The following is a 72089-nucleotide window of genomic DNA, read 5'->3' on the forward strand; positions in this document are numbered from 1 at the left end:
ATCCAGTGGGAGATTCCAGTCATGCAGGCATTGAACTTCATCTGGTATGTTGCTGTCTTGTCCATCAGAGAGAGAATGAGTTGCATTTCATCAGCGTAGGTGAGGCTGTTGATGTTGTGAGCGTGGATAATGCTGGGTCAGGAAGGATCTTTGTGAATCTCAATAGCGGAGTTCACTCGTGTCCAAGGTGTATGGTACCGGGCTGACTGACTGAGTCTTTACTGTCAAGAAGGAGCAGATCAATCAGAGTGCATGTCCTTGAATTCTGATGTCAAATAGGCATTGGATAAGGCAGGAGTGGGTGCTGTAGAGAGGTCCAGTAGGATGAATCCACTGTGTCTACTCCATGCAGAGTCATGTGGATGTCATCTGTGGCGGCAATATTTAACAGTGAAGATGGTTTTTACACCACTCTGCAAATGCCAGGAGCCGCGTTTGCAGAGTGGTGTAAAAAGGGGGCGTGGCCTCGGACCACTCTCAGCAATCCAGGTGTGTGGCACTTACTGGAGGTACCCAGTGGGCTAGTTAGCCCCAAGGGACCCTCAGGAATGAAGGGGACTTAATACCCCAACTTAGAACGTGCCAGGAGGCGCGTTTGCAGAGTGGTGGGGAAAGGGGGGGGCCTTTGTCCACCTCTCAGCAATCCCACTGTGTGGGGCTTACTGGAGGTAAGAGGTAGGTTAGTTAGCCCCTAAAGGACCCCCAGCAGCGAAGGGGACTTCAATCCCCATCCAAGAGCCTGCCAGGGAGCATGTTTGCAGAGTGATGGGCAAAGGGGGTGTGGCCTGCTATGAGAACTTAGCAATCCTGCTGTGTGGGACTTACTGGAGATAATAGATGGGGTAGTTGGTCCCTAAGGATGGCCTTGGGGGCCTACTACCCTTCTTGTTACCTCCAGTAAGTTCCACACAGTGGGATTGCTAATACGTCTTTGGAGGCCATGCCCCCCTTTCCCCACCACTCTGCAAACGCGCCTCCTGGCAGACTACAGGATGGGGATGAAGTCCAATTTACTCCTGAGGGACTTTGGGGGCCAAGAAGCTCTCCTACTACCTCCTGTAAGTAATACACAGTGGAATACTTGAGCGCTGGTCGGAGGCCTAGCAACCTTTCTCCACCACTCTGCAAACACGACTACTAGTTAAAGAAGTGCTTGCAATGTAATAGGTTTCGCATTTGCAAAAATTAGAGCTATTGGCGTTGTAAATGCAAAAGTTTTTTATCAATGTTTTCTGGAGTGGAGTGGATATACGTTGTGTGTAGTGGAATTATGTGGTATGTTGTGCAGTGAAATTATGTGAATAGAAAGTATGTGGTATTTAGTGTATAGGAATTATGTAGAGTGGGATTATGTGTTATGGAGAGTAATTATGTGGTATGGTAGTCTGTGTTGTGGAGTGGTAACATCAGGTTTAGTCTTCGTCGTTTCCATAGAAGCAAAACTATAAACTCAATGAGAAACAAAAGAAGAAGGAACCACTGAGGAGCACTTCTGGACATAGTCAAAGGTATGAGCAGGGCCACTGTAATTATGTGACTGTTTGGCTGCACCAACTTTCGCACAATTATACATTTTCTGCATTAGCCACATAATTCATCATCTGCTCCCTAATCTGCAGATTTGAACAAAAAAAGCCTTGTTTCTAGCTCAAATGGCTCAAACGTTACCAAAAATGCAGCGACAAGTGTTACAGTGTGGTGGAAGGCCCTTTGCAAACCTTGCTAAATGTGGGTGTTAAATTGGTACTAATGGTGTGCAAGCCACTCTTGCTTTCCTCTGCGCCTCTCTTGCCACTTTCTGCATTTCTGTTGCTTCTTTCTGCACATTTCTTTCTTTGTCTGTACTTTTCTTGCCTCTTTCTGCAAATCTCTTGTCCTTTCTGCACCTCTCTTCCCTCTTTCTGCACCTCATTTGCTTCTTTCTGTACCCCTCTTACATCTTTCTGCACCCTTTTTACCTCTTTCTTCATCTCTGTTCCTTCTTTCTTCACTTCTTTTATTTCTTTCTGTAGCTGTCTTTATTCTTTCTGCACCTTTCTTGCCTCTCTGTCCACCCCTATTCCCTCTTTCTGCGCTTCTATTGCTTCTTTCTGCACTTATTGTGCTTCTTTCTGCACCTCACTTGTCTCTTTCTGCACCTCTATTGCCTCTTTCTGCAGTTTTCTTGCCTCCTTCAGCACTTCACTTGCCTCTTTCTGTAACTCTTGTCTCTTTTTGCACCTCTCTTGCCTCGTTCTGCACCTCACTTCCCTCCTTCTGCACCACTCTTGCCTCTTTCTATACCTCTGTTCCTTCTTTCTTCACCTGTCTTGTCTCTTTCTGCACCCATTGTGCCTCTTTCAGCACCTCTGTTGCTTCTTTATGCAGTTCTCTTCTTCTTTCTGCACCCCTCCTGCATCTTTCTGTACCTCTGTTCCTTCTTTCTTCACCTGTCTTGTCTCTTTCTGCACCCATTGTGCCTCTTTCACCACCTCTGTTGGTTATTTCTGCACCTCTTTTGTTTCATTATACACTTATCTTGCATCTTTCTGTACCCTTCTTGCCACTTTCTGCACCTCTGTTGGTTCTTTCTGCACTGCTCTGGCTTCTTCCTGCACCTCTGTACCCCTTTTTCTGTACTCCTCTTCCATCTTTCTGCACCTTTCTTGCCTGTTTCTGCATCTCACTTACCTCTTTCTGTACTTTTCTTGCTTCTTTCTACACCTCTGCTACTTCTTTCAACAATTATCTTGCCTCTTTCTGCACTTCTATTGCCTGTTTCTGCAACTCACATGCCTCTTTCTGCAGTTCTCTTGCCTCCATCTACACCTCACTTGCCTCTTTTTGCACCTCTGTTGTTTCTTTCTGCACTGCTCTGGCTTCTTTCTGCACCTCTCTTGCACATTTCTGCACCCGCTTGCCTCTTTCTGCACCCCTTTTGCCTGTTTTTTTTTTTTTTTAACTTTTATTCAACGTTTTTGCACATTACAGCCTTTCCACGACACAGCATGAGTAAATCAAGTGACGAATACATCTAGCAAGTAAACACAGAGCACAACACCATCTTGCCACGTATTTCCGTCGGGGATCTCCGCACTCATCCAGTTCTATACTTAATACATATCCCACCCTGTCCCATGGGCTCCCTTCATTGGGATATCTTAATATTATTGTACAGCACAAAGAAAGCATATATCATGTAGACTTCACACTCTATCCTTGCATCTCTGAGAGACAGCTCCGGTCCCCCTCTCGTTATGTACCAGTGCCAAAGGCTACCTCCAGTGGTGGCAGGGACCCCCACCGAGAAGAGTCTGCACCGCATGGGAACGGACTCCAAGCACCATCCGTATTGAACAGTTTGTATGCGGACAAGAGCCCCAGAGGAAGCAAGCCTCCCCTCTAGACTCCCGCCTCCTGCTCCAAAGTGGGGGAGTCCGCCGCCTCCGCGGCAGTCGATAAAAGATAGTTCTGAAGGGGTCCCCAAATATCCTTTGGTCTGGACATTGACGGAAGAGTCTCGGCGTATATGGCCAACTGTCCCTGGCAATAGGTCAGGTCATCAATCCACTCTTTGTATTTAGGAGCCCTTCCCCAACCCCACCTACAAGCCACCCTGCGCAAAACCATACCAGTGAATTTGTGATGCGCCTGAGGGAGGTGTGCAGTGTAACCTAGTAGTGCCAATACGGGGTCCCTCTCCACTGATGCACCCACCATCTTCCCAAGAGCCTGGAAAACCTGTGTCCAGAAATCCTGTATTCTCAGGCATTCCCATGCTAAGTGTAAAAAACCTGCTCCTGAACGGTGACACCTCTCACACCTATCATTATCCGCCAGTGCAAATCGAAACTTTTTAGCAGGCGTGTAGTAAAGGCGCTGTAAGAACTTGTAGTGGATGACTCGCAATCTGCTACTAGCAGAAACCCTTGCAGTTTGAAGGCAGCAATATTCCCATTGCTCTTCAGTCACTTCCCTTTCCGGCTCCTCACTCCATTGGGTCCTCCCCGTGCAGTGAGGTCCCGAATAATGTTTGCGTATATTATGATAAAGTCGGGATACTAGGTGTCTGCCATCAGCCGATCCCAGCATCTGGTGCAATGGTGCAAAGATCTTGGGCTCCTGCGGAAACCCTGGAAGGATAGAACGAAGGCCCTGCCGCAGCTGGATATATAGAAATGTATCTAAGGCCAAAGGAGAGGCCTCGCCAAATATTTGTGCAAGCGAGCAAAACCTGCCTCTCCGAAAGGGATCTCCCAAAGTGACAATCTGCACCCGTGCGCACATTTGATGAAAGACCTGTTCCTGCAACAGCGGCATACAGGGATGTTAGGAGAGCAGAAGCTTCGGGGAGTACAGGAATGGGGAACCACAGAGTCCGACTACATCATGCCACGCGTCTACTGTGCATGTTACAGTAAAGGGAGGGATGTCTCGGGTGCGCCTTGGGGCCAATATCATTCCATCCAATGGGATAGGGTCTGCCAACCAATGTTCTGCGGCCACCTGTGGCATGTACGGGGAGGACGAATCCAGTAATACGCATAGTGTGCTTGCGCACTAAGATAATGTATTTCGAAATCTGGAATTTCGAATCCTCTGCGAGCATAAGGTTGGGTTAGTATGGACCATTTGAGCCTGGGCTGTTTACCACCCCAGAGCAGCCTAATAAGTTCCGATCGGAGGGTCTTAAAAAAGTATCGCCCAGGGTGATAAGGTATATTTAAGAACAAATACAGAAATTGCGGAAGCACCACCATCTTTATCAAGGATGCCCGTCCAGCAAGCGAAAGAGGCAGGGAAATCCATCGGGTGACAGCATCAGAGAGGCGCTGCACCGCTGTGCCATAATTATGGCGAATCAACTCGTCGCGATCCCTAGAGAGCTGTATCCCGAGGCACCAAAGATCAGAGTCGCACCAAGCCAGCGGGTAGTCTAGATCAAAGCTGGTGGCTGCCGCCATCAGAGGGAATACCTGCGATTTCCCCCAATTAATATGTACCCCGAATAGTCTACCAAAGGTGATAAATTCACGGAGCAATGGATTAATATTCTGCTGAGGGTCCCTCACATACAATGTAATGTCATCTGCGTACAGGGATACCTGTATCTGACGCTGGATACATCGGAACACTTTTTCACCATGCTGCTGCCTCAACCTGGAGGCTAATGGCTCCAATGCTATGGCAAACAGCAGGGGGGAAAGCGGGCAACCCTGGCGCGTACCCCAGGTTATGGGGAAGGCTTCAGATAGGTGCCCATTAATTAACACCTTTGCAGTGGGTTTGTAATACAACAGCCGAATCCAAGATATAAAGAGAGGGGGGAACCCCATCCGTCCCAGTATCCCAAACAGATAGTCCCATTCCACGGAGTCAAATGCTTTCATAGCATCTAGGAACACCGCAGCCAGTGGTAGCTCCGGAGCAACATTTTGCAACAGGGAGAAGAAGGTACGCAGGTTGTGAGAAGTATCACGTCCCGGCACAAATCCCGACTGGTCGGGGAGTATGAGCCTTTCCAGTAGCAGTGACACCCTGTTGGCAATGACTTTTGCCAGGATTTTCATGTCGCAGTTGATAAGAGATAACGGCCTATACGAGTCGCACGAGTAGCTAGGTTTGCCCGGCTTCAAAAGTGAAATTATAAGTGCTTCACGCATCAATCGAGGAAGCTCCCCAACCTCCAGCGACTCTTCGTACACTTCCTTGAGTACAGGAGCCATTATGTCTATGTATGTTTTATAGAATTCAATAGGGATGCCATCTAGGCCCGGCGCTTTACCTGATTGCGTTTTCATAATTGCCTCTCGTATTTCGTCGAGTTCGAACGGTAAGCAAAGAAACCCGCGATGTGTATCAGAGAGCCAGCCCAACGCAACATCTCCCAGAAAATCTTCAAGATCCAGCGAGCCACTGCGTTGTGTAGTGTAGAGGTTGGTATAGTGTGTGGTAAACGTCTCTAGTATGTGTGCAGTGTCCCTGTGTCTCTGCGCCGCTGGGCCCAGAATCTCCAAAATGTAATTAGAGAACTGGGGTCGCCCGATCACCTCCGCCAGGGCCCTCCCCGGTCTCTCACCCTCACCATACCTGCGAGCCTGCCAGTACCGCTCCCGGAATTTTGCCTCGCGCTGTGCAGTTTCCTCATAATCTGACAGAAGTGCCCGAAAGTCGGCCTGCACCTTTCCCGTTTCGCCCAATTCCATGCGGTGTTCCAATGCCTTAAGGTTTGTCTCCAGGGTCTTTAACGTCCCTTGTATATCCCGGGGCACTCTGAAACTTTTGGAAATACAGAACCCCCTTATTGTTACCTTAAAGGCCTCCCAGATCGTTTCCACGCTATCCACCGAGCCCCTGTTCCGTTGAAAAAAGTCTTGTATCTCTTCCCTCAACTCGTGCTGAAACACTGAATATAGCAGCGCTGTGGGCTGCAATCGCCAACTAGGCCTGGGTTTGTCATATCCTGGTGGGTGAAGTGTTATCCTCACTGGACAGTGATCGGAGAGCGTTCTAGCAGGCTGTGTCGCTGCACTTAGCGTCGGCGCCAGCCCCCTTGTAAGGAGAATGTAGTCTATTCTCGCCCAGGTAGCCGCATGTGTCATGAAATGTGTGCCTTCCTTGGTCTGAGGATGAAAGTGGCGCGAGGCGTCCACCAGGCCTCCCTCCTTCAATATGTCCTGTAGCACCCCCTGGGTGCGAATATAATGGTTGGGATTAGGGTTAGATCTGTCCAGTGCAGGGTTAATCACAGCATTGAAGTCTCCACCCCATATGATATGAGTTGATCCTATGTCTACTATCTTACCCCAGAGTGTGGTGAAGAAGTCAGGTGTGTCCGAGTTAGGGTCATAACAGCAGACCAATGTAACCGAGTCTGCTCCCAATCTGCCCCAAGCAATAACAAAGCGCCCCTGCGAGTCCACTACAGATCCTGCCAAAGCAAATGGCGCCTGTTTCTTTATTAAAATCTCCACGCCACGTGCATAGGAGGAGTATGAGGAGAACAACCTGTGCTCCACCCCTTTAGCAGCAAACGCTTTGGAGAGTGTAGGATTGATATGCGTTTCCTGTAACATAGCGATATTGATCTGGTGACGATCCAAATATGCCAACACCTGCCGCTTCTTCCTAAGGTCTCCCAGGCCCCGGACATTCCATGATATGACCCCTAGTTGGGACGTGGAGATCCTAGCGGTCGTGTCCCCTATGTGTGGCAGGCTAAGAAAAAATTATTGCTCCCTCCCTAGCAGTTGGGCAGAGGGCCGGAAAAGTCCTCTCTTGAATATCGGCCTGTGTTGTGATCGTGCTCTCGACGTCTGATACGTACCTGTCCCTCAAGATGCGTCGCTGTGTCGTGTACTCCCCAACCTGTGATGAACCCCTGTGATGCCCCCCTCCCACTGAAGCAGCCCCAACTTGCCAGAATCACATTTCCCTCCCCCCTCCGAACCACACCTTCGTAAATGCATTTCTTAACATGCAAACTAGAACCAAAGGGGGTTGCCTGCTGTGGGGAAACCCTAGGTGGCAATCCGGAGACACCCCGCCCCCAGAGTCCATGGGTGATGGAGTAGACGAACCCTGTAGGGGACTGGGGGGGATGCCCAGCGCAAACCCGAATACCAGGTCCACAGGTACGCCCTATTCAAGTCAAGGTGCAGTGCCAGGCCACCCATATCTAACACTGCAAATTTACTAGCGGTCCTCTACTCTTGTCCATCACGTCTCCTCCCTGCCCCCCACTCAGGGCATAGCCGGTGGTGGTATACATCAGTCTGGCGAGGTAGAGCACCGCGAGGCAGATAGCGAGCCAGAGCCGCCACCAGCGTGTTTGAGATGCTTGAGAAAGTCTTCCACCTGCTGCGGATTAGTAAAAAGCGTTGTTTGCCCTGGTGGGTGATCCTGAGGCGTGCCGGGTATAGCAAAGCGTAGTCTATCTGCACCTGTCTTAGCTTATTTTTTACTGCCATGAATTTACGCCTGTCCTCTTGCACCGCGGCTGTGAAATCTGGATATATGGAACAGGTAACTCCCTCATAGTTGAGTTGCTGTTTGCTTCTAGCCACGCGGAGCACAGCGTCAAGGTCCCTGTAGTTGAGAAGCCTAGTGATTATGGGGCGAGGTGTACCACCCGGTGGCGGGCGAGGCCCCAGAGATCGATGAGCGCGCTCCACAATGAATTGAGGGGATAGGTGTTCCGCACCGATGGCCGAGGTCAGCAATTTCTCCACGTACTCTTCCATTCTACCCGTGTTGGTGGTCTCCGGTACGCCAAGAACGTGGATATTATTTCGCCGACTCCTCGCTTCCAAATCCTCGTTCTTGGCTGCTATAATTTTCAGTAGTTTGTCCATTTGTGCTACCTGTGTGGAGACCCGGGTGGAGGTGTCCTCGGCATCCAAAATGCGACGCTCCGCCTCCCGCAGGCAATCTTTGTGTTTGTCCAATTTATGCACAATGGCATCCATGCGTATGGACATGCCATCCATTTTGTCAGCCATGGTCGCAAAGCCCTGCCTGACCTCCTGGAAGATTGATGTCAGCTCCCCTGTCCTCTCAGCTGGGCCATCAGTAGGACTCAGTTCTTCCGATGCAGCACGCTCTTCTTGTGGGGTGCGGTTAATCTTTTTCGCCTTGAGGCGAGATTGTTTGGCGTCCGATTTCCCCATCTCGGGCACTAGCTGGGAGACTGTGCAATTCACCGTGGGCTCAATCCCCCAGGATGCGGCGAAGTTGAACGCAGTTGAATGCAGCCACCCACCTCCATACAACCAGCGTAATGGCCCCTCCGACAGTCCACACTTTTGGGCACCTCTTGCTGGGGGGCAACCAACAATGTCTATCTCTGGATTTTTGCGGCCAGGGCGATCAGGGGTACGCCCCTCGGGGCACCATCCAATTGAGCCACACTCTTCCCCGACGAGCGGAGGTCACAGGTGCGCACATTACAGGCAGGCGTGTCGCGTTCAGCATATGCAGTCTCTTGCGTCGATGTGGGTCGCTGCAACCCGCGTAGCCCCCCCAGGGCGAACCAGACCTCCAGATGCAGGGGGGGCTGCGGAGGCCCAGGGAGCGCCGCACCGAATCCAATTGTCCGCTCCCCTCCGTCTGCAACACCCAGGCGGGGACCTTCGCTCTGTCGCCTCGTCGCCTTCTCCTCGATAAGCGGGCCAGGTAGCTCCAAGGCAGGCCCCAAGGGGAATATGCAGTGCCGGGTGCCTCCTTCCTCCCATGCCGATCACTCTCCCCCAGGCAGTCCCAGCCGGAGCCCAGACCTCACCTGAGGCAATCGCCGGCTCGAGCCAGATCAAATCCGCTCTCTTTCACCGCCTCCCGACTCTGAGACCCAGCCGCCACGCGTGCGGCCGCGGGCTCACTTATGTCTGCCCGCCAGCAGCCTTTTCTCTGCTGCGGGAACCCTCCAGCCGTCCAATACTTCTTCCAGCGGCCCCTCGCAGTGCCGGGCCGTAGGCACAGGCGTAGGCAGCCCTCAGCAGCGCCTGTGGGCAGGATAAATTGCAGATTTAGGCGCCGGGCGGCAGGAGCCTCACGTCCGTGCGGCCATCTTGCGTGGCGCCACCTAGCGTCCCCCCTTTTACCTGTTTCTGTACCTCTCTTGCCTCTGTCTCCACCTCTGCTCCCTCTGTCTGTACATCTTTTGCCTGTTTCTGAAACTCTTTCAGCACCTCTGTTGCTTCTTTATGCAGTTCTCGTCCTCTTTTTGCACCCCTCCTGCATATTTCTGTACCCCCCTTGCCTCTTTGTGCACCTCTCCTACCTCTTTCTGTTCACCTCTTGCCTCTTTTAGCACCTCTGTCTGTTCTTTCTGCACCATTGTTGCTTCTTTCTGCACTTATGTTGCCTCTTTCTGCACCCCTGTTGCTTCATTCTGCACTTTCCATGCTTCTTTCTGCACCTGTATTGCCTCTTTCTGCACCCCTGTTGTCTCCTTGTGCACTTGTCTTCCTTCTTTCTGTACCTTTCTTGCCTATTTCTAGATCTCACATGCCTCTTTCTGCACTTTTCTTGCTTTTTTCTACACCTCTATTGCTTCTTTCAGCAATTCTCTTACATCTTCTGCACTTCTCTTGCCTCTTTCTGCACCTCTCTTGCCTCTTTATGCACCTCTCTTGGCTCTTTCTGTACCTCACTTGCCTCTCTCAGCATCTCTGTTGCTTTTTTCTGCAGATCTCTTGCCTCTTTCAGCACCCCTCTTTTCTCTTTCTGTACCTCTCTTGCCTCTTTATGCACCTCTGTTCCCTCTTTCTGTACCTTTCCTGCCTGTTTCTGCACCTCTCTTGCTTCTTTGTGCACCCCTATTGTCGCTTTATGTACCCCTTTTGCCTCTTTCTTCACTTTTCTTGCCTTTTTCTGCAGTTCTCTTGCTTCTTTCTGCACCTCTGTTGCTTCTTTCTGCACTTCTCTTGGCTCTTTCTGTACCCCTGTTGCTTCATTCTGCACTTCTCTTCCTTCTTTCTGCACTCCTTGTGCCTCATTCTGAACCTCTGTTGCTTCTTTCTGCGCGTCTCTTGGTTCTTTATGCACTGCTCTTGCCTCTTTCTGCATCCCTCTTGCCTCTTTGTGTACCTCTGATGCTTCTTTTTGCACCTCTCTTGCCTCTTTCTGCACCCCTGTTCCTCTTTCTGCACCTTTCCTGCCAGTTTCTGCACCTCTCTTGCCTCTTTCTGTACCTCTCTTGCCTATTTCTGTACTTTTCTTGCTTCTTTCTTCATCCCCTTTGCCACTTTCTGCACCTCTGTTGCCTCTTTCAGAACCTCTGTTGCTTTTTTCTGCAGATCTCTTGCCCCTTTCTGCACCTCACTTGCCTCTTTCAGCACCTCTGTTGTTATTTTCTGCAGATCTATTGCCTCTTTCTGCACCCCGCTTTTCTCTTTCTGTACCTCTTGTGCCTCTATCTGCACCCCTGTTCCCTCTTTCTGCACCTTTCTTTTCTGTTTCTGTACCTCTCCTGCCTCTTTCTGTACCTCTGTTGCCTCTTTCTGTACTTCTCTTGCTCTTTCTGCACCCTTCGCGCCTCTTTCAGCACCTCAGTTACTTCTTTCTGCACTTCTCTTCCTTCTTTCTGCACCCCTCCTGCTTCTTTCTGTATCTCTCTTGCCTCTTTGTGCACCCCTTCTACCTTTGTATGCACCCCTCTAGCTTCTTTTTCCACCTCAGTTGGTTCTTTCTACACTGCTCTTGCTTCTTTCTGCACCTTACTTGTCTCTTTCTGCCCTTCTCTTCCTTCTTTCTATACTCCTCCAGCCTCTTTCAGTACCTCTCTTGGCTCTTTGTGCACCTCTCTTACATCTTCTTTCTGCACCCCTTTTGCCTCTTTTTGCACCTCATTTGGTTCTTTCTGCACTGCTTTTGCTTCATTCTGCACCTTACTTGCCTCTTTCTGCACTTTTCTTGGTTCTTTCTAGACCTCTGTTGCTTCTTTCAGCAATTCTCTTGCCTCTTTCTGTAGTTCTCTTGCCTGTTTCTGCACCCCTCTTTCCTCTTTCTGCCCCATCTTCCCTCTTTGTGCAACTTTCTGTACCACTCTTGCCTCTTTTTGTACCTCTGTTGCTTCTTTCTGCACTTCTCTTTCATCTTTCTGTACCCTTTGTGCCTATTTCAGCACTTCTGTTGCTTCTTTCTGCACTTCTGTTCCTTCTTTCTGTACTCCTCGTGCCTCCTTCTGCACCTATGTTGCTTCTTTTTACACTCTCTTGCCTCTTTTTGCATCCCTCTTGCCTCATTGAGCACCAACTTTGCTTCTTTCTGCCCTTCTCTCTCCTCTTTCTGCACCCCTTGCTTCTTTCTGTACCTCTGATGCTTCTTTCTGCACTTCTATTGCCTCTTTCTGTACCCCCCTTGCTTCTTCCTGCAGCTGACTTGCCTCTTTCAGCACTTCTGTTACTTCTTTCTGTGCTTCTCTTCCTTCTTTCTTCACCTCTCTTGCTTGTTTCTGCAACTCACTTGCCTTTTTCAGTACCTCCGTTGCTTTTTTCTGCAGAAGTCTTGCCTCAGTCTGCACCTCACTTGCCTTTTTCAGCACGTCTGTTGCTTTTTTCTGCAGATCTCTTGCCTCTTTCTGCACCCCTCCTTTCTCTTTCTGCACCCCCTTGCCTCTTTCTGCACCCCTATCCGTCTTTCTGCACCTTTCCTGCTTGTTTCTGCACCACTCTTGCCTCTTTCTGTATATCTGTTGCCTCTTTCTGCACCTTTCTTGCCTCTTTCTGTACCCCTTATCCCTCTTTCTGCAACTCTGTTCCTTCTCTCTGCACCTATATTTCCTCTTTCTGTACCTCTCTTACTTGTCTCTGCACCTTACTTGCTTCTTTCAGCACCTCTGTTGCTTTATTCTGCAGATCTCTTGCCCCTTTCTGCACCCCTTTTGCCTCTGTCAGCACCTCTGTTGCTTTTTGCTGCAGATCTCTTGCCTCTTTCTGCACCCCCTTGCCTCTTTTTATACCTCTTTTGGTTCTTTCTGCGCTTTTCTTTGTTCTTTCTACACCTCTGTTGCCTCTTTCTGCAGTTCGCTTGCCTCTTTCTGTACCCCTCCTTTCTCTTTCTGCACCTCTCTTGTCTCTATCTGCACCCCTGTTCCCTCTTTCTGCACCTTTCCTTCCTGCTTCTGTATCTCCCTTGCCTCTTTATGTACCTCTGTTGCCTCTTTCTGCACTTCTCTTGCTCTTTCTGCACCCTTTACGCCTCTTTCAGCATCTCTGTTACTTCTTTCAGGACTTCTCTTCCTTCTTTCTGCATCTTTCCTGCCTGTTTCTGCACCTCTCTTGGCTCTTTCTGTACCTCTCTTGCCTCTTTCTGCACTTTCTTGCCTCTTTCTGACTCCATTTGCCTCTTTCTGCACCTCTGTTGCTTCTTTCTGCACTTCTATTGCCTCTTTATGCACCTGTCTTGCTTTTTTCTGCACCTCAATTGCCTCTTTCAGCACCTATGTTGCTTTTTTCTCCAGATCTTTTGCCCCTTTCTGCTCCTCATTTTCCTCTTTCAGCACCTCTGTTGCTTTGTCTGCAGATCTCTTGCACCTTTCTGTACCTCTCTTGTCTCTTTCTGCACCTCTCTAGCCTCTATATGTACCCCTGTACCCTCTTTCTGTACCTTTCCTGCCTGTTTCTGCACCTCTCTTGCCTCTTTCTGTACCTATGTTGCCTCTTTGTGCACCCCTTCTACATTTTTCTGCACACCTCTTGCCTGTTTTAGCACCTCTGTTAGTTCTTTCTGCACTTCTCTTGCTTCTTTCTACACCTCCTTTGCTTCTCTCAGCAATTCTCTTGCCTCTTTCTGCACTTTCCCTTCCTTCTTTTGGTACCCTTCCTGCCTCTTTCTGTACCTCTCTTGCCTCTTTGTGCACCTCTCCTACCTCTTTCTGTTCCCCTCTTGCCTCTTTTAGCACCTCTGTTGGTTCTTTCTGCACTGATCTTGCTTCTTTCTGCACAGAACTTGCTTCTTTCTACACCTCTGTTGCTTCTTTAATCAATTCTCTTGCCTCTTTCTGCAGTTCTCTTGCCTGTTTCTGTACCCCTCTTGCCTCTTTCTGCAAGGTCTTCCCTGTTTGTGCAACTCTCTAGCCTCTTTCTATACTTCTCTTTTTGTACCTCTGTTGCTTCTTTCTGCACTTCTCTTTCCTCTTTCTGCACCCTTCGTGCCTCCTTCAGCACCTCTGTTGCTTCTTTCTCTACGTCTCTTCCATCTTTCTGCACTCCTCGTGCCTCCTTCTGCACCTCTGTTGCTTCTTTCTACACTTCTCCTTGCTCTTTCTGCATTGCTCTTGCCTCTTTTTGCCTCTTTTTGCATCCCTCTTGCCTCTTTGAGCACCTACTTTGCTTCTTTCTGCACTTCTCTTTCCTCTTTCTGCACCCCTATTGCCTCTTTCTGTACCTCTGATGCTTCTTTTTGCAATTCTATTGCCTCTTTCTGTACCTCCCTTGCTTCTTTCTGCAGCTGACTTGCCTCTTTCAGCAACTCTGTTACTTCTTTCTGCGCTTCTCTTCCTTCTTTCTTCACCTCTCTTGCCTCTTTCTGCACCCCTCTTTTCTCTTTCTGCGCCCACTTGCCTCTTTCTGCACCCCAACCCTCTTTCTTCACCTTTCCTGACTGTTTCTGCATTTCTCTTGCCTTTTTTTGTACATCTGTTGCCTCTTTCTGCTCATTGCTTGCCTCTTTCTGCACCCCTTCGCCCTCTTTCCACACCTCTCTTGCTTCTTTCTGCACTTATATTGCCTCTTTCTGTACCTCTTACTTTCCTCTTTCTGCACCTCTCTTACATCTTCCTACACCTCTGTTGCTTCTTTCAGCAATTCTCTTGCCTCTTTCTGCACTTCTTTTCCTTTTTTCTACACCCCTCCTGCCTCTTTCTGTACCTCTCTTACCTCTTTGTGTACCTCCCCTACCTCCCTCTTGCCTCTTTTTGCACTACTCTTGCTTCTTTCTGCACCTCACATGCCTCTTTCTGCACTTCTCTTGCTTCTTTATACACCTCTGTTGCTTCTTTCAGCAATTCTCTTGCCTCTTTCTGTGCTTCTCCTGCTCAATTCTGCATGTCTCTTGCATCTTTATGCCTATATGTTGCCTCTTTCTGTACCTCTCCTGCCTCTTTCTGCACATCTCTAGCCTCTTTCTGCACTTCACTTGCTTCTTTCTGCACCTGTCTTGCCTCTTTCGGCATCTCTGTTGCTTCTTTCTGCACTTGTCTTGCCTCTTTCTACACCTCTGAGTTAGAGGTAGTTTTAATCCCACTGCCCTATTATGTACAAGGGCCTTACAGGGGAGGTCATGCCAATCACAGTGGTACCCCAACCCATAGTGTACCCTGGTGTATGAAGGTGTTTTCACTGTATTCTAAGTGTCGTTCAGCATAGCAGCGGCTCTGGGCCTGGTTAGTCAGAGTCAGTTACCACCAGTACCAGTCAGCAAAAAGTTGGGGGCACCGGATGACTTTGCAACAAGGCCTCTTTCTGCACCTCTGTTGGTTCTTTCTGCATATCTCTTGCTTCTCTACACTTTTCTTCATCTTTCTGGACTTCTGTTGCCTCTTTCTCCATTTCTTTCTGCAAATGTCCTACCTCTTTAGGCGTAGTTAGAAATTAGCATTTAAACAACCTTTGAAATTCACTGAAAAAAACAAAGGTTTCAGGGACATTATAGCTAGAAATTAGCATTTAAAAAACCTTTGAGTGGGGGGGAATTGAGCGAGGCAATAAAAATTGAGCGTGGGACTAGGCAAGGATGCTCCTGCTCCCCTCTACTATTCGCTTGCTATGTAGACTCATTTATTAGACACATAGAAAAAAATAAAAACATCTGTCCAATAGTGCTGAATGGATATGAGACCAAAATATTGGGATATGCAGATGACTTACCAATTACATCATCAATACCAATAATAGCGATAGGGGAAATCGAGAATGAGGCTAAAAAATACGGACTTCTGTCAGGGTATAAATTAAATCAAGGAAAAACACAAATAGATGTAAATAAATTTGCTGCGATTAATGATGAGAAAGTTGTAGAGTCCGCGGTTTATTTGGGAGATACTATAACATCTGACCTATCTAAGGTTGTGGAGGAAACTCTGACCCCAGTAATCAAAAAGGCAAAATTAGACTTGGATAGGATGGACAATTTACGCTTAACAAGCATAGGCCGCTGCAATGTTATAAAGATGCTGTTTTTGCCCAAAATTTTATATTTATTCCGTACAATTCCTTTATCATTTTCTAATAATTGGTTTAAGGAAATAGAGGGGGTTTGTAATCGCTTCATTTGGGCTAAGGGCAGAACTCGCAGAGCCATAAAGATGATGGCACTTTCTAAAGACCGGGGGGGCCTTGCAGTACCTGACTTTAAGGCATATTATTTTGCATCAGTCCTTCAGTATTGTAAAGGACTCCTCTGCAGGAATACGAAAGACATCTGGAGGGGTAGTGTTGGCATTCCGGATATATATGATCTTCTGGTCTTGGACTCTAATAAGGGACTCCTCACATTCAAGGAGTTAAACTACTACAAAAGAACAAAGTTTAAGCTGTTGGGGGCGGCCACCTCAGTTTGGTCAATAATCCGGAAGAAAATAAAATTAGGGAGAATGAATTTCTATACCCCTTTACACATGAATGAACTCCTCCCAGAAGTATTCCATGATCAAGTGCTGAGGCGGTGGGATAATCTCGGGGTGGGTACAATTGGAGATATCACGGATCAGTCAGGGTTAATATCATTTGAAAGGGCGCAACAGCTATATAATTTGGATCGGAGAGATTTTTTTAAATACTTACAGATAAGATCAGTTTTGCAGAGGAAACAGGCAGGTAATTGTAAGTATACCAGGGTAGATCTGATGGAATTTATTCGAGATGATGGGGGATGTTCAATCTCTCAATTTTATGGTGCATTGTGCGAGTATAATAAGGATGATAGAGGAAAGGTATTTGATAAATGGAGAATTAAATTAGATCTAGTCGGGAATGAGGGCGAAAAATCACTTCGGCTTGGAAATTCTATTTTGAAGGTTGCAAACCTGCAAGCACAATACTATAAGACCTTAAATGAATTATACTACACACCACATAGAATAGCTTGCTGGGGTGGTACGATTGGGATCTCCTGCCCAAGATGTCAGAGTTTGGAGGCAGACACGAGACATATGTTTGCAGCTTGCCCTAATTTAGACCCCTTTAAACTTGCAATGGAAAATGTCTTTAAAGATGAATTGGAGATTTCGATTAAGCTAACTAATGAGATTATGGTTCTTGGGGTGGCAAAGGAGGGACAGGAGGTACCCCATCAAGAATTTTTGTTTATTGCAATGACGCTGAGCCGGCTTTGTATCGCAACGGTATGGCAAGACTCAAACCCCCCTTCGTTTCAACAATGGCTCTCAAAATTATTAGCTATCTATACCCTAGATAAATCTTTATATGAAAAAAAAGGAGTGAATGCAAGACAGCTTGGGAAAAGGGTATGGGCCCCAGTTGAAAAATGGAAACTTAAATTAGATGGTTAATCTAAAAGGGGATAGGTACATGCTCACTCTGTCAGGACTAAAGTTGGCGGTGTTGAAATTGCTCGACTTTTACTTTTATGTTTCTTTACTTTTAATTTATTCATTTTTTTCTTTCCCTCCTTTTTCAGATCTTTCAACTCTTCTTTTTTTTTGTAATTATGATTAAATTATGTATTGTATCATGTTGTTTATTTCAAGAGACTAAGCCTTAATTGAAGAATTTCTGGTGTATTAGATATATATGTCAAAGCAACTAATTGTTTACACTTCATTTTTCTGATGATGAACAATAAAAATTTAAAAAATAAAAATAAAAACCTTGAAATTCACTGAAAAAACCATATGTTTCAGGGACGTGATAGTTAGAAATTATCATTTAAAAAACCTTAGAAATTCACTGAAAAAAAACACAGGTTTCAGGGACATTATAGTTAGAAATTAACATTTAAAAAGACCTCAGAAATTCACTAAAAAAAACACAGGTTTCCGGGTCATTATAGTTAGTTGGACATTTCACTATCAGAAAAATCCAGCCGTTACAGTTAGTTAAGCTAACTATAACTTGCACGCCCGCAATGCACTGCTGATGACGTCACATATTACATCATTCATGACCACCCACTGAGGCTGGGTGACCTCAACTTCTACATCGACAGCCTCCAATACCCCAACTCCACCTCCCTCCTGGACAACCTCCTCAACATTGGACTCAAGCAGGCTGTGCCTGAACCCACACACTCAGCAGGACACACCTTCAACCCCATCTTTACTACAGGAAACTCTATAACCTTCAGCCACACCTCTGAACCCCCTTGGACGGTCCACTGCTGCGTCCATTTCACCTTCAAATCAAACATCACCCCCAAATGCTCTTACCAGCTCCCATGCAGAAATTGGAACAAGACCATCAACGACCAGCTCATCGCCTCCCTCAGCATCTCCACTCCCACCACCACAGATGATGATCCAACCACCTCCACCCGGATCCTACACAACTGCAACACCGACTGCACCAACAATATTGCCCCCTAAAGCAAACCTCCAAATTACACACCAAGAGAGCCAGCTGGTTCTCCACCGAATGCTGAGAATCTAGCCAAACATGCAGACGCCTAACAAAATTATGGAGGAACTCCAAAACCATGGCTGACCACAACAACTTCAAAGCAGCCTCCACCGTCCACCACAAGCTTGTCAGACACTCAAGGAAGAAAGCCCTCCAGGACATAATTGCCGCCCCGCACACAACTGTTGCAGGGATTCTGCTTATATACAGAACTATGCGTAGAACCCCAGGACCTCAGTGAATTGTGGTGTACCAGAAACTCACCTCAGAACCCAGAACCCAGTATCCGGCTAGCATAAGTGTCCCATTCGTTATCCGAGATTTAGCTCGGCGATCCCAATGAAAAGACAACCCAGAACAAGCTACTCAGTGTACTCTCAGGAATGGTGGGAATCGGAAATACCTGTTCGTATATTATTCTCACATCAGTCCACAACAAGAATCAACAGAGACACGGTGAAAATAAAAAGAGTTTATTTTTATAGACCATGTGTCCTAAGATGCAGTACTTTGGCTAATACAAGCAGACAAATGATTAAAATCAAAACCATCAGCATCGTTACAATACCATAGAATATAAAAGGGGTGATCATGTTATAATGACAGTGGATACTACCACCTTCCCTTTACTAAGAAGCTAATATTATTATTATGCTAATAGAAGGTCCCTTAGGCTTGAATAGGGGACCCCATACCTCAAAGATCAGCTTAGTGAAATCACATCACAGGAGCATCAGGAGTCTTCTCGCAGGAAGGCTCGTCTTCGGTCTGAATATTAAACATGAGGGCTGTAATATTAAAAGCACCAACTTTCAGGTATTTTGCAGCTGCCTGTGTGTTATGGCTAAATAGTGGGTCGATCAACCTAGAGTGGAAAACATGCATTGTCTAACAACCCAGACTGTTTGTCACATCATGTACAGACCAAGGTCGCTGCGCAGAGCTCTGGATGGTAACAACAGATTGCTCTCGTGTGAGGCAAAGCTCGAGTCAGCAGTTTGTTTAAGCAATAACATGTGAACGCAGTGTCGTGCGCAAAAGCAGCAAGATGGCTTTCTAACATCTAACGTGGTTATGCTAACTTAACAATGTATGTACGTATTAAGGGAGTCCTTACTACATGCCCCCTTGATCGAAGCGCTACTTAGTATGCAAGAAAAGAGAGAACGCAGAGTTCAAGTGCGACAGAGCAGAACAAGGCGTATTCAATTCAAAAAACAAGTTTCAGTTCAGGCAAAGTCCGAGAATGAAAAAACCAAAAGTGGAAAGAAAAAACAAAAAACCTCAAACGTGCAGTGGGGGGTGAAAAAATGAAAAAACGCCTCACCGGGCCGCAGTGCAGAGGCACAGGGACTGTTCAAGACACGTGAGGAAAACATAGTGGACGACAGTTCACTCAATCCATGAACGTATATGCAGCATACGTGGCCACTGCTTCCAGCAGAAAATCGTTGGCACGGCCACTGAAGGTTTCAGCCATCCAGTTAATCAAAGAAAAGGAACATACATGTTCTTCCATTAGCGGAGCCTCTAGCACCATCAGAGGGCAACCAGCGTGTACTTCCAAATAACTCATATCCAAGAAGTCATATGCAGCCCTTGCGATGTCCCAATTACCCAGGATTCCATGCGCCGCACCACAGGCCATAATCCGAACACCAGAACAGGCGAACTCGTGAGACACTAAGGGCCTCATCAGTCGATCATAATCCGGGTCCGGAGACACCGTGTTGGTTAAGCACAAATCCAGAGGCCATTCAAAGGGACAATCTAGGCAGTGAAAGACAGGTTGCACGCAGGTGAAGTAGGAATACCGGAAGGATAATCCATATGCCAGGCTCAAAGTCGCCAATGGCAGGACGCCATAGTATTCAAGCATCCTGTCACGAAGAAGCTGCAAAGCTGCAGACGGGACAGGCTGTCGTGTGGCACAGAAAGAGCAGCCATTCCGTAGTATGAAAAGTAAAAGTAGCACACCTGCCACTAGCGCCAGAATCAACGGGACACCTCCAAAGACGCTCGAGAATAGCGAATGAAAAAATGCCGGAATCACACCAAAAATAGTTTGGAAAGAGGTCACGAGGCCTGAGCCCACAAGTTTAAAAAAATGAGCCAGGCCGGATGTGGACGAGGCATTGAAAATTGTTTGGATCAAAGCACCAAAATGCAGGGGGAGGTCAGTATTCAAAAGCGCCTGTACCTCAGTGCGCGTATTTGCTACGTGAAGGACAAATGTTTCTCGGGAGGAAGTCAATGGCACCTCCTTTTGGGACAAAAGAGCTCTTATTCTGCTCATCTTGTTGAACTCTGCTTTCAAGGTTGGAATCGAAGGCCAGATGGAAACATCCAGCCGCCCATGCGGGGGAGGAAACAGAACATTATTGCAGCAGACAACTCTCTGTGATACAGTTACTATATTTGGGATTCCCACTAACATCCCGCAGCATGCTTCATTATTCAAAATCAAATAACTACCGTTTGCAAGCAGCGTGAAAGATGGTGTAATCACTGGTACCGGGATACCTTTGAGGACGCAGGCCAAATTCGGGGCGTGTACATTACAAGCACCGTGCAACTGAATGTGCCTACATACTACAGAATGATCAGGTGTCGTTGTACATTCCTCACCCTTCAGATAAACCTCAGTACCGTCTCTTGTACATCTATACGTAAAAGGGAGGGACCAGACCTCATGTATGAAAGCGGTACCCAGCTGTTCATATCTACCCAGAGCATAGTGTTTCATACAAGATGTAAACTTAAAAAGGGCGAACGGTAGAGTTATCAACCCATGTAATAACCACACTGCTGAATCCAATTCCGCCACAGAGAAAGGTAACGGCTCCAACTTTTCAATATGTAACAAGGAATATGAAGCATCTTTCATTGACACGAACTGCTGTTTGTCAGTAAGGTTAAAGGGAATAAATAATGATGTTGTATTCAGATAGTCCCAGGCGACCTTCCCTGCCTTTAACGTTTGTAATGTCCATGCAAACTGCATAACAGAACGCAACTGGTTTTGACCATGATACAATACCGACATATCATCATGTACAATATCAACAATTGAAGAAACAATATTATCTAATGTATAAATTCGAGAAGAAAGAGTGCTAATGCTGTTATCAATAACTGCTAATACTTTTTCCATATTAGCCTGATCAATAGCTCTCAATCATGAAGCTGGCTCAATTTGCGACAATTTCCATACTTCGTTGTAAATAGCATACGCCCACCTTTTGGATCTGCCACCCACGGGACCTTTAACAAAATCATTCAAATCTATTTTGTCATGTAATTTTGATAAATGAACTTTGACAGATGCCAAGGTGGAATGTCGCAGCCAGGACTGACATAATTTCCCTACAGAGTATGTAGTTACTGTATGTGACGACTCAAATCGAGGGTCTACGCGTTCCTGAGTATACCCTGGTTTCAGCCCTAGAAAACGACGTTGACAGGTATCAGAACTGCTTTGCCAAATTAACCATCCTTCACTACTAAATTTCGAAATATTGAAAGATGTATTAGAAACTAAAGACTGCAAAGCAGGAAGGGACAGATCTGTGTGGTTATCCCAATTGGGGTAAGCGCCCAGATCCGGCACAGAAGGCGAATTTAGTTTTTTAGAAGTGGCCAATCCGAAACAGGTGGTTTGGAAGATGGTTGAATTTAAAAACAACATATGATTTGGTACGAGACAGGCACGGTGTAAAGCTTCAGTTCCCTGAACCTGCCACGGTTTGGAACCCCAAACCGACTTAAGATCAATAGTAGCCTTCCATAGATCATAACCTTTGATTGACAACTCATCCATAAAGGACTTAGAATAAAGTAATTTGGTGTGTGTCAGTCTAACCTTTGAGGCAGACTCAGGCATAACTTTAAAATAAAAGGATGCCGGGTCGGAAACACTGAAATCAGTAAAATAAGTATACTTATCAATTAATGTAGGTGAACTGCCGAAAGAGGGGGTGGGACAGTGTTCCCATTGGGTAAAATTTACAAAATTTCTAAATGTATTCGCTTTATGCAGGAAGTGATTGCCATAGTGCTGAAAACAATACTGTTCCGCATAGTTAGCCGCATTTTCATATAAATCTTCAGCATCAAAAGCGGCATAATATTTCAAATCTGAAAACAGTGCTTCAATGGCGTGTACATCCCAATCATCAGAACGTATGTTCTGTTTAACTACATCACCCATAGAAACACGAAACACATTCGGTACATTGATGACCTCTTTGGGTCCATGAATTTGGAATTTAACAGCATCCCACGCGATTCCATCCAAAACTGGCCAGGCAGTAATATTCACAAAAGTCTGGTCTCTTTTCATGATGTGGGACGAGGAGTGGGGGGCCAAAGTTCCATTGATAAGTCTAATTGTTGATCTCTCTTTGAGATAGTGGCCATCCACCAGACGGAAAAACACTATTACAAATCCAATGGACATAAACAAAAAAATACCGAAAAGCAATAGCCAGATGTATGTCCAAGGGGTAACCAAAAAATGTCTTTTAAACCAACTAGCAAAAACAGCAATGTTCGAAGGGGGAGTGAAGGGCAATGAGTTAGTGTCAAAGGAGAAACGGGACTGGTCAAGCGCCGTAGATTGTAAAACCGGCGAGTGACCATTTGTAGGATAAGCATACTCAGTCTCGTCGGGCAGACCACCAGCCGGTGGTATTAACAGGGGATCAGTAACTGACTGCATCTCGATGGCAACATCAGACAAGGTGGTAGAAGCAGGAACCAACATTGAATTTCTTTGCATCGTCTGGCATGAAACTGCTGGAGTCAGGCTAAGAAGTATCGGCCACTCGCTGAAGTTTGACATTGTCAATAGAGATGTACCTGTTGTCCTTTCGACCAGGAAGTGGAGGTAAAATGACTGTTCTTGTACCCTGCACTCCAAGCACTGGAACTGGCGCACGATAAGAGGGGCCGAACTCCTTCTTGTTCTCCACCTTCTCACGGACCAGGTCTCCAACTCGGGGCAGCCAGCCGACTACCGGAATCTGAACCTCAGCTTCAGACGTGGAGGGCAAGTGTTCCTTCGAAAGAGAGTCTCTGGCTTCTTGTAGAGTCTGCAAAACAGCACAGTGATCATCTACGTCAAAGGGTGCGGTCGACGCCGCCATGTCTAGACCATCAAGGTCTGGAACAAACATTCTGATTCCGAAGAGCATCATGTATGGGGTCCGCCCACCCAGAGACCTTCTAGGGAGATTATTAAGTGCACGTTGGACGTTATACAAATGGGCTAGCCAGTTCCGGCCTGTGCCTAAAACATGTGCTGTCAATGATTGCTTTAAGTCACGGTTCATTCGCTCCACCACACTATTACCCTCAGGTCGGTAGGGGGACGAAAATTTGACTAGGACCCCCAAATTTCTCATAGCCTCCTTGTAAGCCTTAGAGGCGAACGCAGGGCCCTGATCAGAATGGAAGGTACCACACGCAAAAGTTCCCACAAAGACACGCAAATCCCTGATGACAGTCCGCGAGTCAGCACTCCTTTGTGGCCATACCCAGAGAAAACGTGTGCACGAATCAACTGCAACCAAGATATACTTGTACGCAGTATCAGAAGAAAAAGGACTGCAGTGATCTAAATAAACACAACCAAATGGCTTATTAGATATATACAACTGTGTTTGTGGTGGGCGCGCAACAGTAGAAGGTTTCATCTGTTGGCAAATGTCACAATCAAGAACATAAGCGCGCGCTTGTTTATATAAACCAAACCACCAGTAACGTTGTTGTAACAGAGATATAGTAGCGGACACGCCGGCGTGGGCTGACGCCAACCCCTCGTGTGCAGCTAGAATCAGTGCTGGTCTGCAGTCCGCGTTGGGAATAATTCTGTCACCAACGTCGTTAATCCTCACTAACGGGACGTTATCAGGACTTAAATGATAAAAATAACGAGAAGGAAAACCCTTCGGGTAATCACTTCCCTTCTCTGTAGCAGCAATAGCTGCCAAGATGTCATCATCAATCTTACTTTTGGATCTTGTAACTGCTGCCACTAAGTATGTAGCCACTGCGGTTTTTGCTGCCTCGTCAGCCAAGCTGTTACCGACAGCATGGACACCAAGTCGTTGGTGACCACGAGTGTGAATAACATTCACGAGAGGGAGACGGTCTTTAAAGTCTGCCACTCGAACCCAAAGCAGTTTATGCTTAATTGTGCTACCTTTGGTGTCTCGATAATCATTTTGAGACCAGAAGTGTAAGTTGTCATTGTATGACTGGACACAATAAAAAGAGTCACTAACAATTAAAGTCGTGACTCGGGGATCAGCAAACTCCAGTGCAAGCACCAGAGCCCGAAGCTCCGCCAATTGCGTGGTACAATCACCCAATAACTGCGTATGCACTGCATCAGATTGGAATTCACCATTTACGAATGTACCTACGACAATTGCGCAAGCCGCAGAATAAGCGTGCTTTGATCCAATCGCGGGCTGCGCCGAGCCGTCAGTGTATATGACACAATGGTATTCTTCGAGCGGGCGCAAAGACAGAGGAGCCGGATGAACGAATTCATACTGCAAGTACTCTTGAGTCTGTAATGAGGCGTCAAAGATATAAGTGACATCTGGCGACGTCAGAGTTGTGGCCCATTGTATCCACCGTGGATGCAAAGCTTTAGAATTTGGTACACTTGCTTTAGTCACTGCCTCTAGGGCAGGATATGGTGTTACAACCAGAATCTGCTTCCCATGCGACAGTGCGCGTTCTTTAAGGATCGCCATCTGTACAGCAGTCAGAACTTTCTCGACCGTGGAAAAACGTAATTCAGCAGAGGTGTACAAGTGTGATTTATACGCAATGGGGACTGTATCGCCCTCATTAAACGTTAAATACGTGAAACCCACGGCGCCTGGTACTATTCTTATTACCAGGTTAGTGCGGTTATCACGCGTCAGCAAGTATTGTGAAGCAAGAAAATCAGCCTGTAAAGACTGTAGAATAGCAGAGTTCGAAAAGGAAGGTTGTACCAAGGCATAAAGCGGTTTGATACGCTGGGCATAATCAGGAATATACGTACGTCCGAAATTCAGAAAGCCCAGAAGAGATTGTAATTTTTTCAGCGTTGTAGGAGCGCGCAAGCATGCGCACTTCTCCAGAAAGTGAGGAGCTAATCCCTTACCCTCATTGTTGAGCTCGTAGCCCAAAAACAACACTGTATATTCCGCGATGTGAGACTTCGCAAAATTAAATTTGTAGCCATAGTCTGCAAAACTCACAATAATATTGTCGACTCGAGACAGATGTGGCATCAGCTCATCATCCGTGAGATAGATATCGTCAACATAGGAGTATGCATCGGGGTCTATTCTCTCTAAGAGAGAGACCACGCGAGCGGAAAAGACGCCAGGGCTGTTTTTGTAGCCCATGGCCAATCTCGTAAACTGTTTTTGTTTGCCGCCCGATGTAAACGCCGTCCACTGGCTACTCAGTGTGGACAGGTTGTGGCTAAAAAAGCCATTGGAAATGTCAAGTGTCGTTTTAAATCGTTTACGCACGAGACTGTCGACAAGAGCCGAGCTGTGTGTATTTTGTACCGCGCAGGTCCGGCACTGGGAATTTAGGTGCCGGTAATCCAAAACTAAACGGTACGAGCCGTCAGGCTTCGTTACAGTGAATAAAGGGTTATTCATAGGGGACACACAAGTTTCAATAACACCCTGATATTCCAATTGTTCAAGGATCGCCGCGACGTGTGGACTAGCTTCACGACGCATGGGATATTGGGGTTGAGGCTGGGGCATAGACCGCAATGGAATCTCATGGCAGGGGGACAACCGGTCCCATCCCACCTGAGTACGATATACCGCCGGCGCAAGCGCCAGCGCCCACTCCTCAGCGTACACTTCAGCCTGGTCCTTAGGCACCATGTGCGCAAAGGACGGGAGGATCACCTCCTCCCCTCTAGGAGCTTCTAAAATGAAAGCTGGGGGCCAATCTGCCTCCGCTAGGAGGATATCATAGGTGGTAGTCAGATTATCCCTAAAAATCCCCTTTATTGTTCGTTGTATGTCACCCTCAATCAATAAGACTATTTCATAAAGTCTGTCAGGGGGTGCCACTCTGGTGTCAGCTGTCTCAACAGTAACCAACATATCAGTTGCTGTCGCCGCCAGAAATGGACGCAGAGCTTGACGGACTATGGTAATTTCCGCTGCGATGTCCAGTAGCGTCAGCGCCCATGTCCGGTTCCGAAGCTGTGTCCGCACTATCTGAGGCATACCTTGCCGTCAGAGCCGCGACTTTCTTCTTCTGAAACGGGGGTCTTTGTCGTGCAAATTCGTCCTGCTTGCCTTTACCCTCAGTCTGTCGGGGCTGGTCACGTGTTTGTGGTGCACCCCGACCTTTGCCACCGCCTCCGCCACCGGACTGTGAAGCCGATGTTTCCTGTGAAGAACGAGGAGAACGTTGTTCAGAAACCTGAAATCTATCAGGAGACTTAATAGTAGCACGATCTCGCAGATCATAAGTGCGTTCACCACTTGACTGAACGGGAGAGGCAGGCCGAGAGCCCTGTTTCTGCTGCTGCTTTCCCTGTTGTTTAGACCGCCAATTTTGTTTTGGAAAGCTTGGCCGGTCATTCTTACCAGAGGCTTCCGCCTTACCCTGCTGCTTAATATCGGGAGTTTTGATCACAGGCTTAACTCCTAAAGAGCTACGACCTAAATCTCTGTATGCACCTGAGATTATTTTCGCAAATTCCTGCGGCTTATCCTCCTCAGCAACTTTCTTCAGTTCATTACGAACCTGGAATTGCAAAGCATCACCCTTAAGGTTACCCATTATCATGGTAGCCACCAGGTCAAACTGTCCGAGGAGCCGCATCCCTAATTCTATCGCAGACTGCGCACCGTGGTTCTCTTGAACACGTTTAATAACGGAGGGCAGCTGCAACATAGACGGAGTGCCAAAGCACTGCGCGTACGTCGCTGCAAAGACCTTACCCCAGTTAACACAATCATCTACGTTGGGGACCAAGTCTTTAGGCAAACTAATGGTGAGGATCCTGTGTTTCTCCACAGGAGATGTATTCGGGTATACCGCCTCTATTTGGTCAAATTTTTCAGCAAGCCAAAAGGGGAAATCATCCCTAGTTTGGGGGCGCTTGCCCATAACAGAATTAACCATAACAGGACTAATGACTACCGCGTGGTGGTCAGTAGGCTGCCCCGCAACAGCAGGTGCCCCCGCCTGCATATTGTGCGACACGTACTGCACTAACGCCCTATATACCGTAATAAGGGCAGTGTGTAGTACACGCAACTCAGCCACCATCACCGTGAGGTAACGGGGATGAGGCGTAAATCCGGCTAGTACCGGCCAAGTGGCCCCTGCAATTGATAAAGGGCCCATTCTCGGCGGTATAACCACATGGGGAAGGGCGCCATTAAACCAAATATGATGCTGCCAAGCAGATATTGGTATTTCCTGTGTCCTATACGGTGTATAGTTCTCTGGCACGGCAGTGGCAGTGTAAGAATGAAAGGTATTATCATCCGCACTCACCGCCGGAATCGTCACCCAAGAGTAGAACAACTCATAGGGATGAGCCGCATCGGCTCCCACCACAAAAATGACGTTCATACCAGTGTCCGGCACCCCATACTGCGTCAAATGACGTTTCAGAGCTGCACGGCTATGCGCCGCAATATCTACCGCCATAAGGACAAGCTACACTTGAAGTATTCAGTAGCACAAGGGTTCAATAACCTTTTTAATGATCAAGCTTGAAGAAACCTATATCAACAGAAATAGGTAGGTTTAAATCCGTCAGACTTGTTATCCGGAAACAAGAATGAGGGTGTTGTGGACTAATATAAGCACTACTAAGGCGTTTCAACTCATAGACCAAACGTTAGGTGCGCCATGTTGCAGGGATTCTGCTTATATACAGAACTATGCGTAGAACTCCAGGACCTCAGTGAATTGTGGTGTACCAGAAACTCACCTCAGAACCCAGAACCCAGTATCCGGCTAGCATAAGTGTCCCATTCGTTATCCGAGATTTAGCTCGGCGATCCCAATGAAAAGACAACCCAGAACAAGCTACTCAGTGTACTCTCAGGAATGGTGGGAATCGGAAATACCTGTTCGTATATTATTCTCACATCAGTCCACAACAAGAATCAACAGAGACACGGTGAAAATAAAAAGAGTTTATTTTTATAGACCACGTGTCCTAAGATGCAGTACTTTGGCTAATACAAGCAGACAAATGATTAAAATCAAAACCATCAGCATTGTTACAATACCATAGAATATAAAAGGGGTGATCATGTTATAATGACAGTGGATACTACCACCTTCCCTTTACTAAGAAGCTAATATTATTATTATGCTAATAGAAGGTCTCTTAGGCTTGAATAGGGGACCCCATACCTCAAAGATCAGCTTAGTGAAATCACATCACAGGAGCATCAGGAGTCTTCTCGCAGGAAGGCTCGTCTTCGGTCTGAATATTAAACATGAGGGCTGTAATATTAAAAGCACCAACTTTCAGGTATTTTGCAGCTGCCTGTGTGTTATGGCTAAATAGTGGGTCGATCAACCTAGAGTGGAAAACATGCATTGTCTAACAACCCAGACTGTTTGTCACATCATGTACAGACCAAGGTCGATGCGCAGAGCTCTGGATGGTAACAACAGATTGCTCTCGTGTGAGGCAAAGCTCAAGTCAGCAGTTTGTTTAAGCAATAACATGTGAACGTAGTGTCGTGCGCAAAAGCAGCAAGATGGCTTTCTAACATCTAACGTGGTTATGCTAACTTAACAATGTATGTACGTATTAAGGGAGTCCTTACTACACAACAGCAAGGCTTTAGCATCATCAGAGTTTGCCCAACCCAACAGTGAGTCAACAGACATCCCACCCTCCTGTGACAGACTCAGCACCTTCTTCCATCACAAAATTAAGACCATTTATAGCAACTTCAATGACAACCCACACACGGAACCTACACCCACAGTACCCCAATCCAAGCAGCCTACGCTCAACAGCTGGACTGCCCCATGATCGAAGACACCCTGAAGACTCTGAAGTCAACCTTCTCTGGGGACCCCATAGACCCCATCGTGGACCTTACCACAGAGCCACAGACATCATCGATGAATCAACTGCTCCCTCAAGGCCAGCTCCTTCCCCAATGACTGGAGACACGCTGAGATCAACCCTCTCCTGAAAAAACCCTTGGAGCCCCAACGACCTCAAGAACTTGAGACCAATCTCCTTACTCCCATACCCAGCGAAAGTCATTGAAAAAGCCATTAACAGTCAGCTCGCCTCCTTCACTGAAGAAAACAACATCCTCGACTCCTCCCAATCAGGCTTCAGGAAGAACTACAGCACCGAAACCGCCCTTCTCACCGCAACAGACGACATCTGCTCCCTCCTCGACAGAGGAGAGACGGCAGCCCTTGTCCTCCTGAACCTCTCCGCAGCCTTCGACACAGTCTCCCATCGTACACTAGCCCCCAGACTCCACAACGCAGGAATTCAGAACAAGGCCATCGACTGGTTCGCTCATTCTGTCTGGGAAAATGCAACGGCTCAGACTTGGATCTCCCACCAACCACCTTTGGAGTCCCCCAAGGATCCTCAATCAGCCTCTACCGGTTCAACATCTACATGGCCCATCTTGCACTCATAATCATATCTCATGGACTCAACATCATATTGTACGCAGACAAAACCTAACTCATCCTTTCCCTATCCAATGAACCAAAGATCTCCAAATACAACATTCAAGAAGGAATGGAAGCAGTCACCAAGTGGATGAAGAACAGCTGCCTATAACTAAACTCGGACAAAACCGAGGTGCTCATCATGGGCCCAGACCCCGATGCCTGAAACAACATCTGGTGGCCCCTGCTCCTGGGAACCCACCCTCCCCCACTGACCACGCACGCAACCTCGCAATCATCTTGGACTCCGAACTCAGAATGGACCACCAAATCAATGCTGTCATCTCCTCCTGTTTCAACACCCTCCCTCAAAACACTTTCAACTGGATTCCCCTTGAATGCAGGAAAACCATCACCCACCCCCTCATCAACAGCAGACTGGACTACAGCAACGTACTGTATGCTGGGATCAACAAGAACCTCACCCGCAAACTCCAAAACATCCAGAACTCCTCCGCCAGACTAGTGCTCTACCTACCATGTCCACTGCCATATCACCCAACACATGCGGACACTCCACTTACTCCCTGTCAAGAAGAGAGACACCTACAAGCTTCTCACCTTGCCCACAAAACCCTCCACAACAGCAGACCCGACTACATGAACCACCGCCTAACGTTCCACTCACCCCACTCAGCCCAGCTCTCCCTTGCGGCTGTGCCATGCATCAAGAAGACCAGAACAGGAGGCCGTTCTTTCTCCCTCCTTGCAGCCAGGGCATGGAACAACCTCCCTTTCCACCTCTGACGGACACCAAGACTCTCCAAGTTCCTGAAGGATCTCAAGACCTGGCTGTTCAACGAATTACCGTGATCATCCTGGAGCTGTGCGACCCGCCCCTCACCCCCCGTTGTCTTGTGACCCTTGCAAAAGAGTAGTTGCGCTTTACAAACCCAGGATTGATTGATTGATTGATTGATTTCGTAGAGGCCTGTGATCAACCCTTTAAATTTCCCAAATAGTTCAAAACAGTTTAATGGAATAATTTTAGATAAGATGTTTCAATAACTTTAATCAGGGTCGTTTCCATTCACCACAGGATATACGAGAACCTCCCGCAGTCAGTCCTGCATTGCTCCAATTAAATATAGCCTGGGTCTGATTTAACGTATGTATGGATTATCTGCCATATTAAAAACATACATAGACCCACCAGATTTTTAAAAGGTGTGCTTGGGGATTTAAGCATATAGTATAAAATTTCCAGATTTCTGTCTACACGTGATTGCTATCCAAGGGGGTGGATCTGATATTGTTAGGACAACGTATATTATACAATGCTTTTAAATTGGGCATATGTTTACCACCTGACTCTGTATGGGCATAACGTTTACCAGATATGAGTCCCTGACTGGCGTTTCTTCATAATAAGACTTGATATCTGCATTGATTAGTGTAAGGAACAATTCCTGGACTACGTTTTGTAGCATACCATTTTGATTTTCTGTATACTTACCCAGAAAGGTAAATGGAGCTGGGACCATCTACAAGTCCATCACTCATCCTGGCCAATAGCGGAACGGTATTGTCCCCTACCATTACATCAATGCAGCTGTCAATCACATACTTAGGTAGCACATGACATTTCTGGGCTCATTTCAAATGGAAATCACTGACACTGGCGCTAGTCATATAGTGGGACATGGCAATTGGTTGACATTTTCCTCATTTAAATTAAAATTAATTCATAGCCTGAATACTGTGAACAAACATCAATCAATGACATCGTTGCCCTGAAGATTGTTCTGGGTTCAGTGATTGTTATGAGGATATAATCTACAAATAGAAAGGTCTGTAGAGGTCCCATTCTAGATGGTACACACTTAATCAGGCTGCAGGACCATGTGGCCACTGGCGGAGGTTCCAGTGTAAGAATGTAAGAAGAAACAAGCTGCCAGAGGTTATGTGTAAGAAGTATAGGATGGGACAGAAATAAACCACAAATTACCTGAGGTGCTGGTGTGAGGTGTAGCCATTGGACTTTAGTGACGAAGTCTCTGCCCAATCATACCTTTCCATTACTCCAAGGAGGGACGGACATTTCACTCAACAGTATTTCGAAAAGTGGCATCTTCCTGTGCCTGCATTTTCGGATGATTCCATTCAAAGATAGGCAGGCATTCTAAAATGGTTCCTGGATGATCATCCCAGTATGGAACCCACTTGAGAATGGTTGATTAAGGAAGAGATGTCTCTAAGCAGTTGGTAGCCAGAATTTTAGCCAGGATTTTGAGGATGACTGTTATAAATAGATGTGATAATATCCTTCTCTTTCCGGCACACAACCATGCTTTTAAAGATAGGACATCCAATTTCCATCCAGGAAAGCAGTACTTTCACGCATTGCTTAACGGGCTCTCTGCTTTATTCAAATGCGAACCTTGCAGCCATCTGTTTTTGCCAGGTTATCAACATTAATAACACAATGCTAGCTAGGTATTTTGGAGCTAGTTCCCTTGAAATGTATGACTCTGAATGCACAACGTAAATGCATGCCTGGAATCAGGAGATTAACTGTGCAAGAAACCCAGCTTGTTCCCTTTAATATTGTGCTCTGACATATGATACATTGGTCTCTAGACTGGCTGCAGGCTCCTAATCAGCAGTCACTTTGATAAGACAGGTGTCTGTATGTAAGTCAGCTGCACTGCTACTGTGAGCACAACTATGGGATGATGGAGAGGAAAATATGTGTGTACAGCCTCCTTCTAAAAAACACACATACAAAAATCTAATAATAGAGTGCAGGTTGTCCTGGAACAATCTGCTGTGGGACACCTTTCCTCGTGGATGTCCGTTCACCAAAAGCCAGGGGTAGCGGAAGTGACATCATTTACCCTTTGACCTAATAATGTCACAGGAAGTGACATCTTATAACCTTGACCCTGCAATATCCCAAGAAGTGATGAACCTTAATCTCGATGACATCATAATAATTAACACTGCTTTAGTTACATAATTGCATAATACATATTATATATTCTTCTAGGGGAGAACAAAGGGTGAAGGTTTCTCTTCCCTATGAAAAGTTTGAAAAATAATGGGCTTCACTAGGGCATTTTAAAGCACAATTTTCACATACATTTGCTAAAAAGCCATAGGCTCTAAAAAACACACACACAAAATATTAAATTCCTTTCATGGTGTGCCAAGCTTCAAAAATCTGACAATCCTAGTGAGTTCACCCAATTATGTTTTTAAAATGTCTCATGGGTGCCCCCTTATGTAAAAAATTACCTCCATTACTTAGACCAGCATTTTGCTATGGTGGCCCCTTTCACCCAAACATTACATACAATATGTCAGTGCCTGAACGTTTGCTAATACTGCTTTGATTGCACTATGGAGGTCCATTTCATCAAAGGTTATGTCTATTATGTCAAGGTACAAACATGTGGGGAGCGCGTGATCCACACTCCACTCCCAGACGCACTGCGTGTTGTGGATACTAGATCCAACTATTGCTTTTCCATTTGACCATGTTCATCATTCATCCAATTTTGGCTGTAGTGTTTACCGTATTTGCTTCTTCTCTTTTGACTAATCCACATATAAGACAAGATGTATTTAGGACACTTCTCGTATTGACGTGTGCCCATCCAGGCCTCCTCGGAAATACGATCCCAATACAAAAGATATTTCAGAGCAGCTGTTCTTTATTAAAAACCCAATGCATTTCGGGCTAATTTCAAGCCCTTCGTCAGGGGTAACTGAAAGTCAACAATTAGAAAAATAATATCATTAATATTTGTTGTCTTTTATCAATTGAAATTGCATGAATCCACATATGTTGAAACAGCAAGTTCACAGCAGCGTCGGATGAAGGAGGAAATGTCAAAGGACAAACACATTTGGTTTTGGATGTACAAATGCAGAAATTCATGAAATCTTAAACATATGCAAACCAGTGAAAATTTACGTTTGGTGCGCACACTGTTTTCTTTAAGGGGAAAAGCGGTGTGCATACCACCCTGTTCAATATTATGTCAAGGACCACATTCCCCCAGTTGTCTTCCCATATGCCAAGAATGTCCTACAATGTGCCATCACAAGCAATTTGCCCTAAGTGCCAACTATGCCAAGAATTCCCTTCCGGAGGCAGGCGCTGGCATTGTTTCATGGGTTCTTTATGCCAAAATGTACCTCCCGAGGGCCAGCAAAAGCAGTTTGCCGAGGGTATCCCATATGCAAGTATTGCCTCCAATATTCCTGTGCCAACGTTTTGTCAAGGGTGCTTCTACAAGCCAAGAAAAACGGCAGGCCCACCAGCAGATCTGCAAGCATAAAAACCCATGCTCACTTACATTCACTTATTCACACTCAGTCTATCATTAGCAGACTCATTGATTTTCACCTACTTATGTGCACTCTATCCCACCACGAATCACTCATTTGCACTATCTCTCTCACTCTTACTTTGAATCACACTTCCATACAAATTTTGACACACACACATCCAGCATCCCATATATAAACATACATGCTCACACATATCCACGCTCTCTCACCCAAACTTACTCTCACCCACGTGCACGTAAACAAAATACATTCGAAATATTTTGTTTTTATTATCTAGTATGCCTGTGAAGGTCCAGATCTTGATGGTCCACTTTTTATTACGCTAATAGTGAATAATAAACTATTACTCACTATTAATGTAATACAAATGAGCAGAAAACGAGGTTAGAGCCTGACTGATAATACAAGACCCTCCTGTTTTCTTGGCTCTAAGGGGCTGCAAAGGCGTATCAATGGGCAAGCTAGGGATCAGAACTCTGACCCTGGCAACTTCTAAATGATGTCCATGCCTTTCCTGTGGTATGAAATGTGTGTCTCATAATTTATAAAGTATGATTGGGGAATTCTGTAAAAACCATAATTTTGCAACGTGCTGATTAACTGTTATTGATAAGTGTATTGACATAAAAATGGCTGATAGCTGAAGAACCCATTGCTACTTTTTCAGAGATTTAGAGGTACCATTTGAATTATAATAAACCTTAGTGTCTCATTTTAAGTTTCTTCGACAGGTTAATCCGTCACAAATGGGACACATATCCTGTCCAGCACATTACAAGTGCATTATATCCCATGGAACATGTAACAGAGCAGACGGGATATCTCATATCTGCCACCTTTGTGATGGAGTAACCCATCTGCCAAACTCTAATTTAGACCTCAGTTTGTAGCCTATAACTATACAGTTAAGAGGGGCAATGAGTCAAGGCAGACATTAAAGGACCTTTATTACTGTATAGCCAACGATACTAAAAACTATGAGAAGGCTCAACAAACCAGTGTTATAACCCCGACGCCTCACTCCCTAACTATAGAATGCTCTGATTTGCATATCCCGAGTACGTAAGCAGTTATTGTTGCATTCTTGTAACACAAGGATGCGATATAGTAGTAATTTCGGATTGTACTTTCCACTTGAACTTTCACAAATCAATCGGAACACAGAGAACAAATGTTTCTGTTATTTAAATCGGGATAGTCTCGCGTCCAATCATAGATTATTGTTTGCCAGAGTAAAAGGGCATGCGTTCGGACAGTTTGGAGGAAGATGTCTCGTTAACTAATAAAGGTAAACTATTTATTAATGTTGTTGAGCTTAAAAAAAAGTATGCATCGCTTTGTTTTCAATCTTGTAGTAGCATGATGCAAAATTAAATAATAACATGATCATATGAAACACCATAATTAATGATTAAAAAAAAGTGAAAATGTCAGGCCAAAATAATGAAAATATTTTCCATTGAGTGATAGATCACCGGGATATTAAGAAACTGGGAAGCATTGATATGGTCTATCAGGGTGCCATGTGTGCACATTTTCCAAGAAAGTTGCTGTACATGCCAGAAAGATGTCATCAAAAGGTTAGAAGAGGGCCTACTTGCGTAATGCAGGAATTTCTAGTAAAATGGAAATTATCTCTTTATTCTATTTTATTCATTTATTGATATAGAACATTGGTTTCCTACTACAGTACTTCAATGGGTTAAAATAATAAAACAGCACTGAATAGGTCATCTAAGTTAAAAGGACCCATTTTGAAGTTAGATTTCATTGACCTATACTTTATGAAGTATGAAATATGAGATGTTAGCATTCAGCTGCAGATGCCAACGACATACATAACTATGGCTGGAATCGCCCAGAATTCCATTTTAGGATTAAGCAGCTCTCCATTTTCTGCCTAAAAACGGGCCCAAAATATGCAAAATGATGACTGGACTGCCAAAGCACACCTCAAGGTCCAGAGCATCACAACTAGAGTGACCGTTGACCCCTCACTCTCAATGGCCAAGACTTCCCACATTAGTCGCCCTATAAGGCTGCACCCTCCCAAATATGATCATTTGGAAGGGTGGTGGTAAGACTGCAGGAGGCATTGTTGAAGAGTTGGCTGATGGCAGGAAATTTCCTTTATGGGTCTGTGGACATAACTGTAAAGTTTAGGCGCGAGGATGAAAGATTATTTTGATTTGTAGTTGAATGAAATCTGAGATAGTCTTGTTGCCACAAGGCATATACCCTGCACATGAAGTGCATTGCTTTGCGATCAGAAGTGGGATAACTGAGACTTCATTAGGAATGGTTGGATGTAAGGACCGGTGGCAGGCTGGCTTTCCCTTCAACATGGCCTGCCTGAAACCAGTCAAAAAACAGAGCCTGGCTGAAACTAACAAGGACAAAAGAAACATCACTCCTTATTGTTCTAAGGAATTTTAGTTGGACAGCCAGAGACCATTGTCTACCCTGTGTCCTGATCTACTTGAACTTGTACTTCCAGGATTTTCCACCATGACTAGTGTTACCTGTTTATTGCTGATCCACAGATTAAAGGGGGCTAACATTCTGTGAGTAAATCCTCACTTGATTTCCCAATAATGGCTGACTGGAGGAGGCGCTGAGAGAGATGGACCTGTTGCCTGTCTAGAAGTCTTCCAGTTCAGCTGTTGGTATGTGGAATTCCTTGTGGACCAGGAATCACAGTTTTTCATACTCTCCTGAAACTTACAAAAGAGTACCAGAGTCCAAAGAATGAGTACTGGAGAGTTAAGAACGTTCTACAAGGTTCTATTATACCCACAATTGTTGAAAATGTTGACCTTTGAGACAAACCTAAACTGGAGCACCAGAGTCAAGCTGCCCCAAAGAAGGTGTTGTCAGTAGTCTTAACGCTACTGTTTTTCCTCCTTCTCTGAGCTTTTTGGTGCAAAGGTTTAGGCTACAATGGACCTACCTCTCCCTCAATCTGACCTCAAATAGTGACCTCCTCTAAATCAAGCCCTTTGTGGTTTTGTTTTCAGTTAACAATCCCTTTGGATGACAAAGATTAGTGCTTTTCAATGCTTTTCTACCCGCCTTTTTGATACTTATTTCTTATTTTCTTTTTGACTTCCAGGAGATCCTTTCAGAACCCATTGTGTTGGCTGTTTGTTTAGGGACTGCGGGAACTCGGTCCCACTGCATATCAAGTCGTTGGTCTCTCTCCCGACTAGTCTAACTCTCTGATTCCCTACAAACCATATTGAGCTCTATGCAGCTGAAATGAGGATTACCAGATTTGCAATCCATTGTCAGAACTTGCTCATTTGATTACAAATGCACTTTCAACAAAAGAGAAAAAAAAGAGACAACAATAAGTGGAGTTACCTAATAGCCTTGAGATGCTCAGTCATATAGGGAATTTATGTGCGATTTTCAGCAGCTGATTATTTGGGGTGTACTTTTTGAGTTACTTCCTATTCGTGAATATTCCTTTTGTAAAATCCATTTATAACGATTACCATGTAGATTTATATATATACGAAATATTGATTGAGCGTTTTGAATTAGCATGGAACTAGCAATAAACGTTGTATTTAAATACATTTACATAAATATTAGTGTTTGTTTAGAATGGCGACCTCTATTAATTTCTATTCATAATAATATGTTTCTTCTGGTTTGAGTGGATTTAGAGTTTTAGTCATTTCATGCTTTTTCGTGTACCTTGATTGCCTGCATGGTTCTCTTAGCTCGAAAACAAACTCATTCACTGTATTTGGATGACATGCAATGAATTCAGGCAGGTCATACCTTTCTGTCTTCATGAAGTGCACCTCTTTTCTTTCTTTACCGCATTTTTATTTCCACCGGGCTAAACTGACAAGCAATCATGGGAACATTGTTATGTTCCTATTTGCAGCACTTTAAAGCTGTCGACAAAGCAACACTTACTGTAATCAAATCTCATAATGAAAACTGACACAACATATGCTAAGGATTGAAACTGAAGCTACACAAAAACAAATAATTGTGCTGCAGATACAAGGGAAAGTGTTTCTGAAAGCTGTTTTCCTGTTGAAAGTAGGGCTGGATTGTCTGATGTTTGAACAAAGTCAAGGCATGACCTAGATTTATAGGGTCTCTTCTATAATAGAAATAGAATTTACTGGGATTTACAATATGGAGCCAGCTGTTTTCGAGAGATTGCTATCCAGCTGGTGCCACTGCAAGCTCGTTTGAAGATTCCAATTCCAACAGCACCATTTGATTAGGAGGCACCAGGCAGCAAGCTCTAAGCAAACAACAAATCAGACAGCCATGGGTTGGCGCCCTTTTGAGAAGGAATCTGTTATTTGTGACCAAGCTCCTCCAGTGCTTGGTGAAAATAGGGAAAATTTTACGAAAAAGCGTGTATCTCTTTAATTTGAAACTTGCATTTTAATATTAATGTATGTTATTTCATGTAGCATGCATGCTTGCACCTGTTATTTCTTCGTTTTAGACAGCTGATCTGGTAATACATTTTATCACAAATGATTATAGGATAATTATCTTTCAAAATACTTGTTAATTAGAAAAGGGTGGAGAAAAAAGGTCAAAAGTGGCTTACATTGAGACAGTTGAAGGAAATTGCGATTTGTATATTTTTCATGTCATTGTTTTCTACCGCTCAATCCAATGTAGAAACATTGGCTTTGACTTAACTTGTCAAAACAGAACCAGGGGAGATGATTCAAAAGCCCCCCAATACACCATGAACTCAGACATGTCCTTCCTTTGATGCAACTCCCATCTCTTAAGTGTTCACCCAGCACTAGATGAGGTGGACACGGAGTGCATATATGTATTTATTACATGCTTGGCAATTTTAATTGCACAAAAACAGTGGTTACAAAATTCATGTTTGACAAGGATGATGCCATACCCTCGAAATATAATTGTAATTTCATGAAAATTGTTGGACCTGGAGCTCTCTACTGAGTCACCTCAAACATTGTGCCTGTACCCTCCACTTTTTTGCTGAATTTCTTTCGTTGGACTTAGGACTCTACGATTTACCACTGGTAGCTAGTGCTAAAGTGCTTGTGTTATTTCCTCTGAATATGGTTGAATTAACTTGCAACCGATTGGCCTATTTAATTTACTTGGAAGTGTCTGGTAAAGTGGTATTATTTGTACATGAAATGCTATGATTGGACCTGCAGCACTTGTGCTACCTACTTACGTAGGCTTGCAAACCAGTCCCAAGCCTGGCATTTCAGCCTGTGTGTGCAGTTTTTATCTGCCATGTCAACCTGGCACAATACACCTTTCACCAGGCCTAAACCTTCCTTTTGAATACATACCCCTAGGGTATGCCCTAAACGGCCCATGGAGCAGAGAGAAATGTCTTTAAAAAGAAGGACATGTACGTTTAAGTTTTACATGTCCTGGTAGTGAAAAACTCCTATGTTTGTTTTTCACTGCTGTAAGGCTTGTTTCTCCCACAGGATAAAATTGATACATCCTTATTACATTTAATAAGGATATATTCCAAATGGGGGCAGGTAAACAGTTAATGTTTGGAGTCTTAATGAAAAATACTCTTTTATGGTAAAGTTGGATTTTGAAATACAATTTAAAAAATGCCAGTTTTAAAAACTTTACAATTTCCTACCCTAGCCATTTAGTGATTGCCACTGTCTCTGGGACGGGACACATGACTTGGTGCAGCTGATAGCTGGCTTTATTTATTTCTCCTAAACTGTCACACACAATAGAGAGCTTAGGAGTGCTTGGATGGACCATCAATGGCAGGATAGGAGGGCAGAGAGCAGCCTCACTTGCTTCTGAACAGGCTATGTCTTGCATTCACACAAATGATTGGGTGCCCCCTGTAGTCAGTCTGGAGCTAAGGGAGGGGAGGCAAGAAACCTCAGCACTTCATAGGCACACCTTTAGAAATTTGCCACACTTCAAAGAAGGCACCAGGTATAAACGTTGGACCTCAGACACCAATTCCTCTTTACACTTCTGGATCTGTGGATACTACAGAAGAAGGACTGGGGTGCTTTACTGCCAGGACTGTCACTTTGCTACCCTGCTACTTTGCTGCCTGCTGTCCTCCTTGCTGAGAAGGAAGTTAGACCTAAACCCTCCATCCAAGGCTGCAGTGACTCCAAGGGTCACACGTCTGACCTCTTGTTCTGAGCTACAGAGACATAAGCCCCAGAGGTTCCCTGCAACTCCCAGCTGAGCTGCTGCCTTGATGTGCAACTGGACCTGCCTCAGTCCCACTGTCCTCTTCTGGAGTGATTTTCTGACCCTCAAGTGGTGACCTTCAGGTCCTAGGCCATTGGGGTGGCCCAGTTGAGATTCACAGATGGTTTTTGGGCTGTTTACAAACACAAATTGCCAGTTTGTGCAAAGACCTTGCAACCCGCACCAGCTCTAATGAACTAACTCTTCTTGCTACAGCATTAGACCACCGCAGTGAGTGCCAACGTGAACACTGCCTTGTTTTTCATGGAATGTTTGCAGAACAGCTAAAAAACATCTGTGTAGTTTAGTTGTGCATTTTGCCCTGACTTATTCTTGGTTGCAGGCATAAATCCTCTCAGTGCTCTAACCTTCAGTCCTTTTGTCTTTCTATGTAGGTAATCAGAGCTGGGTTAAAATCAAGATGCGTTGGCGAAACAGATGCGCAGTTTTCTTGCTCTCTTAATTTCTGGGAAGTGGAGCTGGGGTGGAACCGTCCTCTGTCGCTGAGCAGAGGAAAGCCAAGCTGCTGGCAATACCCTGTAGGCGATTTATTAGGAACCAGACCCAAAATGACCGCCTGATCTGGTTGGATACTGAAATCCTGTGTAAGGCTCTTGAGTCTGTGGGGTAGGATGCGTAACATGTCGGTGGTGAATTGAAAACTGACATGATCTAGGCAGTAGTAGGGGCCGAGAGAGGACATGACTGTAGAGTGGGCTTTGTTAAATAAAGGGTGACTGGTGCCAAAAAAACCAAATTTTGAAACTGGAGAGGCAATGGCAGGATGGTGGTCAGAGGTGCACAGACGTAGCAAGCCATGACAGAAAACGTGTTCTTTTCTTTTCTTTTAATTTTAACAAATCTTCACAAAAGTAAGCAAACATTTAGCATCTTTAGGTTAATACTGGGTGGTCAACATTTATGCAGATTCAACACGTTGGGTAAAGTTAAAAGGGAGGCAAATACGTATTTCTTTGTTAATAACGTTCAAATGTGGCAGGCTTTAGCAAGTTACGACCAGTTCGGGAATTTTATGTTGCAGTCGCAGCCATCAAGAAGGGGGAGCTAAAAGGCTCTGCAACTTTCTAATGTTCTGTTTGACAGCTCTGCATGAAACTGAAACGCCAGAACTGAGCTAATGTGCTAACTATAGTCAGGCTATGTGTTAACCTTGAACGCAGCAGGCTGGGCGCAGAGTGGGCTGGCCGCCCATGGGCTGGCCATATGCGGGTGTTGCGCACAAGGACTGGCTGCAGCCCAATCTCTGCTCCACCTCTGCTGTGCATGAACAAAGGTGGTGTCATGTATGATGTCATCAGTGATGTCAACTATGTCATTTGACATTTATTGTGATGTTTTTGGTGATGTCATCTGAAATGTCAATATGATGTCGAATATGAGGTGACAAGCAGTGCTTTGAGGGTGTGTGAGTTATGGCTTGCCAGTGATTAAACATGCATTTAACTATTTATTACCACAATGCAAATGTCAAATTCTATATTATGACACCACTATATGCTGGATATCTACTACTTCATATTGTGCTCTTGCCTAGTTCTGTTTATGACTAGACATGAGCCGGCATGGCAAACACCCCCCATGCAGATGCATTTGTATTTATGCATGTTTGAGTTCATAGCCATAATATGTTAAAAGCAGGAAATAGTAGATTACAAGTTTGACGAATAGATATGCAATTCCAAGTCTGTCGCTGCAGGAATGAGCTCTCCGTTTTGCTCCTTCAGTAACCTCGCTCCCTCATTTAAAACTTCGAGGTCCTGAAAAGACACACTCTGCTGCCAATAACTACATGTGATACAATATTTCTTCAGTTTTACGAATTCAGAAATGCTCCCATAAAAGAAATGCATGCAACATTTTCTCAGTTCACTCCTTAGATAAATATATGTAGCCCGGTGTGTTTATCATTGCTGTCATAAAAGGAGCCAATGGGGAAACACGCACAATGAGTGGATTGTAACCCTCAGGCTCATAGCCACAGACACTCGTTTACAAGACATGCTCAATAACTTCCAGTCATATATCACCGCTCCCATATGAGACAATCATTAGGACAGGGGCACGCGCTCTACGGATTCATTATTATACTCAGATACAACTGCAAAACGGTGCTTCATCAATTGCAAGAATTCAGCTGGAGTAAACTCCTCATACGGTATAGATTTGTGTGAAAGGGTTGGGCAGAGAGAGAGTGAGATGCCGAGAGATAGAGGTGGGTGCAGGGAGAGAGAGAGAGAGAGAGAGAGAGAGAGAGATGTATTTGTGTGAAAGAGAGGTTTAGAGAAAATACGGGAGGGTAAGAAAGGAGAAAAGAGAGAAAGAAATGTAAAGACATGCTAAAAGAGAAAGGGTGTGTGTGTGTCTGAGAGACAGAGAAAGCGAAAGAGACAGAGAGAGAGACGGAGTGCCTGCACGAGGGGAGGGCGCATAGTATCGCCATTGGCACCCCTCAGTCCCCCCTCCAACAAAATACGTTGCCCAATAATAACACACACTCAGACTGTTTGATTGGGTACAAAATGCTGCAGGTTTATTACATACACGTTATGTAATAGGTGGGCTATCTGACGGGCGACCCAAGGGCAGGCAACCAACTGGGCCGCCTGACCGCCTGATGAGCCGGGCAGCACTGGGGCGAACCCCGCCTTGCTGCCGTCCAAGTGATTCTCTTCCAGGATCAATACGGGGGGGTAAGAAAGGAGAAAAGAGAGAAAGAAATGCAAAGATATGCTAAAAGAGAAAGAGTGTGTGTGTGTCTGAGAGTCAGAGAAAGCGAAAGAGACAGAGAGAGAGACGGAGTGCCTGCACGAGGGGAGGGCGCAAACATGTCAGAGAGAGGCTGCGACCGAGCACGAGAGCAGAGAGCTCCACGCAGTATAGTGGCGGATGAACAGTACTTACATTATTGCAAGGTATGGTGCATGATGCTAACATATTTGTTGACTTGGTTTGCAAAGACATCTGCTAAACTTGACCAAAGTTTCAAAAATGTGCCCAGGTGCATTGCTGCTATGTGAAGGACAACTGATGACATCCATGTCCTCAAATAAAAGAGAGACACAAGCCCTCACCTACAACAAGCCAAATACCGTCACTTCAAGTCAATACCACCGCACTCAGAGGTGATCCAGAATTCATCGGGAAAATAGATCCTAAATTTGGGGGTTGGACCAACTATTCGAATCCCACAGATGGAGTCAAACACAAAGTCCTTGTTGAGGGTCGATTCACTGTTTTGCTACAAAGTATATTTCCAGTGTACTGCATTCAAAGAGGCACAGGAAATGGGTTACTACTTCCAGACCCCTGGGCTTATGGGTACTGGTGTAACGTCAGGTTCTATGAACGTCAAGTTCATTACATGTGGAACCCCCTGGGTCCACTAACATGTGAGCAGTTACAATGGGGATGAATAATTCTGCATCCCAATTCCCAGGAATTCTTCATTTTACCCCGACGTTCACATGAACATTTCTCTTGTTTTCAGCGGGCAACATCTCTGGGTGAAAGTAAACAGATCCATGGTGTTTCTGTGCACTTCATAATTCTGATTGGTCCTGTAACTCTTGTTACCAGGCTCATTTGCAATTAGTGGCCACTCATACATAGACCTATCTGGCGAACGGTGCATTTGAAAGCATAGTATGCCAGAAATCTTGCTCTTGGTGTAACAAGTCTTGACTAACTGCAACTGGAATGTATGGCTTTAGTTCAAGGACGTTAAGAATAATTAATGGGGAATGACGCTTTTATTGTGCATTGCTTGAGTTGTCCTGGCAGGATATGGACAATTCTGCTCTAGTTCCAGTCTCTTGGGCGGTTAATAGTAAATATCACTTCCTTTCTTTATGTTCATCTCCCTATAGCCCATCACACTCTCTTTGATCCCCCTTCATATTTCCCCATTGTACTTCACCTAGCAAGCACCTCGTTTATCTTTTCCTTCTCAGCCAACTATCTTGTTTTATTTTGGTCCTGTTTCACGTTTTACATTCGTTCTCTCTTTCCCTTCCTTTATCTACCCCTGTTTCTTTAATCCCACTAACGCTTCCTTTTATTCTCTTTTATCTCATTTCTTTCTGTATTTGATCTGCCTCTTCTCTTCTAATCTCTTCAACTCATTTGTTTTCTTTTTTACCCCATTCCTTCTTTATTCTTCTCTTACATCTCAATGTATTTTCTTCCCTTTTTCCACCGCATCTCTTCCCTTCTCACTCTTTATATTGATTTTAATATATAAAACTGGAACATGTCAGATAGTAAGGGAAAATATGTTGTCTCAGTGAACAGTTGTAAAAAGTGTTCTCATTTGGTAACTAAAGCTACATGTTCTGTGAGTAGTTTTAGAAATGATTTAATCTAATTCTTAGTTACTTCATGTGGAAAAATAATTCCTTTCATGCCAATATATTTTGCACTTGCTATCGATAACCTAATTAAATTGTAAATCAGGCTTTATAATATGTTAATTGGAAAAGCAGCCTTTAAAACAGTGTATTTGTTGTTTTAGAGATAACTAGTTTAGAACCCGTTTGTCCAGTAGTCTGTCCCAGAGACTGAAATGCACATCTCAGACTGGATAATAATGACTGTTCTCCTGAGGGGCAATGGAAGAACGAAGGCTGAAGTGGTATTAGCAGAGAGCACTTAGCAGGGTCTTTAGGAATTTTAGCAGGTATTTAGTTATGTTGCAGGGACATATGGCAACTCAAAGGGCAACCGTAAAAGCTGTTCCATTTCAAGTAAAGATCCCTATGGGGGATTTCAAGAGAAAACATCCATGCCCAGAATCATGCTGCACTTTCAGTTGGTGCTCCAAGCAGGAAGGAAACTCAGTTCCATGGCTGCTGACTGGGGGTACCCCAGTTTTATAGAGAAGTGCCCAGAAGGGAGTGCAGGGTTCTGCAGTTGGATGAAGGCTAGGCCCATATTTTCTGAAGGACTCTTGGAAGATTTTCAGAAATCTAAAAAGGAAGGTTGTTTTTGTGGAAAAGTGGCGACGATGGGTGTAGGACAATCTAGTAAATAGGTTAAGAGGACACCTCACCACTACTTAGTACATTATCAGAACATTACTGAGCCTTGGAGGAAACAACAAGCGAGAAGAAGAATCTGCCTGTTGCTAGAGAAAAGAAGACTCAAGGATTAATGATCCCTGCTCACAATAATGGATTGGAACTTTTCTCCAAAAGTAAGATATTTGGCCTCTTGTTAGTGTTACAGGGGCAAAACAAGTCTGAAGGTCTCTCTGAGTCGGTTGATCATTTTGCAGTGGAACCTGAGAGAGCCCTGCTCAAGAGAAGCCTGATACCTTGAATTCTCCTCTGAAGACCTGAAGTCTGTAGGCGAAATATGGAGCCACCTTTCAGAGAATAATAACTAGGTGGATCTTTTTTTGAATTTCAGAAGACTGACACAAGGCGATGAGCCTTCCTCAGGGAAGGCGCTACCTTGGTGGACAAGATGTCCTTATTCATCTCTCAGAGCTTTTGCTGTAAAGTCCTTGCATTTAAGGTATTTGCCGTAGTAGAGACGTGCCAGACTATGGCATCCAACCTTATCCATCGTAGGATTTCACAAAACAAAAAAGTGAGTATGTCCAAATGGTACATTCTTGCACGGAGATAAGCTAAAATATCAACCCAAAGAGGCAAAATGAACTACAGAATCATGTTTGTCCCTCTTTGACAACAATGCTTACAACTTTGAGAAACCCTCACCTGCTTTGAAATTCCCTCTTACACTGTTAAACCACATTAACTGAGGATAAAGTATGCGATGTCTTTACTTTAAATACTTGATTTACTAAAAAGATAAACACAACTGTATCAATCACACATTGACAGAAAAACTAACAGAAAAAGAAGGCAGAAGTCTAAGTGTGAGTGTAACTTTCCACAGGGATCTATCCTGAGCACCACCATGTTCAATGTGTTTATGGCACCCATGGCGCTTTTGGCGGAACAATACGGCGCTAAAGTTATGTCTTACGCCGACGATATGCAGCTATTGTTCACCTGCGAAAAGGATATGGCCCTGAATGGGACCGAGATAAACATCTGCCTGTTAAAGGTGTTCGCCTGGTTTAAACAGAACCAATTGTGCAATTCTGAAAAGTCAAAAATTATTTTTTTGGGACACAACCTGGGTGAGGAATGGCACAATTGGTGGCCACAGAATATGTCTCCTGCTAATTTAGCTACCACCGTCAAAAACCTTGGGGTGAAATTGGACGTGGACATGTCCATGAAGTCCCAGGTCCAAGCAGTGGCCGGCACATGCTTTGGCCTACTGAAAATGTTGAGGAACTTCCTTCCACTACTCCCAGTTCCTCACAGGAAAACAGTGGTCCAAGCATTGATTGTTTCTCGCCTCGATTATGTGAACGTCCTGTACTTAGGCCTCCCTGACTATCTTCTTGGCCGATTACAGGTGGTGTAAAACGCCGCTGCAAGAGCCATACTTATGGTAGGCTTCAGGACACACATGACCCCTCATTTGAAGTCCCTAAACTGGCTTTCAGTGCGTAAAAGGACCAACCTTAAAGCCCCGATATTGGCCTACAAGGCCTTTCACAATATAGGGGCCTCATACTTGAGGTACTGAATACAGCACTATGCTCCATCTAGAATGTTGAGGTCTTCCACCCAGCAGCTCTCGTCTGTTCCGAGGTTCTCTTGTTTCCGAGCCAGGTGGTAGCCTCACAGCTCTGGAACAGACTGCCGCCATCTTTGCGTCAGGCTCAGGAAATTCTCCGCTTTAGGCAAGGTTTAAAAACCTGGCTTTTCTCACAATAAAGCAGCTGATATACATGTGCCGGTATTGTTCTGTCACTGGTTTCTCTTTCTCAACGCCGGGACACTCCAGGGAGTAGCCATGCACTTTATAAGTACCCCAAAAAAAACTATAGGATGGGTACAAGTTCTGCTTAGAGAGTGCCTACGAAGCAATTTTGCACTGCTGCAAAAAGAAGAATTATTCATGACGAGTTGGGGGATTTGTTTTTTTTTTTACATATAACCACGTTGGTAAACATTCATATTATGTGATATAAATAGATTTATGCATAGCATATTTAAGCCATTGTCTGCTTCAATATTTCTTATGCCTGTTTGCCATGCATAATATGAATGTCCTCTAATTGCTGAGAAAATTTAACCAAACAATAAGCTTTATGTTCTGCATCATTGTTAGACCAGTCAGCCTTAGGGTGGTCTTCCTCCAAACCTTTTTTCTTCACCCTACTAATTTGCTGAATTTGTTTTTGCTTGTGCTCACTCAGTAAAACATGGTAAAATTGGCTTATACCAGATTGGTATTTTTTATGTACTTATAAGACCCTAGTAAATGGGTATACCATATACCAAGGGTCTGTAAATTAAATCCTGCTAGTAGGCCTGCAGTACTTATTGTGCCAACCACTTAAGTAGCCCCATAGCCAAAGCAGGGTCAGCCTAAAGACATTTTTAAAAAATAATTGCTTATTAACCCGCTGTGATATCAAAAACGTAGGTGACTCCCTTGTAAAACAATCTAGGTTTAGCACCAAAACAGGCACCCTTGACCCATGGTGCAAATGTGCCTGTGTTACAGGATTGTTTGTATGCAGGAATGGGTAACTTCCTGCACACCTTCCTGCACAAAAATGCTCTGCTGCATCTACTTCTTGCAGAATGCAGCACATATATAAAGAGGGAAAAACAAGGAGAAATAAACATATTTCTCCTTGCTATGCCTCACCTTGGAAGGTGCAGCAATTTGATGAATCAACAGGTTTACTAGTCTAAGGCCTTATTATGAGTTTGGCAGTCCACCTGTCGGCACGTCATGCACCTGTCTGGCGGATTACGAGTGTAATCCAGGGCAGGTGGGCGGTGCTCCGGCTGTCTCAGATGGCAGCTGAGTCAGGCTCATAGGAGAGCCTTAACAGTAGACCACCACCATGACAGCACCTGCAGCACATTCCTGCATGGTGTGATATGCATGCCACAATGTGCTGGATCTGGGGTTCAATTCCAGGGGGTCACAACATGTGCCCCCCTGCATACACCCCCAGAAGAGTTGTCTCTCTGCCTCCCTTTTCATGACGGACCCACCACTAAGGACAGTAGAAAGCCAACTAGTAATATTCTCAGCGGTGCCAGTATCAGCACTGTCAGCATACTGGGCCCAGTTGCAGACCACCGGCGCAGCGGGATCCTTGATTCTGATGGAGCTTGCGGTCTTGTGGCGGTCTGACTGCTACACTAAGAATACTGCGGGTGGACCCGCAGTGGTGGTGATGGTTGGACCACCGTACTCATAATAAGGCCTTTGTAAATCCAGCTAAAGCACCAGAACCCATGGGTATATGCGTGGGAACACCCTCGCTCCACCCATGGAACGCTTTCCTCAGACAGAGTAACACAAGGCAGTGACTTGCGCTGCCATGTGTTACACCAGATTTACTTAGCCATTCAGAGCCCTGCAAGGTGGCTTTGTGTGGCTTACTAAATCTCATTGAAGCCCTTGTGTTGCCTTGCGCTGCCTTGGGTGACACAATAGCAATGTAAGAGCATCGTAATCCTGGGCCCTAATGTTTTACATTGCCATACATTGAAACATCTCCACAATTGTTTTTTTCACTGTTGCAAGGCTGGCTGTCCTAAAGGAAAACAATGGGTTACGTTATAACAACCTTCTAATACATAACTTTAGTTTGGGAGCTGCTAGAACCATAATTCAAGAACTCATTTCAACAGTAATTTAAAATCCAACGTAATGGTAAAATCTGATTTTATGTTACTATTTTAGAACTGGAACTTTCAGAAAGTTGTAATTTCTCTGCCTAAACCAAAAGGACTGTCCTACCACTATCCGTTGTGCCCTGACTGTGAATAGTTCCTCGGTGGTGAGATGTGTATCGTTCTCAGACAGTGAACAAATATTCTCTTTTTTCAATTGCTCTGGCAGAGAATAAACAGAAAGAGACTTTCGCTATTCTTAAAGAACTGAGTCAGAAAGCAGAGAAGAAATCTGCAATTGCATCTTTGGACTGTGATGCCTTTCAGGATTTCTTCCTTCAGAATATTAAGGATATCATCTCAGAAATTGCTAGAACACCCACCGATCCTAGCTCCCTCCATCAGATCTACCCCTCTCCCTGCTCTAGCAGTCAGCTTTCTAATTTCCCCAAGACTGACTCAATCAACTTAGCATCATTAGCAAACCACACCAAATCAGGCTCCCGGGTTGACCCCTGTCCTCCAAGGATCTTTCAAATGGCCCTGCCAGGGCTAGAGAAGCAGATTCTGGAATTACTTAACAACACTTTAGTTATGGGTCATCTACCGACAAACCTTAAAGAAGCCAGGGTCACCCCACTGCTGAAAAAACCTGGTGCAGATACCCTGACTATAGATCCATCTCCCAGCTCCCCTTTTTAGCCAAGATGTCGGAACAGCATGTTTTAAAGATACTTTCAAAGTATTTGGAGGACCACCAGCTACTCCAAGCAAGACAGGCGGGTTTCAGAGCCCATCATAGCACAGAGCTAGTGATGATGGCTGTTCTGGATGAGCTCAGAGTTATGGCTGATGATAAACAGCTGAGTGCCCTGATTTTATTAGATCTGTCAGCGGCATTCGATACGGTCAGCCATAACATACTGCTGAACCGTCTCACCAATCTGGGTATCAGTGGGCAAGCATATCAATGGCTAAAGTCATTTCTGTCTGACCGCACCCAGAGAGTCCAGCTGGGTGAGCAGTTATCTGCTCTGGGCTCCTTGACCTGTGGGGTACCCCAGGGCTCTGCATTATCTCCACTTCTTTTTAATATCTATCTGCAACCCCTTGTGGAGATTCTGACTCTTATGGGCTGTCAGGTTTTTATTACGTCGATGATACTCAACTTCTTATCCGGCTTAACAATTCTCGCCAGGCTCAGGAGTCGGCCAAAAACTTGCTCAAGTTCACTGTAAACTGGATGACGGCCAATTCATTAAAAATAAATCCGGATAAGACTGAAGTGCTTATCATTCCAACAAGGAACAGCCCCTGGTGTTAGCTTTTCTGGCCTACGGAACTAGGTGTATTCCCGGTACCAGTCCTGGTTGTAAAGAGCCTCGGGCTGAAAATTGACTCTGAACTATCCATGCCTTGCCAGGTTACCACGGTTGTGGGAACCTGTACTGGCCTACTGGAAACTTGCTCCTTTCTTGTCAACATGTTCACTACAATCAATTGTCTCCGCCACTGTCATCTCCAGGCTGGATTACGGGAATGCCCTTTACATTGGCCTCCCTCAGAAGCTCATTGGGAGATTGCAGGTAGTGCAGAACGATGCAGAAAGATGCGGCCAGGGTTATTTTTGGACTTCCTAGAAAGACACACGCTACCCCTCTGCTACATAAACTACATTGGCGCAGTTCAAGGGTCTATGTATTGCCCACAAGGCAATCTACGGTCAGGCACCCAAGTATATACAAGATCGCTTGAAGAAATATGTACCTGGCCGGACTCTACGATCTTCTGAGGCATGCAGGTTAGCTCCCCCCAGGTACATCTCTAAATCTAAAGGGGGTAGAGCGTTCTCTGTTCTTCTCCCACAGTTCTGGAATGATCTGCCGGAGTATCTTCGCAGGGAACCGGCTCTACTCATTTTTAGGAAGCGCTTAAAAACTTTCCTATTTAGAGAGGCGTTAACCACTGTGTAATCTTCTTCCTCCGCCGCTGCTATTCTATTTCTGCAGTGATTTGCTCACTCTTCTCTAGAAGCACTGTGGTAAATTTAAATTACCTAGACTTAATTTATGCGGTAAAATTCAATAGGAATAACTCAGTAAAAATAAGAGGCAGAATCCGTGGTATTTGAGGTTATAAAAGGGAATTTATTCCTTACAAAGGAATGATGGTTCGAACCAGGCAATCGAGTTCCGTCACCACGAAGGTTCAGGAAGGGATCAGCAATACATTATTGACAGGTTATAATATATATAGTAAATGCATTACAGTAAAGACAGATGCAGGAGGCGTAACAGCTGATAAGAATACACATACGTAATGAAAAAGGCGTTACAATAGGCGTGCATAAAGGCATATATTAGAAACGTCATTATGATGATGACACAAGTGGGTGGATCCATAAGAGAATCCTGCAAAGTCAGCAAAAATATATGGCAGAGATGCGCGCGCAGCCGCATGACGTGTGATTGACGTGTAACTAGAGGGTGAAGGGAACTTGACATTTAGCCCTACATGAGGAGACAGAAGTCTGGGATGTCAGGACAACCTAATCCTAAATCATATCTAATATCTTGTGTTTAAGGAACTATATTATCTGGAAGGAAAGGTCTTTTCGGACAGAGTCTATTCTATACTGACTGCTAGTGCGTGTACAAGCGTCTAAGTGTCTACATGAGATGCGAGGGGGCATGGGCCTACCATGGTAACGAAAGTCATGAATTACTTGCACGGGGACAGTAAGGCCGGGCCCTTTGCTCTGCAGCTGGAGGGATGTTTACCTAAGCTACTAGACAGGAATGCATTTCTCGAGGAGCGGAGCAGATAACTTGAAGGCTGAATACAGTTTTGGCAGGCAACAGGCCGGGCTAGGCACCGTTAGCCGCGCAGGAAGTAAGACAAAGTTCATGGATACAGATGCAGGTCCAGGCTGGAGCATTCAGAGGCAGAAGCAGGAAAAGCTCGATGGCAGAATTCAGGGCCTACCTTGCCAGAGCTGGAAAACGTGAAAAGTATACCATATAGAGACGGTGGCAAGGCATACTTAGGAATGGAATATCTGACCCATTCATGGCAGATCTGAAAGAGGACATATTAACGTTGGACACAATTGTATTTGCGTCTTCATAGCTTGAAGTGGAGGGAACATACATGTACTTGTAGCATGTACATGGAGCCGTTGGGGTCTAGATAGGGGACACAATTGATCATAAAAATTCATATTTCCTCAGCACTTAGAGACCTGTAGGTGATTTGTGTTATATAAAAGTCATATAACATAACATAACATAACAATTGACATTTTTATTATGTTTTTTTTATTATTGTTTGAACAGTGACATAGCTAGACCTCTTGTTGCCCGTGGCAGTCGAGGCGTTTACCACCCGGAGACAGCAGCAAATGGAAGTGGGGGTTGGCGACAGTCTCTGCATCTGCCTCCCCACAATGGCACAGGTAGGAGAGGGGGGCACACTGCAAAGCCCAGCCCTCCCCTGCAACTCTCCTTGCAACGCCACTGTATTTGAATAATGTATCAACAATTTATCAGTTGCCTCCATGTTAAGCCTGACTGCTTTTTGCCAAGCTACCAGAGGGTTAAGCACAGGTTCATTAGTAACTTTTGTGGTTGACCCTGACAAGGATTGCGATTACTATTTGAGTTGGGTTCTCACTCCATCAATGAATGCTTCAATTTGTTACACAATCTTTTTTTTTTGTTAAAACACTTTTATAGGTTTTACATAACTTTCAAGAGACTTAGTTCTTTCCATATGGCAATACAATCACATGTGGTAATCAGACAACATGCATCACAGTTAAACAGATTAGCAGGCTGTTGCTGTCCAATGACAGCATGTTATTGATCCACCCCCACTGCGGTCCACGCCCAACTCAACCGTCTTACACTCACTTGCAATAAGATCCCGTAGTTGTCAAACACAATCACCCCCCTATCATATCAGCATGCTACACCATGAGATTTTGAGAACATCAGGCCAGCCCCCATGTTACTGTTCAGCAGGGATGCATGCCTTCCCCTCTTGGTCAGCTGCATCGACTGATGTAGTATCCCCATCTCTAGTTGCCACATATGTTTTGTAAAAATCCCAGAAGTTCTTAGGTCTACTACGTTAGTCTCTGTTTGTGTGCTACACTACATCATGTCTCTCGACCACTGAGCTATCGTGGGGATCGGACCTCGCGACCAACCCATCTCCACCCTTCGCCTAGCTAACAGCATGCCTATGTCAACCAACCTGCGGACTCCTTTTGGTACCGACTTGGAGTAACCCAACAGGGCCAATGCTGGTTCTGGTAAAAGTGGCAAATCTATCACCTGCCCCAACTCCTTAAAGACTAAAACCCAAAATTTAGATATACCCGGACAAAGCCAGGCCAACAGAAAAAAATCAGCCTTTTGAGCACTGTAGCGTGCGCAATCCGCCGCATTCCGCAGTCCATATCTACAAAATCTCTCTGCAGTGTAATAGACCCTATTGAGATACTTAAAGTGAATCAATCTATGTCTATAATTCAAAGAAATGCGCTTCGTGCTGTCGCAGCAGTGTTTCCACATTGTGTCATCGATATCTCTGCCCAGATCTCTCTGCCAGGCCAAACGTGCTTTAGTGTAATGGTTTTCCTGTAGCTCATGGACAGCTTGTAGATTTTGGACACTATCTGGGTCGGTGAGTCAGTTTCTATGACATAGGTTAGGGAGGCCAGCTCCGGTGGTTCCAACAAGTCCGTACCCAGGATATTTAGCAATGCTTGCCTCGTTCTGTGGAACTGAAACTTAGGGAGGAGGGTTACTTCAGTATTTTTGGTCCCCATTTCCTCCCAGCTCTTCGCGGTGCTTCCCTCAAACAGGTTCCCTATTATCTGTGCTCCAATTGTGTTAAGAGCTCGTGTAACTCCCTACTCTCTGCACGGGGAAGCCAGTGAAACCATCCAGCGGTGCTGACGGTGAGTACAAAATAGCACCCACATGCAGCTTAACCAGGTGATGCCAGGCATGTTTTGAAGCATTCACTGAATCAAGGATCCCCATCCTACGATCTGCAGGTATAAACAGCAGAGCTGGCAATGGGAGAGGGGACGCCACTACCTTCTCTATGCGCAGATAGGGCGTATCTGAGGAGCCATGCATACAATGGTATGTGTGTGTACTCTGTGCTGCCCTGTTGTATAGGTCCAGATCTGCCGCGCCCAACCCTCCCATATAGTATGGTAACGTAAGCACGTTCCATCTAACCCGCACTTGCTTGCCGACCCAAGCTAATCGAATCTTCAATGCTGTAAGCTGAAGAAAAAATGAACTAGGGAGAGCCATAGGTATGTTAGTAAAGAGAAATAAAAAACGGGGCAATATTACCAGTTTCATAATGGAAACTCTACGCAGTAAGGAAAATGGCAGTCAAATCCAGCTTTCCACCTCGTCTTCTAATTTGTTGAACGCCACCCCGTAGTTTTCCCTGAATACCAATCCAGAGTCAGTGTGAATTTTGATACCTAGGTACCACACCGATTCCGCCGACCACCTCAATGGGTAGTCAGGCTTGAATGGGGTTGTATCCGGTGTGACGGGGAATATTATAGACTTTGGCCAATTAAGACACCGCCCCAAATCTCACTACTTTTCACAGCACTGGGGAGACATTCTGGGTCTAGCACATTTAGCAGCGTATCGTCCGCATAGGTGGATACAATCAACTCGTAACCCGGAAATCTTATACCCCTATATCTATGTTATTCGCATAGCGCGCAAGCTAAAGGCTCAGACACCAATGCGTATAATATCTGTGACAGTGGGCAACCTTGCTGCGTGCCTCTAGTCACATATATAGTATCCGTCACCAGATTGCCAATTTTGACTCTAGCTGTGGGAGCATTATATAACACCCCTATCAGCTGTAAAAACACACTATCCAACCCCATCCTCATCAGGACCTGCCTCATAAAAAGGCCATTCAACAGAGTCAATGGCCTTCTCCATGTCGAGGAAAACTGCCACCGCTTTTACCTCCAGCCATGTGTGCTTTATCGTACAAAACACCGTTCTCAAATTATATGTTACATTTTTACTTGGAACGAAGCCTGCCTGCTCGGGAGCGACCAGCAGCGGGACCAAGGGAACTAACCAATTTGCAAGAATGTTCGCAAAAAAATGAGTGTCCACATTGATCAACGAGAGTGGGCAATAGGATGAGCACTCGTCCGGAGGTTTGTCTGGCTTCAAAATAGTGACAATAATCACCTCTCTCATCGAGGGGGCATCACCCCTGTCACACACATTTCGCCAAAGAGTGTGGCTAACTGCAGCACTAACAAGTCCTTGAACGCTTTGTAGAAAGTGACAGTGAGGCCATCCACTCCAGGCGCGCTACCTGATTTCATGCCTGACCGAGCCATGGTGATTTCATCTACCTCCAGAGGCCGCATAAGATTTCCGCGGTGTTTGTTCGTTAGTCAGGGTAGCTTTATATGTGTTAGGTAGTCCAAGATTTCTGCTTCAGTGCCACCGCTGCGAGAGGTATACAGTTCAGAATATTATTGCCGAAACCTGCCTGCTATGTCAGTTTCTTCTGTCAGCGTTTCACCCTCAGCAGTTTTGACCTTAGCTACTATTGATTTGTCCCGCTGCTTTTTTAGAAGTTGAGCCAAGATCGCACCTGGCCGTTCACCCTCACCCAACGTGCGAGCTGTGGCATTTTTACCGAGGTGCTTTATTTCAGCGTCAGCCGCGTCATGATTTTCTCCTATTTGTGTTTTAAATTCCTGTGTGATGTTATCATCAGCCCTTACCAGGAGTTGTTCCTCTATTTTAGCAAGCAAATGTTCCAGATCTGAGAGTCGCTTGCGCAGTGCTCCGAGGAACCCCGAGTGTTTGGAAATGGTGATACCGCGGATATACACTTTGAACGCCTCCCAGACCAAGTGAAAACTGTCCACTGACCCTATGTTACAGGCAAAGAACGTTTCAATCGCCTCCACCAGTTTCACCATGAAGACAGTGTCTATTAGAGAGTAGGGTGGGAATCTCCAAGTTAAGGGGGATAGACTTCCGTGGGGTATCTAGTACTAGCAATATCCGGGAATGGTCCGAAAGGGGGCGAGGAAGTACCTTGCAGACTCTGGTCTGCTCTTGCAACTGTCTGGCTGCTAGCCAGTAGTCTATACAGGTATGTAAGTTATGATACGCTGAGTAATGTGTATACCCCCCTTTTTCCGTGTATCTCTGCTGCCACATATCACACTAGTCAAACTGAATCATTGCATCTTCTACTGCGTGTGCTGACGCTGTGACCTATCTCACCCGCCCCCCAGATCTGTCCTGCAGTGGATTCATTACTAAATTGAGGTTGCCTTCCCAAAGTTACTGCCCTTCCCCGCATGTGCGAACCTTGTCTGACAGTGCTATGTATAAATTAGGATTGTCAAAGTTCGGGCCATACATATTAAGTATAAGTAAATCCATTCCTTTCCCCTTACATCTGGAGATCACACAGCATTCTTCCTGGTCTGTGTCTAATGGCTCAAGCTTAAGGGAAGCCTTGGGGTTCACCCACGTAAGCATGCCACGTGCATGCGTGGTGAAGCCCGCTGTGTGTATGTTTCCCTGCAAACCTCTGTTGTGCAGCATGGGGCTACCATGGAGTGCCACATCAATGGCATGTCTTACCAAGTGAGCCAATACCTTTCCTGTTGTCATTGAGGCCCCGTATGTTCCAAGTTAGCGCATGAACCGTGATACACGCTGCTATAGCACTGGGCTTACAGATGTCTGTCATGGGGGTGTGTAGATTCTGCATAATGTTACCTGCCGCTTGAACACAAAGATCATGTGATTACCTTGCATATGTGTGAATACAGTGTGAAAGTTGCCATACATCCGCAGTCTCAATCCCCACCCTCCTCTCACCCATGCCAGGCATGCCCCAACTGCGCCATGACGAAATTCCACCAAACATCCCCCATTTGCCATCCAATGTTCAGCTACCCAAAACAGAAAAACACTGAACTGAAACCTCCCCCTCCCCCAAAATTTCTCTCCCAAGGTGTGTAGTACACTTGTGGTTTAATGTTGCTCGTCCAGCAGTGCAACTAGACCTAACCATACTGGGTTGCTCCTCTGCTCGCCATCAATCAGAGTTAGTGCATCTGCTATAGGATGCCCTCGCCCATCCGCACCGCAATGCTTCTCCTTGCAAAAAGCAACTTATCGTGACTTTAACTAGACATGGACTACCCTATTCATAATAATGTTACACAACTGACTTTTTGGGGACTCTCTAAGTGTCCCTCTCACATCTAATCAAGCCCTCTTTATGAATTTCCTGTGGCACCCCCTGCTTGTCCCCCCAGACACCCCAAGTAGTAGTGCCCTTATCTGTAATACATGTAGACCAATGTTCAGTCCTGATCGTCCATATCACCGCCAGTTGCTCCCTCCAAAAAGCTCCGCTCCGGGCTGCTGCTCTTTTCTTTAGACAACTCTTTGAGGGCCCTCTGCAATGCTTTGGGGTCGGTAAAAATTTGAGACTGGCCCTGCCGATTGACATGGAGTCTCACCGGATACAGTATGGCATAGTCCAAATTTTGATCTCATAGCTGGCACTTCAGTGGTGCAAACTGTCTGCGCGCTTCCTGCACTCGAGTGATGAAGTCCGGGTATAAAGAGATAGTGGAGCCCTCATACTGTAGTGTCAGTTTCTCTCTGGCTACTTTCAGTGCTGCATCCCTGTCCCGGTAATTCAAAAATTTCGCTATTATCGGCCTCGGGGGAGCTCCAGGTACGGGGGGAGGACCAAGGGAATGGTGAGCTCTCTCAACCACAAATATGGGAGAGAACGTTTCACTTCCCAATAGAGATACCAGTAATTTCTCGACAAAGTTTTCCATGTTACCGGTCTGGGGTGATTACGGAAGGCCCGTGATTCTTAAATTGTTCTGTTGGGAACTCGCTTCAAGGTCTTTAGTCTTGTCTTGCAATACTTGTAGTACCTTTCCCGTTTGTGTGTGTTCAGTGTCGATTGCCGTCTGTGCTTCCCCCACCTCCGTGACTTGGCGCTCCGCCATATCCATCCATTCAGCTTGTTTGTCCATTCGTTCGGACATTCTATCCAATCGATATGAGAGGGAGTCTAATTTGGTCCCCAGCATAGATAGGCTGTTCTGCAAGACTTTCTCCATTGCGGCCAGCATGCTACGGATGTCTACAACAGCCTCCTCCTGGGCCTGTTCCTGCATATTATCCCCATCTCCCGAGGCATTTTCCCTCACTTTGGATTTCCTTTGATTGAATGTAAGTTTGGGCTGTGTCTTTTCCACACTGCCCATCTTGGCTGGGTCATAACGGGTACAGTCGGTCCGCGTTCCTCGATCAGCAAGCTGGTTATGCACTGTTGGGCAGCCCTCCCCAAGCTAGACCCTCCGCGTCTATCCGTCACTCCAGGCCCAAGGACTGACTAGAGTTAATCAGGAGTGCAACGGTCACCCAGACGGGAGCCACCGCAGACCACCCGCCACCAGACACCGCCACTAAAATGTTTATCAAGCCACTCAGCTCTTTCGTCCTCACAGGCAAATGGACCAGTCAAGAATGGCCAGGGGTTGAGTCAGAGCACAGAGGTATACTTCTGGTGTGTAGTCGCTACTTGCAGCATCCACTTCCTCTCGGGCCAGGAGGCCTCACCGACCCAAATAGAACTCTTTGCGGGCTCACTCAGCGGTACGTGTAGGGGTTTGGGCCCACAGCCGGGCACTCCCAGCGCACTTAACAGATAGGTCTCCCACAGGTGGCTGCTCCGTGTGCCAGGCCTTTAAGTCCCAGTTCCTAGTCACTTTCCCTGAGTTTGCACTGCTATCTCTAGGACTCCCCCTGTGGCACCACCTTGGACATCAATCCTTGCTGTGTGTCAATCAACTTCTGAGCGAAACCAGGGCCAGCGGACGCAAGGTAGCTCGCAATGGGCCACAATCCACCAGTATAAATTTTGCCATAACACAGTTAGTCCCCAATGTAGCTTCAATTATTTCTCTCCGCACCCTTCATTTCACTATATCTTGCAGGCTGCAAAATGTCCGGCTTCACCAGCCGCACTTCCGCCGAGTTCGCGAGTCCGGCTTTGCACTCACCGCACTCGGGGTGTCGTAGTGGCTTTTCAGACCCTGACGCAGCTCTTCACGTGGCACCGCAGCAGGTCTGAACTGCCTCCGCATTCTCGCCCACAGTGTAAGCCGTCGGCAGGTCCAGCGCCGGGTTTCACGCAGCTCATTCAGTAAGCTTGTTGCGTGCCTTGCGCTGACTCCCCGCTGCCGGCCGCAGCACTCCACAGGGTCACCGCTTTCCCCACAGCCGAGCGCTCCGCAACTGGTACCTGCTTCGCCAGGCCACTATTTTGCCGTCTCTCCACCAGCAACACCCTGAAACACTACCGCTGCCAGTTGTCCTGGCTCCGACTGTCACCCACGGCAGTCTGAGGATCTCGGGCCAGGTAAGAGGGAATACAGGCTGAGGCATTCAGCTCAGTCACTTTCGAGGTACGAGGCTTCAAATTCGCCCACAGCGCTCCAGGTACATCCCGGAGCAGGCGGCAGCTAATTACAGGTTTAATTAACTGTGCAGATGCAGAATTCCTGTAGGATGGTATGATGGCTATACGGAGTGTACAGATCAAGCAGCCATCTTCGTTGCGGGCAAGCTCCACCGCCATTTCTTACACAATCTTAATTAAGTTATCTCATCCTATCAGTCCAAATTGATCTTCAATTGTTTCCTGAATATTTCCAAGAAAAAGAATACAATTGTTACACATCCTTCATAATATTGATACCTAAATGCCATTTAGAAAACTTTTTCAATAGAATGACTATTTCTATGGGAGAACCTCTAATCCAACTCCGAATGAAAACAATAGGTTTCCATTTTGATTTATTTATACAAAGAGAGAAATTTAAAGAAAGAAGTTGAGATAACTCATCACACAAATAGTGGATGTTTCCATTGTCCATGGACATGTAAACATTAGGTTGCATGTGGAATTATTGATAACTACAAAAATATCAAATCAACCTTTTAAATAACACTGAATATTGAAGGAAAGTATGTAGAGGTAGGTAAACATGCGCTATTACAGCTTCTAAGTGATAGATTATTTGGGGAATTACCAAAATATAGAGGAAATAAATTCTGCTACATAAATTTTGGGACAGAATATTGATGTTAATAAATTTTTTTAAGATATGCAATGTCAGTTTTTAAAATATTCATGTATAGTGTATTATTTTCTTTAAATTATATGTATCAAATAATATTATTTAAATTATTTTAACAAATGTTAGTTATATTCTTTATAGGTATTAATATGATTATGTGTGTGGAGGTATTTTAAATATAAATGATTGTTTTTAAGTTTTAATTTTGTATGATAATTAAATTAATAATTTGTAATTCATTATGTAAATTATTTAATTGATTAACCATTATTGTAGTTATTTTAGTATACTTTGTGATTTGTAAAGTGTCATTGTTTTAAACACTAGTGATAATAGGTTAAATTCCACACATAACTTTTAATAATTTATTAATGCATATATTTCTTTACACTTTAGGAATTTATTTATTAACGTAAGCTTAAGAAATACAGATCATTTAATATATTTAAATCAGGTAAAAATGTAATTCAAAATTAGGTTACTAATGCTACAGTATTTTTATGTTGTTTTTACATTAAAAATAATACCCATTAATTTACATTAATATTTATCATAAATAATTGTATTAATTTATTATATCGTTTAATAAACATTTACATTTTCTCTATACGTTACCATAGGGAGATCTCCTCGCTGAAAAGTAAAAAAGAACAATACAGTGTTTACTGTGTTCCTGCTGTGACAACAAATATTAGTCCTAAAGTAATGCATTCACAGAGTAGACAAATATTGATGATCTATTAGTTGTACATATCTTACTTAGGTTATTGCTCGATTAAGCAGGCGGAGGCTGCCCTTATTTAATCAATGCTAGACAGATTAGAACTAAAATCAAAATATTAGAAAAGAATAATGTTTGAGAAAAGAACAAACAAGGTTTACAGTCATAACAAAAATAACAAAGCTTATGATGATTTTTCGCTAATGAGAAATGATTTGAGCGTGAACATTATGTATAAATTGAATATTTGTATGTATTGTATTACAAAAACAGATTTAGCACTCATTTGTTGTCACTTTTGTTTAATGGAAAAACAATAAGATTCACATGTTCTCATAGTTCATACTCAATGGCTTGCTTTCACACCCTAAACTCAAAGAGGAGAGAATGTAGGTATCTAACATGAAGTCTTTGGAAGGGGGGTGCTATGGGTTGGAAATGCTTACTGTGGGGGACATCAGAAAGCACTGGTTGGCCGAGAGATGTTATGTCCAGGTTAGCTAGGACACCTTTAGCTGCTGTACTTCATGGTGGAGACACGCATGGTTGGCGGCCTCAGAAAGAAGTGGCAGGCAGAGAGAGGATATTCAAGTGTAAATTTGGTGGGACACCAATAGCAGCTGTACTCCTTGGTGGCAGACAGCAATCTTGCCTCAGACTCTTGCCTAGCGAACTACATATTATCAACACCATGAACCCCCACCAGATGCATGGCCTGAATGTCCATTGACCAGCAATCAAATGGGAAGATACACTTCAGTACCAACACATGCCTGTACCAACACATGCCTGTCCCTCCGATGTGTTTGCAATCCAGTATACAATCATATTTTGCATTGGTCTATGAATACCAAGATCCTATCATTCAAAATGTTATTTAAAGGCATATGATTTATAATGGATAATACAGAACTGATATGAGGATACCTGAGGATAAAGCACAATAAAACCCTATCATTATTAAAGGATAATAATAAACAATTAACACGCAGTATAAACTGAATAGTATTAAACTTCTGAAATTTCTATTTTTGCAGAGGATTTATCACAGATTATGCATTATATGAGTAATATCAAAGAATCATACATTGTGCAATATTAGAAACCAGGTTGTAAATTTGAGAGGCGGTGACCTCTACCAACATTTTAAACCCAATCTGGTTAGGCTGAAACACAGTTCCTAGAGAAATATGGGCATAATGCAGACACAATGAAAGCAAGAGATGTGTACACACATCTGATTATCAGTAGGATAGAACCAGGACTCTGACCAAAACAAGGATAGGATAGGTATACTTTATTTAGATATAAAAAAATATCTTTAAAAGATCACCTCAAAGTTACACAGCAAAACATTTTAAAAACAGAACCTTAGCATAAAAACGGTAGTTAATAGAAACTTCAAAATACAATAAAAAACTTCACCAATCTATCAGTGGAAAAGGACTTAATGTGCAAAGTGCAATGTCCAGTTTAACATTTAAAGTGCATTTAGATACAAGTCTTTGACAAGGACCATGAGTACAGACCATGGACCGTAAAGTGACAGCCAATTGTGCAAAGCAACAGTTCAATAAAGAGGTATATGCAGCAGTTGAGAAATCATAAAATAAAAAGAAATAGCTCTTAAAAAAGCATAAAAGCGAACCAGCCCGTAACTACTTAAGAGAGCGGTAAGCATTTCGTAAGAAAATTGTAAAAGCAATGTTTAGACCTGTGTTTTCTGGCATTAATGCTGCAATAATTGCTTGTCTGCACGTTCGGATTCCCAGCCTGTTCCACTCAGTTTTCAGTTTACGTCTACGTTGTGACATAAAAGATGGACAAAGACAGACTATATGCTCCATGGTTTCGGGAGACATGCCGCACCCCCTGCAGATTACGGCCTCTGACAAACGGCGCCAGACGGTAAGATCTTTTAAAAATTGCCATTCGCCCAGTCTGGCGACCATAAAGCTGGTTTTTAGGTACAGGGAGTAAGTGCAGGATAAATAAGATGCGGGGGCTAACCGACCATATGAAGACATTGTTGCCCAAGCATGTCTGCGTTTAGCAAATTGGGCTTTATCAATGATCAGGGACCGCATTCGAATACAGTTCTTAATGCTAGTTTTAAATGCTGCTTTACTAGGGTTGAGGTCCCATAATGCACCAGCAGACATTTCTCGGATCGAATCCTTAAAAAGGCGGCTGTAAGGGCCGCTTGGATTTGTCTGGGAAATATCCAACCAGGTTAAGGACTCCAATGATCCTGGCTTTGCCTGTCTCAGTTTGTGGCACAGGTTTAGATACAGACCAGTGGCTGAAATTTCATAGTTTAATAGACCGAATTCTAGTCTGATCTGAGCAGCAGAAGCTGATTTGGGCAAGTGGAGGATTTTTTTGTAAAGTTTCGTCACGTGTTGATTAAAAGAGGAATTTAATTATCCCCTAAAAATCTCAGCACCATAAGTCAAAGTGGGCCCAATTTTTGCTCTCATAACTTCCAATAATGGGGACAGGCTTGGGCCAGACAGATTTCTTGAGAGCTTACAGAAGCTTACCTGTAGGTTCATGGCTTTTACTGAGATAACCTTACGTTGTTGGTTAAAGTTACCCCTGGAGTCAAAAGTGACCCCGAGATATTTGTAGGTATTTCCTATTCTGAGGCTAGAGTTGTTAAACAGCCAACCACCCCCACGGTATAGCTTTCTACCAAAAGTGCCGACCTGGGTTTTCTTTAGATTGACCTCCAACCCATTCATGGATGTATAGACTTCCAGTCTGTTTAATAGCCTCTGCAGCCCTACCCGTGTCAAACTAAAAAGGACCAAGTCGTCGGCATATAAAAGATTGCTTATCGGGACACCTCCCATCTTGGGCGGATGACTGTTCGTTTCTTCAAGGGAGGATGGCAGATCTGCAATAAACAGATTGAAGAGGAGGGGGGCCAGCACACATCCCTGTTTGACTCCTCTAGTTGTCATAATTTTCCGAGAGAGATGTGTGCCGGTCCCCAACTTCACTTGTACCCACGTGCCCGAATGAAGTTGGATGATCGCGTCCAGGAGCTTATCTGGGATCCCCCATTTTTTTAGCTTCTCCCATAGAGCTGCCCTTGGTACCCGATCAAATGCAGCTGTAAAATCTATAAAACAACAAAAAACCATACTGGATGTGACTAATGCATTGTTGACAATGATAGACAGTGATAGTAAGTTGGTCATGGTGCCGGAGGAGGCAGTGAAGCCAGTTTGGTTCAATGGAATCAGATTATTCTGCTCTACCCAATGTCTCAGTTCCCCCAATAATGTTCCTGCAAAGAACTTGGCTTCGATGTCTAACAAAGCTATTAGTCTATAATTGTTTGGGGATGCATGAGAGCCGGACTTGTATATCGGGTGGATTATTGCCCCTCGCCATGAGTCCGGGATGGTTGAACTTGTCAGTGCATAGTTGAAAAGATTGGATAAATATCTTGACCATAAAGCAATGTTTGTTTTGAACAAGGACTGTGGTAGGCCGTTTGGACCGGGAGCGCCGTCAGATCTTGCTTTTACAAGAACTTTGGTGACCATTACTTGAGTGACTTGCAGATCTTCACTTCGTATATCAGAACGGACCATCGAGCTGCTCCTAATCGATTGTGGAAGGAGTGACAGTTGTTTAGGAACAGATAAGACTGTAGACACAGAGACCTCTAAGGCCCTAAAATGGTCAGTCAGATAGGCAGACCAAGTCGCTTCTGCGATGTTTGCTGATCCTGATCTAGAGGAGCTACCGTTTTGTCGGTTGATTAGGGCCCAGAATCTTTTAGAGTTACAGCTTTTGCACTCCCATAGAAGTTTGCACCAAAATTGGGCTAGATGGCATCGTTTATCAGATTGTATTGCGACCCTGAGTAATTTTTGGATTGCTTTAAACCCATTCGAAAGCTCATTATTTCCTGGGGATGTCTTAAGAGATCGCAGAGCTTTGTCTCTAGATTTCTTCAGTGCCCTTGTATGACTGGAGATTTGGAACTGGCGGCTAACGAGAGCCTTGTGAGCGTGTTGGCTAGAAGGAAAGCAAGTTGTCAGTTGGGAGCAGAAAGATGACCACGCACCCGTGGAAAAGAACGCTGTGGCGGTGCTTCCTGTGATAAATACCAAACAAGCTTCCATAATGTTAGGGCTGATATCGTCATTCCATTTTAGCCGTTTTAGGTTTTCTGTGTAAATTCCTGGGCATGTCGTTGAGGCAGGTTTATGAAAGTCTGGCTGAATATTAAGGATAACGACTTGGGGACGGTGATCACTTCCTGATCGAGGAAGAATACTGTAGTTGGTCAAATGATGGAACAGCGCTGAATTGCAGATGGTGTAATCTAAATAGGAGCATTTGCGGCCATTTGACCAGGACCAATTGGGGGGAGTATCATTCATGGATCTGCCATTCATTACCAGAAAACCAATACTTAAAAATTTCAGCACACAGAGCTCGCCGAGGCCACAGTAGGCTTGATGTAGGGGTTTGGACTGGGCCTTAAATTCCGGGGTTGTTAATGGAAAAAGCCCTTCATAATCGGTGGAATTACCCTGGAAAAGGTTGGTGTTAAAATCTCCAGTAATTAGGTAGTCAAAGTTGGGATAATCCGCCACCAGGTCACACACAATTTTCATTAGACGCGTTAAGTGGGCCTTCTTTGAACGGGTGTTAGGGTTGATATAAACATTAAGAAGAAAAAGAGAACGCTGATTATTCCATGCACTGATTTTAACACCAAGTAACCAGTCTTCGTCAAAGGTCAGTGTCTCAATCGGGCCTTTTAGGTTATTTGAAACATATATCGACAGACTACCTTTAGGATGGCCGTAAAGACAGGTTCTAATTGCCGGTTTCCAGAATTCCATGAAACCTATAACTGGGCTAGATTGAGAAGCCCAGGTTTCTTGAAGTGCAATTAAGTCATGACCAAAGATGAAAGAATGGATCTCTGAGTTAGTAAGTTTCTGAGAAAGACCACTAATATTCCATGAACATAGGGAGAGCAAAGACTGTGGCTGGGGGAACGGAGTGATTGAGGAGGGATGTAGAGGGGATCCTGATTGAGCCTGGGCTACCGGATGCTCATCACGTGGTCAATCTAATGTATTGCGAGACAAAGTAGCTGGAAGCCAGCCCCAATCAGAAGTTTTATCAAAGTTCAGGGGATTAGACCGTCCATCTTCGGTCAATTGAAGTGATCCTAAGGCATTTTTAAGGATTGAATATGGCCTATTTTTCTCCCCACTTAACAAAGTAGGGGGTTGTTGAGTTAACACTGTGGGGTATCCAGGCGTGGAATAGGGGTAGATTTTGATGCCCCATTTCCGAAATAGGGGTTTTTGGTCTAAGAATAGTTGTACCAAAGTGATGGACTTAAGGGACACCACGGTTACCTCAGAAGGTTGAGAACCCCTTGGGGGGAGAAATTCGATTGACTCGATATCGTCCGAAGACAAGGCCTCAAAACCCGGAACGCTATTGACTAATTTAATTATATTTGATCTGTTGAGAATATCCTGCCGACCTTTTGATTTGTATTCGGGGGCAAGGAGAATTTTTAGAGAATGTGTATCTTTAATATCAGTGTCGGAAGTCCGGGGTGAGTTAGACTGTAAGAGATTAACACTTGGAGTATCTGGGTGTGGTCTCTGATGGGGCCGGTGAAGGGCCCGTGTGCCTTGCCCAGATGACCGAGAATCTTTTAGTAAAGTTGATATATTATTGAAGATTGTTTTATGAATTATAGGACTACGTCGAGATGCAGTTGTTAACGCAGCCACTTGAGGTTGAAATGATGTAGTTAATGGCCTCATTGTGGTTATCTCAGAGGAACTGCCTCTTGGTTCGTTTGTGGCCGGCTGAGATTCTGAAGGCCCATTTTCCGGTGGAGCAGGACTTAGCTCAAGACTGCTCAGAGGAATCTGTTGGTTAGTGGTTATAATTATGTCAGCCTTGTACGGGCTTCGAGACGGACTTACTGGAGTTGCTAAAGGTAGTGAAGTGCTAGGGATGTTTTTATTGGTAGCGATTGAAAACAACGGAAATAATTTAGGAAGGTCAGCTTTGGTGTTAAGTCTTGATTTATTCCGTTGTTTTCGTTGACGCTTGCGCTCTCTCTTACTACAGGGTGGCATGGGGGGGTGAAGCGTTTCCGGGATGGAGGGAGCCACGACCGCTGAGATGAAACTTGACCCTGCCTTATTACTTACGGAGCCATTAGGAAGCCCATTTATTGTCTGAGGGCTTATAGCAACTTGTACCGATGGCACCGTCAGACATACAGAGCCTTGGGCTGGGTGAGTGTCGTCTTGATGATCCGACTGTGTTGTAGAGCTTTTTTGTTCCTCACTCGTCTGGACCCCAGAAGCCGTTGATGTTGGGGTATTCGCCTTATCTGATTCGTGGGTTGGGAGAGATCGAGAGGGTTGATCAAGCCGAGACAGAGCAGCACCGCCCTTCAGCAGTTTTATTTCATTTAGGACACTGGTTAAAAAGTCTGGGAGCGAGGAGAGGGAATCAATAATAGGTGAACAGCAACAGATTGACTGAACCAATTTTGCAGATGCTTGCGCACTCATTATTAGATTGTTAAGTTTGTCCAACTTGCTGTCGATCCCTGCTGTGAACAGAGCTAAAGTGTTCAGTAGGTCCACCTGAGTGTCCAATTTGTCCGAATGATAATTTAGGGCAGTGACTGTAGATTGAAAAGTCTGAAGTAATTGGGGCCAAACGGTCGGGGTTGTGACGGGATCATGGTGAGGCTCCTTTTCTGGTCTTGAGTGGGGCGAGTTATTAGGTGGAGAAAAGGTGTTCATGAAAGAAAAGGACAGATCTACTAGCCGTTGATCTTTTAATTCTGAGTTTTGTAAAACCTTTGAAGAGGTTGAAGTAACTGCTTGGGGTGAGAGTAGACGCTGTTGAGGTTTAACTTGGTCAGGGCTCCCCTCCAGAAAGTTTAGGACCTACGGTGAACCAGGGTTAAGTGTGTCAGAAATGGGAGTTAAGTCATTGTGACTATGAATTTGTGGAAAAATTAAATGAGAATGAGGCACAATGGGAGTCGTCTCAAGCGCCTGAGGATTATGTGGAGATATAACCAAAAGGTTCTCTGATTGCGAAATATACGGAGCTGGAAGACCTAGATTGTAGATTGGACTCACAAACGGTTGCTGATTGGAGCAATGCTCTTGAATAACAGGTGCAGGTACATGGGGGAGGGAGGGCTGACTTGGTAAGGGTTGATGATGGCTTGAGGCCGGTAAATGAGAATTAGTCAAAGCACATTCTGAAACAGTATCAGGAGCTGACCCAAAGATGAAAACGTCCGGATCATGAGCCAGGGTGATGGATAATTTGGGGAGAAAATTTGGCTCAGAGGTTTGAATTGGGTTGCTAGGTTTGGTTGCGCCCGGGGCTTTTTTAAAGTAGTCCAGTAGCGAATAGGATTTTATGGGGCACACGGGGGATATATGAAGTGGTTGCATGTCGCTTTTGTTAATATGTTGCCGTCCCTTTGGAATAGGAGACCTCGGTGGATCCGTGGACTCTGGAGCAGTCTCCGAAATGACAAAAGCAGACTCCGCGGCTGCCGCCAACCGTTTTAATTTCTTCCGTTTTAAGGCTGGAGGGGCTTTTCTCGTATTCCCGGATCTCATCTCTTCCGTTGTTATGGAGGGCTTGTTAAACCTGTGAGTTGATAGACTGGGTTGTTCAGCCCTTAGTCAAAATACCCTTAATTGCCGGGAGGCCAACCAAACTGGAGTGTGTTTACTGGACCACAAGGGGGCGTAGGGAACCGGGTTGACTCCCGGACAGGCCAGGCTTACTAGGATTGTCCGAGCTCGGCCGCGACGGACAGAATGGACTCAGCTGATTTTAACAGCTTGGACAAGGGCACCCCCCCGCTTCTTAGACCCTACCCGACCACTTGCTAGTCCCTTGCCCTTGGTCACGGCCTCACAACAGTTGCACCCAGCGGCTATGGGGGGTAGACCCTTGTGACTAAGCACCTCGCCAAGCTCCCAGTACCCCACCCCCCCAAACCTTCACGCCCGCGACCGGCCGGTTCAAAAAACCGGTAAAGTCGCAAGGCGGCTACAGGGGGGGGGGGAAAGGGGACTGGGCCAGCGGAAGGGGCCAAATTCGCCCTGGGCCGTGGGAGCAGTGCTGGGAGCTAGTAGCAATGGGCTGGGGCGGTTGAGGGGTGCGGGGGGAGCAGAACTGTGGCTGGAGAGCTCGGTCACTGGCGAGGTGACAGGCGACCAGAACGGCTGACTAACTGCCCGATAGGCTGACCGAGGCAGAGGAGGGGTAGAGGTGGAACTGAGCGACGCGGAGCGGTGAGCGGCGGACTAGGAGCCCAAAGCTGGGAAAGGCCAGACGATGAGAAAAGCCGGAGCCGGGGGCAGTCAGGAAAGGGAGCCCAAAGGCTTAAGATACCACAAGCAGAGGGGGGGCGGAGTGTGAGGGCGGGGGCGCAATGCGACGTGTGAAGGAACTTGGTGCATAGGGCTTAGCGACCACACACCCCCAAGACCCCAGTCGACTTACTTGGTGCTAATTTTGAAGCCGCTCCGCCACCACGTCTTCCACGTGGGTAACTGGCCTCTACCCCCCCCCCGCTCTCCGCCGCTGCTGCCGGCGCTACCGGTCACGCCCGCAGGACCGCAGATATCAACTGATATCACCGGGTCTCGGCGGGTCTCTGCGGGGTCTCACGGACCTCTCCGTACCGCTCGATCGCAACGCGATGCTCAGCGCAACACGGCTCCGCCCACAAGCTTCGGCCGCGGTCACGATCAGCTGACGCTCGACGCTCGTCACACTCGTCACGTTGACACTCCTCCTTCCAAAGAGCGCGGCCGCTTGTCAGACTGGCGAACTCCAGGACCAAAACAAGATGTTTAGCAATACATAAATTTAGGAGAATAGTGATAAAGAAAGTGGGACCCAGGAACTGGTAATTTCGGAGAACATGATAATGGCGTTTGGGGAAAAGATTAGCACTTTCTATGGAAATAGTAGTTCCAGGTCATTTAGCCCAGTAGGATAAAGGAGTCACTCATTTGTTACGCTGGAAAATAGCCATATAAAAAGGCCGAATATTTTGACCATGGTTTCAGGCAACATTGTGTTTGGGTTGTTGTGGCTTCAGTTACTCGCCGTAGTTCATTAACCGTTACTGCATCTTTATTGATTTGTTCCTGCTTCAATCCCTTGAATTTTCTGTTTATCAACTTTATTTTTGTTCCTTAAGGCCCTCGTTGTTTGTAGATTGTATGTGTGTTGCATTTATTATACATCCTGGAGGAGTACTCCTGTGGTGTTCGGATTCCTGGAGGTGCCCTGGTACTCCATGGGGTTCAACACAGCCAGACCTTAACAAACGCTGGTAAATGAACTTTTATCTGTAATGTACTGTTATTTTATCAACATTTTGTGCAATATTCTGAGGTCTTGTTGTCCTCCCCAGGGTGCACCAATTAGCATGAGAGACTCAGGTAAGTCACACGTTGGGCTGAGAACTAATGTCAGCATCTACCAGTTGCTGAAGAAGAATGACTCCCTCTCTTTCATTGGTTATCCCACTTTACTGCTGGTATATGTTCTTGTGAGCTTTACAATTCTCCAACGGCAGTCTCTATTGGAAGGGCAGGATTTGCGTAAAATCTGCCTACCAATACTCATGCATTCCTACTGGTCTTGAGAAAGAGTGCATGCTAATTTAAAGCAGTACCAACAAGTTTAATGTCAATAAAACAACACAATAAAAAACATAGAGGACATTTTGATAGTACCTGGAGCTCCCCCGAGGCCGACAATAGCGAAATTGTTGAATTACCGGGACAGGGACTCGGCACTGAAAGTAGCCAGAGAGAAACTGACACTACAGTATGAGGGCTCCACTATCTCTTTATACCCGGACTTCACCACTCGAGTGCAGGAAGCGCACAGACTGTTTGCATTATGCAGCACACATAGAAAGAGGGAAACACTTCTTGTGATTGTTTTTGTGCAGGAAGGTGTTCCTTCCTGCACAAAAACAATCTCCCTGTAATTCAGGCACCCTTACACCATGGTGCATGGGTGCCTGTGTCGGGGCATGGAAGCCAATTACGAGCCAGCGCAGGGGGAGCACAGGGATCTCTCATATCATTGAAGATATGAAGCATCCCTGTGCTTTGACTCAGTACGGTGCAGAAAAATGGCCTGTGGCACAGCGCTAAGTGATTTTCTCGTAATTAAGGCCATTAGTCACTTAAATGAAAGTAGAAACCCTCCATTGGGGCAAAGTTGCATTGAAAGAGGTCCTACTAAATTCACTGGTTTTGGCAGGATATCTTCTGAAGCAAGACAGTTTGGGCCTGCAAAGTCCTTTTCACAACTTTTTCTAAGTACCTTAAGTACCTTAGGACTTTGTTTATTTTTTCCGTGCTCAAAGTCCTCCAGCAGGTCCAGCAGGTCAAGCTGGAAGCAGGATTCAATGGAGTCCTTTCAAAGTTGGAAACCTTTGCCACAAGGTCCCACTAACACTCCAGAGATCTTGGAGGTCCCAAAAAGTTTTAACTCCCATATTTCCAGACTTCATGGAGCAGTTCACTTGGCCTTCTTTAAGGATTTCCAGGAACTCAGAGAGAGCACTTAGGGCCCTGGGCTACATCGAGCAGAAACCATCAGCAGGGTCCAGTTGCTTCTGGTCAGTTAGGCACTACAGGCTGTAGCCACACAAGATGTTAGCCAGCTGATCCAACTAGGAACAGGTTCAGCCCCTCATGTCTCTACTCATGTCACAGACAGCAGGTCAAATCCTCTTCTGTTCTTCCTCAGGTCCAGATAGGTTCTGAAGAGCTGTGGACAAGGCCTCACTGTTGTAGAATTCACTAGACAATCGGTGGAGGTGACTCAATCACACTCCCTAAGCAAGGAAAAAGGTCCCCAGGGTAACTCTTCACACATTTGCAGCGCACCCTGTTTCCCAAACTGAAAACTATTCCATAGTGGACTATTCTGTATAACAATCCTCATGGTAGCATCCTTCTACCCATGGAGGTTTCTGGTGCTCAATTCAGAGGTGTGAAGAGGGAAATGATGAGCCCCCTCCT

This window comes from Triturus cristatus, chromosome 5_2, assembly GCF_964204655.1.
Source record: "Triturus cristatus chromosome 5_2, aTriCri1.1, whole genome shotgun sequence".
NCBI lineage: Eukaryota > Metazoa > Chordata > Amphibia > Caudata > Salamandridae > Triturus > Triturus cristatus.